We start from the raw sequence: 72,089 nt of genomic DNA, 5'->3' as shown, positions 1-72,089 counted from the left end.
GGCATACGTTATTCTACTGTTGAGTTATCTTCTTCTCCTTCTCCATCTCTTTCTCCTTCTCCTCCTCCTACCCCTACCCCCTCCTCCTCCCTCTCCCCCTCCCCTTTCCCTCCCCCTTCCCCTCCCCGTTCCCCCTCTCCTCCTCCTCTTCCTCCTCCTCTTTCTCTTCTTCTTACCTAGCTACTGTATTATTTGTCTCTCTGGTTTTTGATTGGACTTTTCTCACATTTTCTCTGCCCTTTTGGAAGTTATCTTCCATTTATCTCCACATTTTAGTGCACATAATTAGAACTGTTGCTTTGAAGTCTTCAGGTAGTTTATATACAGCTCTGTGTGCTTAATTTTTGCCCAGGTTTTGTCTTGATCCCTCAGTAAGGATAATTTGTCTCTCACATGTGTCTAGTGTTCTGTGAGGACTTGGGCTGAGAGGGTTTATACTGAGTGGACCTGGCAGCATCCATGTATTCACAGGTGACAAGTGCTTGACAATGATGATAGCACTGAGATTGAATGGGCCTAAGGAGAGTTCAAGGTCATGAGTATTCCTTGGTCCCTATGCTGGCTTAAGTAAAATCTTTCTATGGTCAAACCAAAACTCTTGAAGACTCATCCTCTTTGTACAATTTCATTAAATACCTGTGTGCTGAATTTGAGTAGATCTAGAAAGACAAATAGTTCATGGCGATGAGTGCCTGGCAACTAATAGGCTAACAAGGTTGTGGGAAGTGCTGGGGAAACAGTTCAGGTGATGATGTGAGTGCTTCAAGGCTGGCAGCAAACAAAGTTGGGTAAAACCTTGAGGGAAATAAGGGAACACAACAGTTAGTGGACTCCAGTGCTAGTTGTCTAGGCTTCATGAGGTCTTTGGGGTAAGTGCTAGCTGTAGGGGTGTGGTTTGCCTGTAGAAGTTAGAAGTTTCCTGGGGGCATTGGGTCTATTTGTCTTGGTAAGTGGCTTTTGCTGGGTGAACTATTTATTAGGGATGGGTGGAGTGCTCCTCAGGAATTTGCCCTCAGGGTGTATTACTGTGGAGAGTGAGTTCCTTTATGGCTTCTATTAGTGCTGCTGTAATCCAGGCTGCTAGAGGTCACCAAAATGACACATCCTGTAGCCTGTGACCCAGTTGACTCTCTATGGTTTCTTGCTTTTATTTCCAGTGTTTTAAGTATAGGATCATGGGGCTGGGTTGCCAGTGGTTAGATCCCCCCCCCCCCACAAGCCTGATCCTCAGTGTAAAGCTCTACACTTTAGACATCTCTTCCATATTATAGCTTTCACAGGTTTCTTTCTCAGTGCAGGGTGTCTCTTCTCCACCTGGATGTTTTCTTGTCTCCTTTGTTGCAGGACATGCTTTTAGTTCAGGTTTCAGGTCATTTTCTGTGTAAATTGTTCCAAGTTTTGGTGTAGTTTTGTTGTGAGTGCAGGAGGAAATATGCGAGGTTCTACCTGTTTGACCATCTTGGTCCTACCTCTGCCCTAGAATTTCTCTTTTTAAAAAATTTTTTTACTTAGCATCCATACTAATCTCTGTACTACCTATTCCATTGCTTGTGACTGTGGCATAGTTGTGCATCTGCTCAGTTTACTGATGTGCTCTACTGTATGAACATTCAGACGGCTACCAATTAATTCCTCAGCACAACAGCGATGATATATATACATTAGTTCTTTAAGAAGTGTTTTTAAAGTGAATTCATAAACAAACAGGTGAATATATTTGGCTACATAACACTTCACAATTTCTGTCTGACAACAAAGACTTTTTGTTTATTTTTATTGTTGCCCTTGTTGTTTTATTGTTGTAGTTATTATTGTTTTTGTTGTTGGGTAGGACAGAGAGAAATGGAGAGAGGAGGGGAAGACAGAGAGGGGGAGAGAAATATAGACACCTGCAGACTTGCTTGAACTGGGATCCTTGCCAGTCCTTGCGCTTCGTGCCACGTGAGCTTAACCTGCTGTGCTACTTTCCAACTCCCATAACAAAGACTTTTAAGCTAGAAAAGCTGTCAAATTGGAAGAAAACATTAGCAATATATTTTACAGGTAAAGAATTGGGGCTGGCTTGTGGTGCACTTGATTGAATGCACATGTTCAAGCCCCTGGTCCTCAACTACAGGAGGAAAGCTTTGCGAGTGATGAAGCAGTGCTGCAGGTGTCTCTCTGTCTCTCTCCCTATCTACCTCTTCCCTCTCAACTGTCTCTATCAAATAAATAAAGGTAATAAAAAAGTTTAAGAAAAAATTTCTATTCAAACTATAAGATCTTTTACTGGGTAAGATAATAAAATAGTAAAAGGAACAAGAATTAAAATAAATATTTCATAGGAAAGAAAACCCCAGAAGGCAAGACCATTCAGAAAACATATTTAGTAACCTTGATGTTTAGGGAAATGCAAATAGAAATGATAGATGATATTAAAAGCATAAGATCAGTGAAATTCTAAAATCAGCAATATGAAATGTCTCAGCATTGAGAAAAAGAAATTTCGTATACCTTCCATGGGTTTAACTTGATGCAGTTATTTTAGAGCATTTGGCAATATCTGTTAAATTGAAAACTTCACACAATTATTGTGCCAAAAATCCCATTTCTATGTCTGCTTCTTAGAGAAGTGCTTGCAGGTAGGCTATTAGAGTGTTATACAGAAAATTTAGGAGTGTTACACATACACAGACTACTGTATCTTATTGTCTATTATAAATCATTAATACCCCAATAAAGAAAACAAAAGGGGAGTAGCTTATATGGAGGCTTGGACCACTATCTATGTATAGTCAGTCAGCAACATGATTAAAGAAAACTTAACTGTTGGAATTACAGTGTCAACTTTAATCCCTAAGCAACTAAATAAGCCAGGCCTGTGAATTTTTGGCTCCTTGGAGAGCTGTGATCAACAATGACATACGTAACTGTAAGGCTAGAAAAACTATGGAATTTTAGCTTTGAGATTAAGAAGAATAGCTGAAACTCAGTGAAATGAAAATTTTATTCTTTCTAGAATCTAGAAACATGGTATCAATCTTTTCCTTAAAGTTTCACTTTTAAATTCACAAATTTTCATTTTTCTCATATACATATTTTATTTTCTTTCTCATTCTCTCCAAAGTGTATGTTAGAATTTTCCAGATGTGTAAATAACAACAGATAGATTTCAGCAGTAGACACAAGAAAGAATCCAGCCGTTCCCTGCTTTGCCATATTTGATCCAGGTTTGAGCACAGCGTCTACCATACTGGGGGAAACTTTGGTGCTATGATGTTTTCCCTTTGTTTCTCTGTCTCTCTCTAGCTAAAGAAGTCAGATCAAGGTGGTAAAGCTTTATAGATCACACACACACAGACACACACTTCCTGTTTTCTGTGCAGTCAATTGTTAAGTGATATTTGTGAGAAATGTCATACAGTGCCAAACTTCTCAAGTTTTTTTTACATTGTAATTTTAGAAACACTTCATAGACTATGTCATGTTAAAATGTAATGAATTTATTATTATATAAATATTTTTAAACATATTCAGTTTTAATTAGTCATATGGAAATATTGATAGACATTTCACATAAACTATCACTCTCCGAGCTTCTTTTCTGAGGTTGTCTCTCAGAGGATCTGTGACACACAGAGTCACACTTGTCTATGGAAATAATTGTTCAACAATGTTTGCTGGGTATTTTGCTTAAGAGGAAATAGAAATTCACAGCATTCTGTGTGTGATCTATAAACTACTAGACAAAGAAAATACCATGAATGCTTTCTCTCTACAAACATGTTCTATCTAAGAAAAGGGGAAAACGTGTACTACCTGTTTATACTCTGTGGGTTCTGAGGCAATTATTCAACATGTCTCTGAATTCATTAGGAGAACAATGTAGAAAGGCTTCTCATTGGGTGCAGAGATGTTAACAATTATTAAGAGCTCTTGATTGACTGATACTCTGAGCACTGAGTAATGTCCATACCTATTTTTAAAATTTTATTTATTTTAAGGTCTATCGTGTCAGATTGAGAATAGCTGTTCCTGCCCTTTTTATGTGGTCTATTGACTTGTATGGTAGTTTTCCATCCTTTTATTTTGAGCTTGTATTTGTCTTGTTGAGTTAGGTGGGATTCTTACAGACAACATATGGTTGGGTTGTGTTTTCTGATCTATCTTCTTACTCTGTGCCTTTTAATAGGTAAATTTGGGTCATTGACATTTATTGATATTATAGATTGAAGATATTTTAATGCCATTATTATAAATTTTAGAGTGTTCTGATATATGCATGTTTATGCTGATCTGACTGTTTATAGGAGACCTTTCAGAACTTCTTGCAGGGCGGGCTTGGTGATAGTTAATTCCTTCAACTGTTGCTTGTCTGAGAAGGTTTCTATGCCTCCATCTAGTCTTCATGATAGTCTAGCAGGATACAGTAGTCTTGGTTGAAAGCCTTTTTCTCTGAGCACTAGATAGATATCTTGCCATTCCCTTCTGGCCTGTAGTGTTTGTGTGGAGAGATCTGCTGCTAATATTATGGGTTTTACTCTGTAGGTGACTCTTCGTTTTTCTCTTGCAGGCTTCAGAATCCTTCCTTTATTCTTATTCCTTTTTATTCTAAATGTGATGTGTCTTTGTGTCTTTAAGTCTGGGTTAATTCTCTTTGGGATCTTGTGGGTTTCTTGAACCTTTATGTCTTTTATGTTGTCTAGTTTAGGAAAGTTCTCAGTTATTATGTCCTATAGAATGCTTCCCTCCCCTCCTTCTCTTTCTTCTTCTGGTAGGCCTATAATGCATATATTATTTCTTTTGAAATCATCCCATATGTCTCTGTTGTTGTTTTCAGTATCTCTTAATCTCTTTGAGATCTCTTACTTCTTTCTTAGTTTTCTCTAATTCATCCTCAATCATGATAATTCTGTTATCTGCCTCACTTAGTCTATTCTCTCTCCCCTCTGTTGTTTTCTGTAGCTTATTTATTTTGTTAGCCTGTTCCAATACTGTACTAGCTTGTTCAGCTATTTAAGCTTTCAACTCCCTAATTACCTTGAGATAGTTAGTGTTTTCTTTCAGAGTCTCTTTTGCTGTTTTCCCATTTCTGATGATATATCATGACTTTCAAACTCTTTCCTCACTCCTGTGAGTAATGCCTCAATTAGTGTTTGGGTCTTATCTTCATTCTTATGTGCTTCTACCTTTGTGGCATTTATCTTGGACTGTTGTCCTGGTTCATTTCTCCAATGTTTCTTCTTGTTTTAACCATTGTATATGTTGTGTCATGAGGTCCCTCTCTCAGTACTATTCAGTCCACTAATCACATTTGCCTGGATTGACTGGTGCCTAAGTAAGGTACTTAAAAGAGTTCATAGTTACAAAGATTGACAGTTGTTTCAATATTGTCTCAGTCTTTGAGGTGAAGCAGTGTGGCTGTTAAACCCTCTTTTCTTCTTTATCTTCCTTGTAGGCTTTAAGAGCCTGCACACTTTTTGACTATAAATAAATTTTTTAGCTTTATTACTCACTCCTAACCTAGCGATAAAACAGGGTGGGGGAGAGATAGCACAGTGGTTATGCAAAGAGATTCCCACACCCCAAGGGTCCAAAGCCCCAGGCTTAATTCGGCTTCTCTGAAAGTAGCCAGAGCCAAACTGGGCAGCAATCCTTGGCCCTGAAACATGATGGTGGAGAACCTAGTGGGGGTTGTATTGTTATGTTTAAATGTTATGCATATACTAACTATTGTATATTACTATTGACTGTAAGTAAATTAATACCCCAATAAAGAAATTAAAAAAAAAACTGTTCTACCAATTTGAAGACTCAAATTAGAAATCTAGCTGTTCATTTCAGATATCTTTATCTCATTAGGACACAATGCATAGTTTAACCACAAATCTTCTACAAAATATGTTATACTTTACCCCCATTATGTACTCCATGTAATCTTTTGTCATCTTTTACCCAGATTATATTATTAGTTTAATATTTATTTATTTTTAAACATTTTTTAAATTTTTATTTATTGATTAATAAGAAATGATAGGAAAGAGAGAAAGAACCAGACATCACTCTGGTACCATGTGCTGCCAGGGATTGAACTCAGGGCCTCATGCTTGAGAGTCCAATGCCTTATTCACTGCACCACCTCTAGGACCACTAGTTTAATCTTGTTTCTTTCTCAAAAATTATCTTTTCAAAGTTTTATGCTCGCCTACTCCACTGCAGCATTGCTTACAATAGCCAATATTGGGAAACTGTCCAAGAGCCCAATGACAGATGAGTATATAACTTGTATCAAATGTAAATTGTGGGATTCTACTAGCTTTATGAAGCTATGAAATCTTGCCTTCTGCTACAACATTAATGGAACTGGGAGATATTGGAAGATTGTGATAAGTAAAATAAGCCAGAAGGAGAAAGTCAAATAAATACCAGATAATTTCATGCATATGTAGGATTTAGGAAACAAAGCAATGGAGCAGGTAGAATGAAACATGTCTAAAGCCTTGAACTGTGCCTGCAGATCTAGGCCTACTAACAGGGGAATGGGTTTTTAGTGGGGAGGGGTACAATGCCCTGGAGGGAAAGGCCACATTGTTAGTGGGCAAAGTGGATTTCCATATATTTTGAGGAGGTGTGAAACTATACCCCTGAGATAACAGTGATTGTTTAAAACACCATTGCTTCAATAAAAATGAAATGGAAATATATCTGTTTGAGATAATATATTCTCAGATGATTTCCAGGTTTTTGCCTTTTCTCATTCTTCTTCTTCTCCTTCCTCTTCTTCTTCTTCTTCTTCTTCTTCTTCTTCTTCTTCTTCTTCTTCTTCTTCTTCTTCTTCTTCTTCTTCTTCTTCTTCTCTCTCTTACTAATGATTTATCACTCTATTTTTTACAAAATTATAAGATTTTAGGGATGTAATTTCACAGCCTTACATGGTAAGTGTATGTCACCACAAGCTACATCAAATTATTGTGCTTTCTCCTGGTATAACCACTATAGTTCTCACAGGGCTGAGGACATTTTGTTACAATCCTTTTGAAAATTTATTTGTTCTAGTCATCTGAATTCCACATATGGTCAAAACCATACAGTATTTGTACTTTACCTCTTATTTCACTTAGCATAATCACCTTCAGCTCTGTCCATTTTATTTCAGTGATCAAATATTATATTTTTACTTGATATATATATATACATATATATATATATATATATATATCATAACTTCTTTATTTAGTCAGCTCTTGTTGAGCATTTAGGTTGCTTCCATAGTTTGGTGATTATAAATAGTGCAATTATGAGCACAGGACTGCATATATTCTTTTGATTTAGTGCTATCAACCCTTTGTATATAAATAAATTAAGATTATAATGAGATGCCACCTTATTCATGTGAGAATGGCTCATGTCTCACATCTGCAAATCAAAAGATGACAAGTGTTGGCGTGGACATGGAGAGAAATGAACCCTAATGCACTTTTGGTGGAGAGTCATTAAACAAAAAAGATATGGACATTTTTTTATGATCAAGCTATGCTACTCTGATGATTTCCCGCTGCTGATTGGTTATGACCAATGTTCATAACAAGGCTTATAAGGTTCTTGGTGAACTAACCTCTGCCTATTGTTCTGACATGTTTTCTTACTATGTTGCTATATAAATCCAGTGTTTTAGCTATACTGATCTGTCTTCAAATATCCTGGTTTCACCATGGTCTTTCTTATGTTTTAAAATATTTCATTCATTTAATTAAATAGTGGTTTATAAGATTATAAGTTAATAGGAGTGTATATTAACACCATTCCCACCACCAGACGTCTTTGTCCCCACCACGCCCCCTATAGTGAGGCTAAAAATCTACCCTGTTCCCCAGCCCAGAATTTTTTACTTTGGTGAAATACTTTGAACTCAATCAAATTCTACTTTGTTTTTCTTTGTCTGTTCACTCTCTAAGGTTTCAAATCAGTAACCTGATTGAATTTTAACAGTGTGTTCAAATTTTTAATATATTTCTAATAATGGCTGTTTAATTGAAATATTAAGTCACCTATATTCTTAGACCAGGGAGACCAGAAGCAACTGCTTATGTCACTATATAAGAAACAGCTATATGTAAAGAGCATTAAATGGCATAACTCATGGTAAGGTCTTGTATGATATAGCAAATCCTAACCATGGAATTTTCAAAGTAAACCAAATCCTCTAATAACTTGGTTATAATAATAGTTACCTATTGCCTTCTTAAACTCCAAGGCAGAAGGGACCTTCCCCATTCTCTATAAAACCCATATTTCTCCCAGTCATGGAAACTCCTGGGCATGGTTTGTCTTCCTGCAGTCTTCACTCGATCCATACCATTTGATACTGCATCTGCTGAGCTCAATTTAATCAGTGCAACCAGTACTACCTCAACACATTTCACTTTGGGTTGCATCCAGAGATACCCGGTGTGGAATGTCAAGTATTCACATTTGCTGCTTTCTTATATTGAGGTCTTCCAGATAAACTTGTAAAATTCTGGGAGAGAGGGATTTCAGCATTTTAGAATGTGGTATCTTATAACTAACTCTTCAAAAGCTATTTGTCATTTCAGTATTTGAGTATAGTCTCTGCCAATTAAGTGCTTATTAGCTTCTTTTCAGTGACTGAATGAATGAACCAGTGACCCTGGTGTTGCACTGACAACACCCACATTATCTGGATCATCTGGATGTTGTCAACTAATCAGAGAATGGTAGCTAATCAACCTAGCCCACATTCTTATGTTACTTATTGAAGGAGAGCTGTAGAAATGTGGGTATTTTGTCATATATAGGTGGAGCTCAAACATCTATTCTTATAGGTTTGGCTTGCTGAACTTGACAAAACATGTTGGAAAAGTTTAGGCAGTCATTAAGAAAGTGAGGCAAGAATTTGGAAGAAAAGAGCAATAGGGACTAGTTAGTAATGTTGTTGGAAAACAAAGGTTATTGGGTATTCCCCAGCTCCACCAAATATTCAAATCTAGTGCACTCTGGGAGACAACACAATCCTTGTCCTGTCCCTGAAATTGGACCATTTGGAAATGATTGCAGACTAAATTAGTGTAAATGAGATGTGGTTTTGTTTGTTTATTGGTTGATTGATTTTTAAGACACCCAATCAGTTGAGCAATTCCATAAACAACACCAGAATGACAAAATTTAACTTGAGAAGTTGGGGAAGAAGGAGGATTGAATACTGTCCTATTATTTTAAAACCCTCTTGACAAAAGGGAAAGAAAGATACTGCTGAGTGAGGTATGGAGACAACATTAACATTTAACAAAATAAAAACTCTTTCTATCAGTCTATCTATCTATCTATCTATCTATCTATCTCTATCATTGATCCATCCATTTATATGTGTCTATCTTTATATGTATCCATCCGTATGTCTATGTTATGTTCATCTATCATCTGTTTATCTGTAATCTATTTATTATGTATTCATCATCTGTTCATCTAACCCATGTATCTATATGTTTATCGTCTACCATCTACCCATCTACCTATTTACATCATTATCATCTATCAGTCATCACTCATCTTTTATCACCTACCTCTATCTATCTATCTATCTATCTATCTATCTATCTATCTATCTATCTATCTATCATCTATCTACCTATCTATCTATCTCTCTATCATCTGTCTATCATCTATCTAAAGAGATGTAAGCTGATTTTTAGAGGAAAGGAAATAAACACTTGGTGGATTCTCCCTGATTCTAGAGTAATGCTGAGTAGCATGAGGGAGTAGATGTCTTCCTGGTATTTTGGGTGAGTGGGGTCTAATTTTGTACTGCTGTTATGCTACACATCAGCTAAGTAGATTTGAGGTGTTTGTGTGTGTGTGTGTGTGTTTATTTTAAGTTATATAACATGGAGTTTTGTAAAAAAAAAAAAAGCCATATAATTATTTTTCTAAAGATTTATTTTTAGGGCTAGAGTCAACTCAATGGGCAGGATTTCAGGTACCTTGCCATGCCAAGGTCAGAGTCCCAGTATCATATGAGAGGTGCCATAGCACCAAAGGAGACTTTGATGCTATTCAATCTCTCTCTCTCTCTCTCTCTGTCTCTCTCTCTCTCTCTCTTTCTCTCTCCCCTCTCTCTCCATATATATATGGAAAACTCAGCCTAGGACCTAGGAGCAATGGAATTATGGCCCTGGATCTAGGAAAAATATTTATTTTAGAGACTAGAACATTCTGGGGCCTCAGGTATGCAAGTTCAGTTTTATTTAATTATGTTATCACTGGGCCCTGTACACATTTTATTTTCTATATTGCTGTAGTGATGGAGTCTGAAATATAGTAAGAAAGCATTCAGTAGATTTTAAGTTTTCTCTTCATTCTACACTGGGGTAATTTTTTTTGTTTGTTTACCAGAACTCAGTTTTGGTTTTTATTTTTTTGGTTTGTAGTGCTGGCATCTTGAACATATGTGATTCTGTTGTTCTCTGGTTTAATTTTTTTAATTCATTTTATTTCAGGTAGGGAGAGAGGAGAGACATCCAACAACATTTGCTTCATTGTCCAAAAAATTCCCCTGGTGTCATCTGTGGTGATCTCAGCTGGTACCTGCACTCAGATACAGCATGGTAAGTTGTCTCTTGGTTTCCTGGGACTTTTTTTTTTTCACTATGAGAAATTGCTTCTCCTAGTCATTCTGTATCTGTTGCTCACAGAAAAGTTATAACTACTCAACTCTTAAAGCTTGAATTTTCAAGAAGGTTGATAAAGTCAGAAACACATATAAAAAAATTTAAAACCAGAGGGTGTTTCTCCATTTCAACCTTTTCCTAATTATAGTACTTGGTTCTAGGCAATAGGAGGAAATGAGATTCCATCAACATATAACATGGAAAATTTAATGAAATAAACCAACACCATGAAACAATTTAATTATCTAAATGATCCACTGAAATGGGCACAATTTCCTTGCGAAGTCTATACTTCTTATGCTAAAGGACTCCTAATACAAAGAGAAAACTTGTCAACATCTACAGGCAATTCTGTGTAAGCAGGGTTTTACTCACATTCACTTTCTTATGCCCAAGATTAGGCAAGATGTTGTTCAAAGTAGGTTCTAGAGTTCAAAATAGGTGTCAATAGTGCCAAATGTGTTATTAGCATGGAAGCTACCCTCCCACTGCCAGCTGATTTTCTTCCGATAAAATCCATCCAGAGGTTGCCCTCAAATGACGTATTATTTTAGCAAGTCCTTTCAGGTTATCAAAGACTATTGTAATACAGAAGGCAGAGGGAAGTGACTTTACTCCAATGAAGCCATCAGGACAGGCAAGAGACCTTAAGTTTCCCACGTCCAGAGGTTAGGAGGAAGAAGAAGAAGTTAATTTTTTTTTGCTCTCTGAATTTGAACCTTCTACATTCCTACTCAGGGTCATGTGTTCTGATCATGTAGGCATGCTGTGAAGAATGCTTAGTATTCTTGGACACAGGGTGCTTTGTCTTGTGAAATGTTGTCACACAGGTGGTGGTAGAGGAGAAATATCTGGCTATACATATCTCATGACTTTTCCCCCTTCCCAACAGAATACTGTTTAAGAAATCCAGCTGTATACAGAAGTTACACATGAGAGTACTCTAGTTTCTAGACCTTTCATATATATATATATATATATATATATATATATTCATGAAAGGGAAGTAGATAGATAGATAGATAGATAGAGAGAAGGAAAGAGAAGGAGGAAAAGAAGAAGAGGGGGAAAGGAGGAGGGGAAAGAAGAGAGGGAGAAGGAGGAGGAGGAGGAGAAGGAGAGAGGAGAACCAGAGCATCACTTTGACACATGTGATACTGTGTTTCAAACTCAGGAACCTCACACTTTTTAAAGTCCAACACTTGACTCATTGTGCTACCTTCTTAACTTCCCTGCATCATAGTTACTCCTTCTTTTATATTAGAAAGGGAATATATAGCTCACTTGCTCTCTGGGTAATTTTATAATAGCTTTAGTGTAACTTATAAAGAAAAATTGTTTTAAATATTGATGAACACATACATAATTGAGTTTATCAATAATCTGGAATATAAAACCTTTCCATTATATTTCTTGGGAGTCCAGGCCTTTATCCACTGCATTACCTCCCATTCCCAACATTTTATTTTTTTTTGAATAGAGACAAAGAGAAATTGAGTGGGGAGAGAGATAAAGATAGATAGATAGATAGATAGATACATACATACATACATACATACATGCATACATAATATGAGAGAGAGAGAGTGAGAGAGAGAGAGAGAAGCACAACTTCACTGCTTATGAAGCCCCCCCCCCCCACAGATGTATCTGAGTTTGAACCTGGATCTTTGTGCACTATAACATTTCTGCTCAACTGGGTGTGCCACCACCTGGGCCCATATATTTGCACTTCAGATGAGTGTGATCAAAGGATTCTAGGAATCTCTCTCTCTTATGCCTATATATGTACACATATACTTGTATCTATATTCAAATATCCAATAAAGTCAAAATAACACTGTTTCAGGGGCTGGTAAAATTTGTTTTATTTTTAATGAGATTTTGTTTTTAGTGACTGGCAATGTAGCTCACCTGGGAGGGTCTCTGTTTTTCCATTTGCCCCATCAAGAGTCTGCTTCCTGGTATCCCCCACCTGAGCACTAAGGCACTGGGGGAAGCTCTAGGTTCTCTGGTGTCTCCTTTTTGTTCTGTTTTTCTCTATTGAAAAAAAAAAAAAAGTCAGCTCAGAAAGGTAAATCCCCAGTGATGAAAAAAAAAAAAAAAAACACCAAGCCATTTAAAAAGAAATATTTATTTTCATGAGACAAAGAGAGACAGAGAAGCTATATAGCATGGCTTACCTCTGGTTTGTGGTGGCCCTGGAAATTAAACCTGGGGCTTCTGAGCTTCAGGCATGTAAGTCTGGTGTGCTACTTGTGCACTATCTCCATGTTCCATGGTAAAATTTTAGATAGACCTACATTTATACTTAGAGTTTGAATAATGTGGAGTCATAGGTGTATAGAGTGAGTACAGAGCCACCACCCACCTACTACCCACTTCAGCAGCATGCAGAAAGCCTTGGACTGAAAGTTGAGTAAACTATACTGAAGTCACTGTAGCACTGAAATTAGCTACAAACTAATCTCTTTGAGTTCCATTTACTTAACCTACAACAGAAATTACTCAGGTAAACTTTATAATTCTTTTGATAATGAACATTGAATGAATGAATGAATGAATGAATGGTAGTAGGTTTTTATAAATTGGTTGTCACAGGTTGGGGAGATGGTGCAGTGGATAAATTGGTTGTCATGTTGAGTTAACTACCATATACTTAGTTTTCATGTATACTAATTGTATAACTATAATTTTATTTCCTTTCACTAGTTAGCATGGCTAGCATTCTGATCATAAAGTATTATAATGGGAATTTTTATAGTCTTTCTAAAAATAAAGTGTTTAAAACTAGGTAGAATATGTTCTGATACCAGTCAGAAGAATAAGACTATTTTGAGTTGTAACTTTTGCCTGCCAAGTAGGGCTGTAGTCTCGAACACCCATAAAGAAATTTCCCTTTAGTTTGAATCCCAAGGTGTGTAGAAGAATAACATGAGTTTTGGGAGAAGGAGATAATGGTGGAACACCACTTGTGGTATAGAGAATCACTGCTCTTATACTTAGATGAAATATGCTTTATTTGGATTATTTTTATTTAATATTTTATTTAAATTGAAGGGATAATTTCTAAATATTTTTATTTACAAAAATGAAACACTGACAAAAACCATAGGATAAAAAGGGTACAACTCCACATAATTCCCACCACCAGAACTCCATATCCTAACCAATAGCTTTCCTATTCTTTATCTCTCTGGGAGTATGAATCCAAGGCCATTATGGGGTGCAGAGGTGGAAGGTCTGTCTTCTGTAATTGCTTCCCCGCTGAACATGGGTGTTGATAGGTCAATTTATATTCCCAGCCTATCTCTCTCTTTCCCTAGTGAGGTGGGGCGCTGGGGAAGTGGGGCTCTAGGACACATTGGTGTGGTCTTCTGCCAAGGGAGAACTGGTTGGCATCATGGTAGTAGCATCTGGAACCTGGTGGCTAAAAAAGGGTTAACATATAAAGCCAAACAAATTGTTGATTAATCATGAACCTAAAGCCTGGAATATTGCATAGAAGATTTGGGGTCTCAGTTTTGGAAATAGCTAGTAGGTCTATTTTAGGTACATTCCAAAAGGCCCAAGACTCTATTGGTTTTTGCCTGAGCCTGGCATCTGTATGCAGGTGGATCCAAGTTATTGTCTGGGGAGATAATGTCATGGCTAGAAAAAGGATCAGAAAGCTGGATCAGGGAAGAAAGTAGCTCCCAAATATGGGAAAGGTGTATAAATATTGTTGACTGTAGAAGCAGTAGTTTTATAGTCTTTATTAGTTGTAACATTCTGGACATTTTCTTGAATTGTGTAGAAGTCAACTTCCTTTTAAATTATTTTTAATTTTTATTTATTATTATTTGTTTATTCATTTATTTATTCATTTTGTTGCTACCTGGTTATTGCTAAAGCTTGGTACCTGCACCATGAATTCACCACTCCTGAGGCCATTTTTTCTCCATCTCCACCTTTCTTTTCTTTATTTCTGATAGAAAAGAGAGAAAGTGAGAGGGGGATGTAGAGAGAGAAAGAGAGACACTTGTAGCTCTGCTTTATTACTTGTGAACCTGCTCACCTGCAGGGGAGTATTGCCTGTTTGAACCCAGACTCTTGGGCATGGTAATTTGTGTCCTCAACCACCACCATGTCCCTCTTTTATAGTATTAAAGTTAGTATGTTTTGTACATATTTTATATCTGCATCCTGTTATATCTCTTACTATTCACAGAAAGCTTATGTAGTTTTCCTTTTAGGCAGAAATATATGTATGTGTGCTTTATTTTATTACTTACTAAGAAAAGAGGGAGAAAGAGTCAGAGCATCACTATGGCACATGCAGTGCTGGGGGTTGAACATGAGACCCCATACCTGAGACAACACTGTATCCACTGTGTCACCAAGATTTGCTACCAAGATTATTGCATGGCTCTACTGTCCCTGGTGTCCATTTCTCCCTTTTATTTATTTTTTGATAGTGAGTGAAAGAGCAAGAGAAATAGAGAGGAAGAGATAGAGAGAAAGAGAGGCACTTGCAGTACTGCTCCACTGCTTGTGAGTCTTCCATCTGCAGTTGCTGACTGGGGACTTGAGCCCAGGTCATTTCACATGGTGAAGACCCCGGGGATATCCCCTTAATCTCATTCTCTTCCTTTTTTTCCCCTTCTTCTTCCCTTCCTCCCTCTCCTTCTCACTATCATTATCACTATTACTACTATTATAATTATTACCATTTTAAAGATGGAGAGAGAGATGATGAGAGTGAGAGTGCATAGCACCAAAGCTTTCTTCAGTATGGTGGGGGGCCAGACTCGAACTTGGGTCATGAATGGCAAAGCAATATGCTAAGTAAGCTATTTTGCCAGCCTAGGATATGTTTTTTTAATTATTTTTTTAACTGAAATCTTCAGGACCCACTAGCTACTACATCTACTAGCCTTCATAGTAGGGAGTATTTTAATTAATATCTGATTGTATGGTTTTGGGGGGAGTATAACTCTTATTTCCAGAGCTAGGATTGCTTCTGGAAATAACCACTTGAGATTATGTTTGATAATGATTTTCGTAATGATTGTGATTAACCTAAGTGTCTTAGGTCAGTTTGTCTGTTTAAAGCATTTCTCCCTATAAATAATCTGGACAGTGATTAGATTAACTGCCTGAGTTTTATCTTCCTTGAAGTCCTTGTTATTGGTATATGAGTGCTTCACTCTATAGATGTTCAGAAGTAGCAGGAATGAGTGTGTACCTAGCCCCATGGCAGGAAGCTGTGTTTGTGTTGGTGAACATGAAAGAGAAGAAATATAGTATACTTTGAAGAAAAGTTTATTATCAGTTTTTATGTAATATAATTTTTCGGATTCTGTAACCAGGATGTGTTTTCAATAAATCCAAGAGCGATGGTACAGAATTTATGTAGTGACACAAAAAATGCAAATATTCAGAATCTTTAACTACTACAACATTCTTTGTTTAGGACATGAATTATGTTACAATAAAATCAGAAAAATGTTGGCTGCTTAACCCATGACTCCTAGATCCCTGGAGAGATTTATCAATAACATAAACAAATTATGAATAATTCAAAGTATGAGACTCAGAATTGTTTTTATACTTCTCATTTTATCTCAAAGATTGCAAATTGCTTCGTCATATACTCCCCAAATGCCACTTACTTTTCCCATTTAACCAAAAGAGAACATTGGTTGTTGAAATTTATAAGAAACCTGGCACCAAACAAAATAAATTGAGTATAGTACTAAAATTAAAAGGAACATAACAGACATTTGACACTAGTATCAACAAAAGAAGTCTTATTGCATTATTTTAATTAATTGTTGTGTGTCTCATGCCATGTTAGGTTAGTTCATATCTTGAGTTAAATTTCTGTAGGATGCAAATTATTATCCAAAATAATAGTACTTTTGTTCTTGGACATATTCATATAGTGGTGTGTTGCTATCCAACTGAAAGGAACTTGAGTCTGTTCTCTCCCTTTCATGGTAATCTCTGGCTCTAGAGTCTCTTAGCTGCATATCACCTATGTGCTGACCACATATTCTGGTGTCCTAACAGACATGGTACTGATTCTTGCTTTTGTCTTTCCCCAACCCACATGGCTGTACTGCTTGATGGATACCTATGCCTACATGATTCAACCCCTATAGGGTCTTGACTATCAAGACAATGAGTTGAAATTGACCTTTGACTTCCGCTTCTACTGTCACCTGATGGACCATAGTTATCATGAGATTGCACAAAACTATATATTTGTCTTTCATTGATACTGAATCCAGATTGGTCCTGGTTTCCTGATTTTCCCAAATCTTCTGAATGACTGTGGACTGACATAGATTGTATATGGTGAGGTCCAGAGGGGCTGCCTGAATGATTATGGGTAGAATTCTGCCTTCCAGGTTGAACATGAGAGTCACTAGACTGTTCATGGTTTTCTGTAGAATCCTCATGAGTACTAGTTAGGTGTCGTCGAGGATGTCTGGCTCCAGACTGATTATGGATATCATTGGACTGGCCATGAGTGGTCTCAGAATGTCCATGACTGGAGCCCTGTCTGCCACTTGTTTCTGGTGCTTCTGTACCTGTGTGATAAGTACTAGATATTGACTGTGCATGTCTCCTCACATGCTTGTTTGTACTTGTATCTGCTGACCTAAAAGGACTGGGATTACGACTGCTTGTTTGGCTGCCACCAGATGGTCGAAAACCATACTGACCATAGTCATAATCTGCACTACCATAGCTGCCATGTCTCCATCCTTCATTTGAACTGGATCTGCTTCTTCTATGAATCTGAGAATGATTATGAGCAGTAGGGACTCTCACTCTACCATCACTTTGAAAGGATCCCCTTCTATGAGAAACAGCATGTCCTGAGTAGGTGGTGTGTCCATGGCTAGAGTGGGTGTGCCTAGTGGTAAGTCCTGATTGTCCATGATGAGTGCCTTGTCTGCCTGTGACTCTTGATCCTGCCTCTCCATGCTGGGAACCATGCTGAGAGAGAGGGAATCCAGAATGTCTCTGAGAGATCCCTGCATGTCCATCAGTGTCACTAGACTCACTCTGAGTAGAGCCCCTTCTGCCCTCCTGAGTGTGTGTGTTCTGTGCATGAGTGGAATGGGTCTGTCTGGAGGCATCTCCTACCTCTGCATGCTGGCTGCCCTGTCTGTCCCTCACTGAAGATCTTGACTCTGGATGTTGAGATCCAGATTGACCCTGTGTGGTAGCTGGGTGTCTCTGGGAGATGCCAGAATGGCCCTCAGCATCACTAGCCTCGCTGTGAGTGGATCCCCTTCTAGGAGAAGCTGCCTGGCCAGAGTGTGTGGTCTGTTCATGGCTAGAATGGGTGTGCCTAGTGGTATCTTCTGACTGTCTATGAGGAACACCCTGTCTGCCTGTCACTCTTGAACTTGCCTCTCCATGCTGGGAACCACGCTGACCCTGAGGGCTTCCAGAGTGTCTCTGTGGGATCCCTGCCTGTGCCTCAGTGTCACTAGACTCACTCTGAGTAGAGCCTCTTCTGCCCTGCTGAGTGTGTGTGGTCTGTCCATGAGTGGAATGGGTCTGTCTGGTGCCATCTCTTGCCTGTGCATGCTGGCTGCCCTGTCTGCCCCTCACGGAAGATCTTGACTCTGGATGTTGAGATCCAGATTGACCCTGTGTGGTAGCTGGGTGTCTCTGGGAGATGCCAGAATGGCCCTCAGCATCACTAGCCTCGCTGTGAGTGGATCCCCTTCTAGGAGAAGCTGCCTGGCCAGAGTGTGTGGTCTGTTCATGGCTAGAATGGGTGTGCCTAGTGGTATCTTCTGACTGTCTATGAGGAACACCCTGTCTGCCTGTCACTCTTGAACTTGCCTCTCCATGCTGGGAACCACGCTGACCCTGAGGGCTTCCAGAGTGTCTCTGTGGGATCCCTGCCTGTGCCTCAGTGTCACTAGACTCACTCTGAGTAGAGCCTCTTCTGCCCTGCTGAGTGTGTGTGGTCTGTCCATGAGTGGAATGGGTCTGTCTGGTGCCATCTCTTGCCTGTGCATGCTGGCTGCCCTGTCTGCCCCTCACGGAAGTTCTTGACTCTGGATGTTGAGATCCAGATTGACCCTGTGTGGTATTTGGGTGTCTCTGGGAGATGCCAGAATGGCCCTCAGCATCACTAGCCTCGCTGTGAGTGGATCCCCTTCTAGGAGAAGCTGCCTGGCCAGAGTGTGTGGTCTGTTCATGGCTAGAATGGGTGTGCCTAGTGGTATCTTCTGACTGTCTATGAGGAACACCCTGTCTGCCTGTCACTCTTGAACTTGCCTCTCCATGCTGGGAACCACGCTGACCCTGAGGGCTTCCAGAGTGTCTCTGTGGGATCTCTGCCTGTGCCTCAGTGTCACTAGACTCACTCTGAGTAGAGCCTCTTCTGCCCTGCTGAGTGTGTGTGGTCTGTCCATGAGTGGAATGGGTCTGTCTGGTGCCATCTCTTGCCTGTGCATGCTGGCTGCCCTGTCTGCCCCTCACGGAAGATCTTGACTCTGGATGTTGAGATCCAGATTGACCCTGTGTGGTATTTGGGTGTCTCTGGGAGATGCCAGAATGGCCCTCAGCATCACTAGCCTCGCTGTGAGTGGATCCCCTTCTAGGAGAAGCTGCCTGGCCAGAGTGTGTGGTCTGTTCATGGCTAGAATGGGTGTGCCTAGTGGTATCTTCTGACTGTCTATGAGGAACACCCTGTCTGCCTGTCACTCTTGAACTTGCCTCTCCATGCTGGGAACCACGCTGACCCTGAGGGCTTCCAGAGTGTCTCTGTGGGATCTCTGCCTGTGCCTCAGTGTCACTAGACTCACTCTGAGTAGAGCCTCTTCTGCCCTGCTGAGTGTGTGTGGTCTGTCCATGAGTGGAATGGGTCTGTCTGGTGCCATCTCTTGCCTGTGCATGCTGGCTGCCCTGTCTGCCCCTCACGGAAGATCTTGACTCGGGATGTTGAGATCCAGATTGACCCTGTGTGGTATTTGGGTGTCTCTGGGAGATGCCAGAATGGCCCTCAGCATCACTAGCCTCGCTGTGAGTGGATCCCCTTCTAGGAGAAGCTGCCTGGCCAGAGTGTGTGGTCTGTTCATGGCTAGAATGGGTGTGCCTAGTGGTATCTTCTGACTGTCTATGAGGAACACCCTGTCTGCCTGTCACTCCTGAACTTGCCTCTCCATGCTGGGAACCACGCTGACCCTGAGGGCTTCCAGAGTGTCTCTGTGGGATCCCTGCCTGTGCCTCAGTGTCACTAGACTCACTCTGAGTAGAGCCTCTTCTGCCCTGCTGAGTGTGTGTGGTCTGTCCATGAGTGGAATGGGTCTGTCTGGTGCCATCTCTTGCCTGTGCATGCTGGCTGCCCTGTCTGCCCCTCACGGAAGATCTTGACTCTGGATGTTGAGATCCAGATTGACCCTGTGTGGTAGCTGGGTGTCTCTGGGAGATGCCAGAATGGCCCTCAGCATCACTAGCCTCGCTGTGAGTGGATCCCCTTCTAGGAGAAGCTGCCTGGCCAGAGTGTGTGGTCTGTTCATGGCTAGAATGGGTGTGCCTAGTGGTATCTTCTGACTGTCTATGAGGAACACCCTGTCTGCCTGTCACTCTTGAACTTGCCTCTCCATGCTGGGAACCATGCTGACCCTGAGGGCTTCCAGAGTGTCTCTGTGGGATCTCTGCCTGTGCCTCAGTGTCACTAGACTCACTCTGAGTAGAGCCTCTTCTGCCCTGCTGAGTGTGTGTGGTCTGTCCATGAGTGGAATGGGTCTGTCTGGTGCCATCTCTTGCCTGTGCATGCTGGCTGCCCTGTCTGCCCCTCACGGAAGATCTTGACTCTGGATGTTGAGATCCAGATTGACCCTGTGTGGTATTTGGGTGTCTCTGGGAGATGCCAGAATGGCCCTCAGCATCACTAGCCTCGCTGTGAGTGGATCCCCTTCTAGGAGAAGCTGCCTGGCCAGAGTGTGTGGTCTGTTCATGGCTAGAATGGGTGTGCCTAGTGGTATCTTCTGACTGTCTATGAGGAACACCCTGTCTGCCTGTCACTCTTGAACTTGCCTCTCCATGCTGGGAACCACGCTGACCCTGAGGGCTTCCAGAGTGTCTCTGTGGGATCTCTGCCTGTGCCTCAGTGTCACTAGACTCACTCTGAGTAGAGCCTCTTCTGCCCTGCTGAGTGTGTGTGGTCTGTCCATGAGTGGAATGGGTCTGTCTGGTGCCATCTCTTGCCTGTGCATGCTGGCTGCCCTGTCTGCCCCTCACGGAAGATCTTGACTCGGGATGTTGAGATCCAGATTGACCCTGTGTGGTATTTGGGTGTCTCTGGGAGATGCCAGAATGGCCCTCAGCATCACTAGCCTCGCTGTGAGTGGATCCCCTTCTAGGAGAAGCTGCCTGGCCAGAGTGTGTGGTCTGTTCATGGCTAGAATGGGTGTGCCTAGTGGTATCTTCTGACTGTCTATGAGGAACACCCTGTCTGCCTGTCACTCCTGAACTTGCCTCTCCATGCTGGGAACCACGCTGACCCTGAGGGCTTCCAGAGTGTCTCTGTGGGATCCCTGCCTGTGCCTCAGTGTCACTAGACTCACTCTGAGTAGAGCCTCTTCTGCCCTGCTGAGTGTGTGTGGTCTGTCCATGAGTGGAATGGGTCTGTCTGGTGCCATCTCTTGCCTGTGCATGCTGGCTGCCCTGTCTGCCCCTCACGGAAGATCTTGACTCTGGATGTTGAGATCCAGATTGACCCTGTGTGGTAGCTGGGTGTCTCTGGGAGATGCCAGAATGGCCCTCAGCATCACTAGCCTCGCTGTGAGTGGATCCCCTTCTAGGAGAAGCTGCCTGGCCAGAGTGTGTGGTCTGTTCATGGCTAGAATGGGTGTGCCTAGTGGTATCTTCTGACTGTCTATGAGGAACACCCTGTCTGCCTGTCACTCCTGAACTTGCCTCTCCATGCTGGGAACCACGCTGACCCTGAGGGCTTCCAGAGTGTCTCTGTGGGATCCCTGCCTGTGCCTCAGTGTCACTAGACTCACTCTGAGTAGAGCCTCTTCTGCCCTGCTGAGTGTGTGTGGTCTGTCCATGAGTGGAATGGGTCTGTCTGGTGCCATCTCTTGCCTGTGCATGCTGGCTGCCCTGTCTGCCCCTCACGGAAGATCTTGACTCTGGATGTTGAGATCCAGATTGACCCTGTGTGGTAGCTGGGTGTCTCTGGGAGATGCCAGAATGGCCCTCAGCATCACTAGCCTCGCTGTGAGTGGATCCCCTTCTAGGAGAAGCTGCCTGGCCAGAGTGTGTGGTCTGCTCATGGCTAGAATGGGTGTGCCTAGTGGTATCTTCTGACTGTCTATGAGGAACACCCTGTCTGCCTGTCACTCTTGAACTTGCCTCTCCATGCTGGGAACCACGCTGACCCTGAGGGCTTCCAGAGTGTCTCTGTGGGATCTCTGCCTGTGCCTCAGTGTCACTAGACTCACTCTGAGTAGAGCCTCTTCTGCCCTGCTGAGTGTGTGTGGTCTGTCCATGAGTGGAATGGGTCTGTCTGGTGGCATCTCTTGCCTGTGCATGCTGGTTGCCCTGTCTGCCCCTCACGGAAGTTCTTGACTCTGGATGTTGAGATCCAGATTGACCCTGTGTGGTATTTGGGTGTCTCTGGGAGATGCGTGAATGGCCCTCAGCATCACTAGACTCGCTGTGAGTGGATCCCCTTCTAGCAGAAGCTGCCTGGCCAGAGTGTGTGGTCTGTTCATGTCTAGTATGGGTGTGCCTAGTAGAATCTCCTGACTGTCTATGATGAGCACCCTGTCTTCCTGTAATTTGCGACCCTGCCTCTCTATGCTGGGAACCATGATGACCCTGAGGGGATCCAGAGTGTCTCTGTGGGATCCCTGCATGTCCCTCAGTGTCACTAGACTCACTTTTATTAGAGCCTCTTCTGCTCTCCTGGGTGTGTGTGGTCTGTCCATGAGTGGAATGGTGCAGTCTGGAGGCATCTCCTGCCTGTGCATGCTGGCTGCCATGTCTGGCCCTCACTGAAGATCCTGACTCTGGATGTTGAGATCCAGATTGACCCTGTGTGGTAGTTGGGTGTGTCTGGGAGATGCCAGAATGGCCCTCAGCATCACTAGCCTCGCTGTGAGTGGATCCCCTTCTAGGAGAAGCTGCCTGTCCTGAGTGTGTGGTCTGTCCATGGCTAGTGTGGTTGTGCCTAGTAGAATCTCCTGACTGTCTATGATGAGCACTCTGTCTGCCTGTCACTTGTGACCCTGCCTCTCCATGCTGGGAACCATGCTGAACCTGAGGGGTTCCATAGTGTCTCTGTGGGGCCCCTGCATGTCCCTCAGTGTCACTAGACTCACTCTGAGTAGAGCCTCTTCTGCCCTGCTGAGTGTGTGTGGTCTGTCCATGAGTGGAATGGGTCTGTCTGGAGGCATCTCTTGCCTGTGCATGCTGGCTGCCCTGTCTGCCCCTCACTGAAGATCCTGACTCTGGATGTTGAGATCCAGACTGACCCTGTGTGGTGGCAGGATGTCTCTGGGAGATGCCAGAATGGCCCTTAGCATCACTAGCCTCGCTGTGAGAGGATCCCGTTCTAGGAGAAGCTGCCTGTGATGAGTGTCTGGTCTGTCCGTGGCTAGTGTGCGTGTGCCTAGTAGAATCTCCTGACTGTCTATGATGAGCGCCCTGTCTTTCTGTCACTCGTGAACCTGCCTCTCCATGCTGGGAACCATGCTGACCTTGAGGGGATCCAGAGTGTCTCTGTGGGATCCTTTCATGTGCCTTAGTGTCACTAGACTCACTCTGAGTAGAGTCCCTTCTGCCCTCCTGAGTGTGTTTGGACTGTCCATGAGTGGAGTGGGCCTGTCTGGAGGCATCTCCTGCCTCTACATGCTGGCTGCCATGTCTGTCCCTCACAGAAGATCCTGACTCTGGATGTTGAGATCGAGACGGACCCTGTGTGTTGGCTGGATGTCTCTGGGATATGCCAGAATGGCCCTCAGCATCACTAGCGTCGCTGTGGGTGGATCCCCTTTTAGGGGAAGCTGCCTGTCTTGAGTGTGTGGTCTGTTCATGGCTAGCATGGGTGTGCCTAGTAGAATCTCTTGACTCTCTATGGTGAGTGCCCTGTCTTCCTGTCACTTGCAACCCTGCCTCTCCATGCTGGGAACCATGCTGACCTTGAGGGGATCCAGAATGTCTCTGTGGGATCCCTCCCTGTGCCTCAGTGTCACTAGACTCACTCTGAGTAGAGCCTCTTCTGCCCTCCTGAGTGTGTGTGGTCTGTCCATGAGTGGAATGGGTCAGTCTGGAGGCATCTTTTGCCTGTGCATGCTGGCTGCCCTGTCTGCCCCTCACGGAAGATCCTGACTCTGGATGTTGAGATCCAGACTGACCCTGTGTGCTGGCAGGATGTCTCTGGGAGATGCCAGAATGGCCCTCAGCATCACTAGCCTCGCTGTGAGTGGATCCCCTTCTAGGAGAAGCTGCCTGTTCTGAGTGTGTGGTCTGTCCGTGGCTAGTGTGCGTGTGCCTAGTAGAATCTCTTGACTGTCTATGGTGAGCGCCCTGTCTTCCTGTCACTTGTGACCCTGCCTCTCCATACTGGGAACCATGCTGACCCTGAGGGGTTCCAGAGTGTCTCTGTGGTATCTCTGCCTGTGCCTCAGTGTCACTAGTCTCACTCTGAGTAGAGCCTCTTCTGCCCTGCTGAGTATGTGTGTTCTGTCCATGAGTGTTATGTGTCCGTCTGGAGGCATCTCTTGCCTGTGCATGCTGGTTGCCCTGTCTGGTCCTCACTGAAGATCCTGACTCTGGATGTTGAGATCCAGATTGACCCTGTGTGGTAGTTGGGTGTCCCTGGGAGATACCAGAATGGCCCTCAGCATCACTAGCCTCGCTGTGAGGGGATCCCGTTCTAGGAGAAGCTGCCTGTGATGAGTGTCTGGTCTGTCCGTGGCTAGTGTGCGTGTGCCTAGTAGAATCTCCTGACTGTCTATGATGAGTGCCCTGTCTTTCTGTCACTCGTGAACCTGCCTCTCCATGCTGGTTACCATGCTGACCTTGAGGGGATCCAGAGTGTCTCTGTGGGATCCTTTCATGTGCCTTAGTGTCACTAGACTCACTCTTAGTAGAGTCCCTTCTGCCCTCCTGAGTGTGTTTGGACTGTCCGTGAGTGGAGTGGGCCTGTCTGGAGGCATCTCCTGCCTCTACATGCTGGCTGCCATGTCTGTCCCTCACAGAAGATCCTGACTCTGGATGTTGAGATTGAGACGGACCCTGTGTGTTGGCAGGATGTCTCTGGGAGATGCCAGAATGGCCCTCAGCATCACTAGCGTCGCTGTGGGTGGATCCCCTTTTAGGGGAAGCTGCCTGTCTTGAGTGCGTGGTCTGTTCATGGCTAGCATGGGTGTGCCTAGTAGAATCTCTTGACTGTCTATGGTGAGTGCCCTGTCTTCCTGTCACTTGCGACCCTGCCTCTCCATGCTGGGAAACATGCTGACCTTGAGGGGATCCAGAATGTCTCTGTGGGATCCCTCCCTGTGCCTCAGTGTCACTAGACTCACTCTGAGTAGAGCCTCTTCTGCCCTCCTGAGTGTGTGTGGTCTGTCCATGAGTGGAATGGGTCAGTCTGGAGGCATCTTTTGCCTGTGCATGCTGGCTGCCCTGTCTGCCCCTCACTGAAGATCCTGACTCTGGATGTTGAGATCCAGACTGACCCTGTGTGCTGGCAGGATGTCTCTGGGAGATGCCAGAATGGCCCTCAGCATCACTAGCCTCGCTGTGAGTGGATCCCCTTCTAGGAGAAGCTGCCTGTCCTGAGTGTGTGGTCTGTTCATGGCTAGTATGGGTGTGCCTAGTAGAATCTCTTGACTGTCTATGGTGAGTGCCCTGTCCTTCTGTCCCTCGTGACCCTGCCTCTCCATGCTGGAAACCATGCTCACCCTGAGGGTTTCCAGAATGTCTCTGTGGGATCCCTGCCTGTGCTTCAGTGTCACTAGACTCACTCTGAGTAGAGCCTCTTCTGCCCTGCTGAGTGTGTGTGGTCTGTCCATGAGTGGAATGGGTCTGTCTGGACGCATCTCTTGCCTGTGCATGCTGGCTGCCCTGTCTGCCTCTTACGGAAGATCCTGACACTGGATGTTGAGATCCAGACTGACCCTGTGTGGTGGCAGGATGTCTCTGGGAGATGCCAGAATGGCCTTCAGCATCCTCAGCCTCCCTTTCAGTGGATCCCCTTCTAGGAGAATATGCCTGTCCTGAGTGTGTGGTCTGTCCGTGGCTAGTGTGCGTGTGCCTAGTAGAATCTCCTGACTGTCTATGATGAGCGCCCTGTCCTTCTGTCCCTCGTGACCCTGCCCCTCCATGCTGGAAACCATGCTCACCCTGAGGGTTTCCAGAGTGTCTCTGTGGGATCCCTGCCTGTGCTTCAGTGTCACTAGAGTCACTCTGAGTAGAGCCTCTTCTGCCCTCCTGAGTGTGTGTGGTCTGTCCATGAGTGGAATTGCCCTGTCTGGAGGCATCTCCTGCCTGTGCATGCTGGCTGCCCTGTCTGCCCCTCACGGAGGATCCTGACTCTGGATGTTGAGATCCAGACTGACCTTGTGTGGTGGCAGGATGTCTCTGGGAGATGCCAGAATGGCCCTCTGCATCACTAGCCTCACTGTGAGTGGATCCCGTTCTAGGAGAAGCTGCCTGTCCTGAGTGTGTGGTCTGTTCATGTCTAGTATGGGTTTGCCTAGTAGAATCTCTTGACTGTCTATGATGAGCACCCTGTCTTCCTGTCCCTCGTGACTCTGCCTCTCTATGCTGGGAACCATGATGACCCTGAGGGGATCCAGAGTGTCTCTGTCGGATCCTTTCTTGTGCCTCACTGTCACTAGACTCACTCTGAGTAGAGCCCCTTCTGCCCTGCTGAGTGTGTGTGGTCTGTCCATGAGTGGAATGGGTCTGTCTGGAGGCATCTCTTGCCTGTGCATGCTGGCTGCCCTGTCTGCCCCTCACGGAAGATCTTGACTCTGGATGTTGGGATCCAGATTGACCCTGTGTGGTAGTTGGGTGTCTCTGGGAAATGCCTGAATGGCTCTCAGCATCACTAGCCTCGCTGTGAGAGGATCCCCTTCTAGGAGAAGCTGCCTGTCCTGAGTGTGTGGTCTGTCCATGGCTAGTGTGGTTGTGCCTAGTAGAATCTCCTGACTGTCTATGATGTGCGCCCTGTTTTCCTGTCCCTCGTGACCCTGCCTCTCCTTGCTGGGAACCATGCTGACCTTGACGGGATCCAGAATGTCTCTGTTGGATCCCCGCCTGTGCCTCACTGTCACTAGACCTACTCTGAGTAGAGCCTCTTCTGCCCTGCTGAGTGTGTGTGGTCTGTCCATGTGTGGAATGGGCCTGTCTATAGGCATCTCCTGCCTCTGCATGCTGGCTGCCCTGTCTGGCCCTCACTGAAGATCCTGACTCTGGATGTTGAGATCCAGACTGACCCTGTGTGGTGACTGGGTGTCTCTTGGAGATACCAGAATGGCCCTCAGCATTACTAGCCTCACTGTGTGTGGATCCCCTTCTAGGAGAAGCTGCCTGGCCTGAGTGTGTGGTCTGTTCATGGCTAGTGTGTGTGTGTCTAGTGCTATCTCCTGACTGTCCATGATGAGTAACCTGTCTGCCTGTATTTCTTGACCCTGCCTCTCCATTCTGAAAACCTTGCTGACCATTTTGAGATCCTGAGTTTCTCTGTGGGGTCCCTGCATCTTCCTCAGTGTCACTGGACACACTCTTAGTATTGCCCCTTCTGCCTTCCTGAGTGTTTGTGGTCTGTCTATGAGTGGAATTGGTCTTTCTGGAGCCAAGCTCTGAGTGTGTATGCTGGCTGCCCTGTCTGCTCCTCACGGAAGCACCTGACTCTGGATATTGAGATCCAGAGTGACCCTGATGTCTCTGGGAGATCCCAGAATGGCTCTCAGTATCAGTAGCCTCTCTCTCTCTGGATCCCCTTCTGGGAGATGCTGCCTGGCCTGCGTGTGTGGTCTGTCTATGGCTAGTTTGGGTGTGACTAGTAGTATCTCCTGACTGTCTAGGCTCAGAGCCCTGTTTTCCAGTCACTCTTGATCCTGACCCAGACCCATGCTGACTAGAGTCAGAATACTGACTTGAGCCAGATCCTTGCTTACTAGAACCAGAGAACTGACTTGATCCATAACCATGTTGTCCAATGCCAGAGGACTGACCTGAGCCACTCCCTTGTCTAGAGCTAGTGGACTGACTTGAGCCATATGCATGTTGACAACATGCATTTGTACCAGATACATTTTGTTGAGTGTTTGATGATTGGCCACATGAACAAGATCCGTATTGATTACAACTGGAAGATTGATTTCTTCCAGACCCGTATTGTCCACAGCAAGAGAATTGACTTGAACCTATTTGCTGTTGCTCTCCACAGTTCTGTGGTTGACAACATGCTCTAGCTTCAGATCTTCTCTGACTACAAGAGTTTCTACAGGAGCTAGGCCCACACTGACTGTTTCCATAGGACTGACTTCCTGAGGTATAACCATAACCTTCCCCTCCACTATTTCCTGACTGGAAACCTGACTGGGTACAGTGGGATTGATTTTCTTGCCTCTCTTTACAAGAACAAGAAGAATTGTTTGGCCTTCCACACCCACTTGAACTGCTGGAAACACATGCATGACTTTGCCTCCCACTGTCTCCTGAACCTTTAGAGCTAGAATCAGGCTTACTCCCTCCATATTTTCTTGACTGAGTAGTGTCTACTTCATGCCCATCAGCCTCCAATCCATGTGATAGACCATCATTACCTTTCCTCCCCCTCTTCCTTGATACAGATTCATAATCCTCCCAAGATCCACCAGTGGGGCTAGCATATGACTTGTTTCTTCTTTCTCGCAGCTCTCTGGAGCTGGAGCCGAATCTTTCTCTGCTACTACTCCAAGAGTGATCAGAGCTAGACCTACAATGCCTTTTTTCAGATCCATCTTGACTATCTGAGCTAGATAAACCACCTCGCCTTCCCAACCTTCTGGAGACAGACCCACGTTTATGTCTCACATTACTCCTTGATCCCTCAGACCTATAACCATGCTCCTCTCCACTTACACTTGGATATCTGTAACCTGATTTTGGTCCTGATGTCTCCTCTTCCTCGTCTGTCTCACTTTCTTGCTCTTGAATTTGACGTCCACGCTTGTGCTTCTTTGACCCTGAAGCTTTGCAGTATTCTTTGCCAAGAACTTTGTTGCAGGCCATTGCTAACTTGAATACCATCAAAAGAAACTCAGTAAAGTCCAGTCTACGGTCGTGATCTCGATCCAGCATGTGCATGATGACATCCACTGTGTCAGGATCATCTGGTTTCTGTATTGAAGAAATAAACCAAAAGAGACCTGGTTACCTTAGTCTATATACTTAACTAAAAGGTAATTGAAAAGGAAAGAGATCCCTAGGAGAATACAATTTATGGCATTAATCCAGAGTACTACTCAGGTACAACATAGAGGGAATAGTGGGGAAAAAAAATCAGTTTTCAATATTATGCTGTATTTTAATTTTACACAAACCTTAAATAATACTTATTAGAAAAGAATATGCCTTTGGAGATAAAATTCAGTTCTTTATGAATAGATTAAACCTGTGTTTCTGTTTTTTTCACTTCTAAGTCATTTTTGGCTCCTTTTTTGCCCATGGTAGATGACTTCCTTATGTATGTTTTCTCTTCTTCTTTTGACAAATTAATTAACTCATGTCTTAACACACATTCTTTTCTGCCTTTTTAAAAAGGGGAAGTCTGAACTCATGAAAATGTCTAAAACTCTATTTGATGGAAATGCACAGACTAGTGAGAAAAAAGTCATTGTTATATAAATAAATGTTTCCTCAACAAAATTTCTGCTTCCAAAAACACTGTGCATAGAGCATACTCATAGGCCATCAGGACTGTGCACTCAAAGTTAATCTTTAGTCATATAATGGTCAATGTACCAAACCTTAGCAGCCCATAGTACTAACACATGGTCCTCACCTTCAGAATTGGACGGAATTCTTTCTCTAAAAGGTCCTTTAGTTCATCCTTGCTCAGCGTGCCACATTCTCCATCTTGCTTGGTGTATGTGTAGAAAACATCAATAACAGTGACAACACTTCTTAAGAGGTTGGTCATCTTTTTGGCAAGTTTAAATGAACCTAAAGGGACAGATAGAAATGACCTTGTTATTTATTTCCTTCTCTTTACCAGGAGTTCTGATCTTAATTAATGATCACCACTCTCTACCTCCCTCCAAATATCTTATCTCATTTAAACCTAAAATACCTCAAGAAGGGGAGGGTGCAGTCAGAGATGATAGAATGCCTTCCTCAGTGAAAACAAACTTTGTTAACTTTGAGTTACACTAAGCCAATCAAGTCATGTCATGTTGCTGGACACATGGGAACTGGATCTCAGATCTCCGTGTCCCAGATGAATGTATTTCTTACACAATGTCTCTACACTACGTGTTCCTTGGTATTCTGGGTGTTGTCCTAGAGCATCTTAAGTTTAAAGAATCACCCTGACATATTGTCCCAGTCTCCCTTGCCAGTTCCACTGATTTCCTTGAGTCAGTAGTTATAGACTCTCATACATACCTATGTTCCCTTCAGTTCCTAGCTATACTGGACTGCTAAGACTTTCATCAAATAAAAAAAATGGTGCAAAAAAAGTGCACAAAAGTGTGGAATGACCTGGATACTTGAATTCTTTTCTTCAATGATACATTTATTTTAAAAGTTGATAGAATAAATTAAACTAAACAAATAAACAGGAAGGATAAGGAGGAAAAGGAGAAGAGGAGGAAAGAGGAGAAAGAAGAGGGTCAGGAGAAGGAAGAGGAGGGAAGGGAGGAAGAAAAGAGGAACAAGAAGAAAAATAGACAAACAAATAGAAAGGCTAACTATTAACTTTGCTTTAGCTCAGTTTTCTACCATGGTCAGCAATCAACTAAGTATCTGTCAATGCATTGTAGTAGGATGGGTTTTCTCTCACCTGGTTCACCAAAGGAACGAGTAGGATAAAGCCTGTTGCACCTTGCAGGGTAAGGATACATTGAGAGTGGCCCTTATATAGCTATGTGTGGGTGCTGCCCTCTGTGGGTTGGACTGACTCACTTCCTCATGTTTACTGTCTTCTTGACATTCTCTTTGAGATGATTGCAGAAAGGCTGATACAGACTAACCTTCTAATGCAGGGACACATAATAGGATTTTTTTTTCAGGGTCATACACTTGTAAGGAGCAAGGAGTGCATTTTGGAGAATACCTGTAGCTTATTCCTTTTATCTAGAATTGGTAAAAGTTGCGAAGTGTAGGATGATTGGCCTGTGTACAAATTAATGCTTATTGAACTGAAAATAAACCTGGTCCATTAGCCTTATATAATTCATGTATTTTTGCTATAATAGTAACTACTTAATTATTACAATAATTCACAATGTAATAGATATTATGTTCAAACCTTTACATGTGTGATCTAATTTAAAATTCATGGAATTTCTATGAGATTATTTGTTGTTAATCCACTAAACTTTTTATTATATTTATTTATGGAATAGAGACAGCCAGAAATACAGAGGGCAGGGGGACATGGGGAGAGAGAGAGAGAGACATCTGCAGCACTGCTTCACCACCTGTAAACCTTTTCCCCTGCCGGTGGGGACCAGAGACTCAAAGCTGCGTCCTTGTGCATTGTAACATGTACACTCAGCCAGGTTTGCCACCACCCAGCCACTGTTGACCCAGTTTTACAGAAGAAAAAGCAAATTCAGAAAATACAGATTTCATACCAAGGTCACACAGCTCAAAGCTAGACAGACCAATATTTGAACTTATATATACTGTGTATTTACTATATTTCTCTATCACATAAGAGTAATCAGTATTTTAGAAGTTTTGGGCCTACCCAAAGTTCCCCAAAATATGTATGAGTAACATAAGAACTGCTATTGTGCCGGTAAAATAACTCAGTTGAATAGTGTGCTACTTTGCCATATGAGTAACCTAGGTTTGAGCCCCCACCACATTGAAGAAAACTTTGGTGCTGTAGTCTTTTACTCTCTCTCTCTCCTTCTCTCCCTTTTCCTTTTCTATCTAGAATAAACTGATAAATAAATATTTTGTTTTAAAGGACTGCTATCAGCCAGGAGGGGAAGAAACCAGGAGGGGAAGAAACATTCTCTGGCCTTGCGAAGGTTTATTTCTAGGCTACAAAATTATGATAATGGATCATACAGATAACTAGTGTTTCCTGAATTTTTCAGAATGAATTTCAAGTGGGCTTTCTCCTAACACCTTCCTATTCATCAGTCTGACATCTCAGAGACTAACCTTTGGAGCTATGTCATTCACACACACAAGGCACACCTAATATTACCTGAGGGAGACAAACCTATCAAAATGTTGGCTGAGGCTCAGCCTTCTCTTCTGTGTCTCTGTAGATCTTTCCTACACAAGGCAATGTTGTTACTGCTGCTGATGATGAGGATAGCTGCTATCATTAGTTAGCTGCTTGCTGATTTCTAGAGATGTTGGTTTGACATGCTTACCTATATATTCTTCACAACCATCATATAATGTCAGTATTGTTATTTTTGTTTTTCCCATGACATGAAAACAAACAGATTTATGTATCAACAATTATAGTGTAAACCATTAATCCCCCAATAAAATAATTCCAAAAGGGAGAGATTTGGTGACTTGTCCAAAATTACAGCTGGAGAGTGGCTGGACTCTCATAAAACTCCTTGTGGTCTGATGCTAAAGCAGAGCACTTAACCACACATGCAGATCGATAGCTCCTTGTTTGGAGCTCCTTTGAGGAAGTCTCTCATTTAACCTACCATCTATCTAGACAGTTTAGAACCTAGCACACTGTCAGAATGAGTATCTGTCCAAAAAATACTTATGAACATACTACTAAGATATACACATATACATTGTTCTCACAGCTATAGAGCCCTAGATCAAAATGACCATGTAGAAACATACTGTGTTTTTGATAGTATGTTTTTTTTTTCCCCGCAGGGTTGTTTCTGGGGATCTGTACCTGCTTGATGCCACTGCTCCTGGTAAACAATATCTCCTTATGTTCTTATCTTTGGATAGAGGGCAAGTAACAAAGAAAGAAAAGGAGAGAGAAAGAGAGGAGAGTGGTACCACAGTACTACTCCACTGCTCATGAAGTTTCCATACTACAGGAACCTTTATGTGGTGGCCCTGGTCCTTGCACATAGTAACATGTAATCCACTGGGAAAGCTACCTGCTGATCCCCAGTATTGCTATTTTTAATTGGATGCATCTTTAGAAATTTTGCTTGTTTTTGTTGCAATAACTGTTGTGTCAGTCCTCCAGATTTTACATTTTTAATGTCATCCTTTCTTGAAATTCCAGGATTCTTGTTTAGAACTCTAAAACCATTTCCATAGTTTGTCTATTCTCAGAACTCCACCACTCACTTTTATATTCTTTTTATGAAAATCTCTCTTCCTCTTCTTGGTTTAGCAGAATAGATATAAGTGTAAACTTAGAAATCAGAACAATTTGAATTCAGTGCTCAGCTCCATCTTTTCCTGGCTTTGTTCCTTAGGTCTCAGTTTCCCAACTTATCTAATGTATAATAATAATACCTACCTACCACACTGTGGCAATTACTTAAGATGTGAAATAGTTGAGCACCCACCTAGCATATAATAGGTCTTTAGTAAACTATATAAGCACTGCCAACTCCTTTAAAAATATTTCATACCATCTATCATAGTGCTTTAGGAGGCATTTAATCATAGTTGATACAAGTAAACTGAAATCTAATAGTGGGTCACTAAAGGCAGAAATACAGCTTTTATGTCAAAAGCCTTGCTGCGGAAGGTAGGTAGTGATTCACTAAAAATAATTTTGATGCCATACTATAGCTTAAAACAACATGCCACAAAATTAAACCTTTGAAGGTAAACAGCTCAGAGGTTATTTTTAGTACACTCACAGAGTTGTACAACTTACTTATAGTTATTAGAAAACATATGTGAGCATTCTTATGCCGGTCCTTGTGCTTTGTGCTACCTGCGCTTAACCCGCTGCGCTACAGCCCGACTCCCATGTGAGCATTCTTAAATAAATTTCCTCAAGCTGAGTGGCGGCATACCCATTAGAGCACATACATTACTATGTACAAGGACCAAAGTTCGACCTCCTGTCCCACTCCTGTGGGAAGGTGAAGCACTGGTAAAGCAGTGCTACAAGTGTCTCTTTCTTGCTCCTCCTCTGACTCTCAACTTCTCTGTCTCAAAAAAAGAAAGGAAAACAATGCCCACAGGGAGTGGTGAATTCATCCTGCAAGCACCAAGCCCCAGCAATAACCCTGGTGGCAATAAAAAAAAATAAATGAGTAGATAAGTTTCCTCACTTTTCAATGATTCAGTTTTCCCTCTGTAGTAACCACAAAGCATTGTTAGTGTCAGGGTGTATGTTGAATCATTTCAAATGCAATTCTGGAGATCAATTATGGTTTATTGGAGGCTTAAGTACCATTTGAGAAGGCCCCAAAGCAATGGTTTCTAAGAATTGATTAAATGATACCTAAAGAGACTTTTGCTACCTAGACTCTGCAGGACTATTGAAAAAGTCCAAAGACACAAAGCTCTAAATTCTAGAAAGAGAAGACAGAAACCTAACTACACAGTTTATCATTATCTAGCCCTCCCTCTTACTCTATTCTAGTCATCACCCTCTGCTTATTCCACAGGCTGTCTTGGAGATTTTCTTTTTTGGTGTTGGGGGGTGCTTCAACCCCTTATGGTGAAACCTGTCCAGAATTGAACACTTGACTGTTTTGAGGAAGACGTTAAGAATTATAAAGCTAAGAAAAAACAACTGATTGTACTCATGAATGTCCTAGATATGGATTTTCTCAATGAATGCTAGCTGAATTTTGATTCCATATTTCAAGCTATTTGACTAATTAGATCATACTCGAAGGTAATTCTTAAGAACTTACTTTAGGATCTCAGTTGATCTTTGCCCATCATAAGAATCAGACATCTTTTTGGGTCAGACCTCTTGAGAATCATTAGTTTGAGGTTTCCCAGTGAACTTACCCTAAACCTGTGACTTGAGATTTGGTCAAAACATGTTGACATGTATTAAATATCTTTTTTCTCATGAAATCAACTGGGGAGCTGTTTTTGGTTCACACTGTGATTCTGTAGGGAGACTGTTGACTTTGTAATCAGAAGGATTGTATCACAACTCCCACATATAGCACTTGTAATATCTTGAGTAAATTTCTAAATCTGAGTCTCTATTTTCACATATGCAAAGTGAGGATGATATTAGGCATGTGATACTTACATGAGATATTATTAGTGTAATGCTTAACACATGGTAATAATTAACTAACTCCATAATGCATTTTATTTTCTTCTAATTCTCAAGTTTGTTGTGGTTGTAGAAGGAGTAGACTGAATATCAGTAGACTGTTCCTTAAGATGATTCCTTAACATTGTTCCATCCTGATGGACTCTATTGGTTGGTGGAATCAGACACTAAATGAATTAAGCTATTGGAACCCATTCATCCAAAGAGAAGATAAAAAAGATAGGGAAGGTGGAACCTCTACCAATACCAGCTGAGAATACCCTCAGTCCTGATTCCATTTCCTCCCCTCATCATTGTTGATCTCTTCACATCTCTATACCAGAGAAACAGATTAACAAAGAAAGGCCTTGTGACAGAGGGAAGCTTTCAATGACATATGTAGAGCTGAGAGCATGCCATCTGGAACCTCCAAATGTTTGCTAGAATTTTAAGCCTATTGTTTTATTTGTTTGTTTTTGTTTTTAACCTGATCAGTGCTCAACTCTAGCTTATGGTGGTACTGAGGATTAAGCCTTGAGACCTCAGAGTGTCAGGCATGAATGCCTTTGCATAACAATTATACTGTCTCCCCAGCTCAGGACTATTCTTCAGGCTGGGTCACAGATGCTGTAATGGTGGTTTTACTGACAATATCAGTAAGCCGTTATGTAGAAACATATTAGCTAGAATAGTATGAGTGAAGAGAGGAAGAACCCAGGTAAACATAGACTGTCTAGAATTTGTATTTTGATAATATGCAAGGTATGATGATTTAAAACGATTGACAAGATTGTTGGATAAGAGGAATATAATTCCACACAATTCCAACCACCAGAGTTCCACATCCTATTCCCTCCATTGGAAACTTTCCTATTCTTTATCCCTCTGGGCATATGGAGTGAAGATCTTTATAGTGTGCAGAAGGTAGGAGGTCTGGCTTCTGTAATTGCTTCTCCACTGGACATTGGCATTGACAGGTCAGTCCATACTCCCAGCCTGTTTCTATTTTTCCTTGGTGGGGTAGGGGTCTGGGAAGGTAGGGGTCCATGACTCATTGGTGAGGTTGTCTGCCCAGGGAAGTCAGGTTGGTGTCAGATTAGCATCTGCAACTTGGTGGCTGCAAAACATGTAAAACAAAAAGCAGAACAAAATGTCTGATAAGCAGGAACCTAAGGGTAATTATCTAGTAGATGAGATTTGGGGTCTTCATGCTTAAAGAATCTAGGAAGTCTATGTTAGTTATATTCCAAGGTTTCTATGTCTTTAATAATTTTTGCCTGATCCTGATAGCTGACATGCAGGCAGTCTGAAAGTATTGTCTGGGAAGACGGTGTCAGAGTTGGGAATAGGATTAGAAAGCTGGATTATGGTAGAGACTAGTTCCCAAATATATTTTTGAATCATTTGGCAGTATTCACAACCACATTTAGTGGGAAAGAGAGAACAACAAATTTATTTTAAACAAAGGAAAAGAAATTCAATGTTCAATATGCATTTCAAGTAACCACATTAATTTTCAAGTCACTAGCTCCCAACTATTCATCTAACTTCATCAAGCATGTTTTGGAGGTCTTTGTATGTGATCCCAAGGCCCCTTCCTTCTGGGCATCTACTTCCAGTATTGAGGTAGTCCAAGATGTGAAAGCATATTGTGACGCTAGATCAAGATTAGAACTTGGGATGTGAGGGCGTTCTGGCTGTGACATCTGTCACCTCATTGATCGCCAGGGTTGATTCGGTTGATCTGGCTGGCTAGGTGGGTGTCCCTTCCTCCCTCACTGCTCCATGTGCATCCCTCCTGAAGCTGCGTGCTTGGTCAAAGAGGACGGCCTTCCCCGAATAGAGATGGACCGGTCTTCCGTCGAGGTTATAAGAGTAGCTGCGCTCCCCTGCTAGAACCTCCAAACAAGCTCTCAAGATTAGAACTTGGTCTAGGATGTGAACAACAGAAAAACAATTGAAGATTTGTGTGTTTCTTTCAGGACTTCCCACACTCAAAGGAAAAAAGAAAAGAAAAGAAAACCTAATAGATGTTACTGAAGATCTATTGTGTACTGGTCCCACTTCTAAACACTGTGCTTTCAATAAAATGATACCTGGGAATTTCTGTGAGCATGGAATTTTCCATTACTCTTTTTCAGGAGTGATCTTGTTACTCTCTTGTTTGAAAAGTTATTGAGGATTTGCCATCACACATAAACATATCGATGTGAGTATGCATGTATCTGTCCTGAAATGATCAGTTTTAATTGTGGATAAATTTTCTGTGCAATACTCAATGAGGGTGATGTTTCATACCACCAGGGTGAATGGAAAATTGACTAAGGGTTAATCTTATGCTTCCTCTGATGACATCTTTGAATATGACCATGGTAAAATAAATTCAGGACTTCTGGCTTATAGCCATTAGGCTTAGATTTTTTAAATTGTATCGACTGTCGCTATTATCTATGATAATTTCATTTGGTTTCCCTTTAAAATCAATTATACATGTTTATGATACATAAGGTCACTCCACTTATGTGCTGATTCCTTGCCTCTGGCACTGGTTATCCTTTGGAGTTTGGGTTTTCTGGGAAGTCTCAATTCAAATCACTCCCGAGCTTCTGGGCTATGTGAGGCAAAGTAGTGAAGAAGGGTAATGAAAAACTCATCTACAGTGTCTCTTACTTTCTTCAGCTGGAATTTCCTTTTTACCTTCCTTTCATTCTCTCTCTCTCTTTCTCTCTCTCTCTCCCTCCTTGAGGACTGGCTTCTCAAATTAGGGACACTTGATTGTGAACATAGGCTTAGATAGATGATTACAAAGGACAAATAGATCAATTATTTTATGTAACAAAGAATGACTAAGATCTCAAGGATTTACATGTTCTCTTATACAATTAGTGCTCCACCCACTCTTCCTGGATTTGTGCATGTGAAAGACACTTGGAGTAGACTCTGCAACCTGAGGGATCTGTGGGTCCTAGTCTAGGAGGCCTGACACATAGTTTTATGATGTTCAGAAATGGCATCTCACTCATTTCTGAGATATCTGTGGTTTGACAGCCAGATAGCCCCACTGAGAGTGGGACTTCGGGTCTTTGCGACAACACAAGAACCCCTTAGCTTAAACTACTACTGCCACTACCACTACAACTACCATGACCAACGACTAATTCTCCTCTTTCTTCTTCCTTCTTTTTTCTGTCACCTTCTCCTTCTTTTTTTTTTTTTTTTGTTTTGTCCAAGCTTCTTTCAGGGCCTTTCTCATGCCATTTTCTCAGTTTGATTCACATCAAAGAATTCAGGTCAAAGTCAGGGTAAGAATCCTAAAGGAACATATTTCTTAGCTTCTTTCTAAAATCGAACCCAAAATTTGGAGCAGAGATTAAAAGCTTATACTTTGGAATCTAACTGATCTGGGCTGGGATCCTACCTAATATTTCTGTAGGCATGGGGGATTTTCTCTACAGCATAAGACTTAAAATAGTTGAGTATCTGGAATAAAATAGCCACTAAATAAAAATCATAATTTTCTTCTTTTTATTCCCTAAAGATAAAATTCTTTGGCCATTTTATTGAAATATTCCATTTTTTGTGCCTGTTTGGTGGATTATTTCCTTATTGTGACTGTCACTCTTGCCAGTTTTGTTTTAAGAGCTGAGATTATATGTTAGACACTGTGTTTGGGATTGATCAGAATCTCTGGACTTGAAAGATTGTACAGAGATGCCAATGATATTGATAGTCTTTATGGCTGTCATGATCATGATGATGACATAAACTCTGTATGATGAGATAATCCTTGGATCAGACTTTTTTTTTTTTTGAAGAGGTAGCTTAATACATCAGCTCTAAGTTTGCCTGCAGAGTACATAGTTTCTGCCCTTTTTGTCTTCTCTTCATTCTATGAATTATCTACCATGGGAACTGGGGGGTGGAGTTGGGAGAATCTATTGTGTATCCTGCTTTTCTAAGATATAACCTTTCTCCCTTTGGAAGCCTCTTCCTAGTTGTCTATGACCCAAAAACATCTCATTCTACTAGGAAAGTTGATACTTCCCAACCCTTACAACCAAGGATTACTTGGGGATTTTACAAAGAGGAAAATTTGTCTCTCATAAATAAGTTTGAGTCATGGGGTCTGGTAGTGGCAGATCTGGTTAAGCACACATAGTATTATGCATAAGGACTTGTGCAAGTTTCCAGGTTTAAGCCCCCACTCCTCACGTGTGGGGGGGGATGCTTCACAAGCAGTGAAGCAGGTCTGCAGGTATCTATCGTATGCTATCTCTTTCTCTCATCCCCTCCTCTCTCAGTTTCTCTCTGTTTTATCCAATAAAATGGGGAAAAATGACTGCCAGAAGCAGTAGTTTGGTAATTCCAGCACTGAGCCCCAGCAATAAACCTGGAAGTAAATAAATAAATAAATAAATAAATAATAAAAAAGAAGTTTGAGTCTCAGTGGTCTCTCATGGATTATTGGTTTGGGGACTTCATCACTGCCCTATGTTCTGTGTTTTTCTGCCCTACAGAATTCCAACAGATACGTCATTCTGAGTGGTTTGGGCTTATCCTAACACTTGTTAGGGAGACAGTTGCTGATTGATGTATGTATTTTGCAGCTTTAGAAACTCACATTGCTTCTGTGTAAAGCTGACCTAGAATTCAGCTGAAGTAAAATCCAATCCAATTTATGTCTCTGTGTAAAGCCAGAGGCAAGTTGAGTCAGGTACATAGCTAATGAGTAGAGATCCTGCCTGCTGCAGGACTGGTTCTCTCACTTATTGCTAGTTACAATCCAGAAATCTGAGGCTGACATTGAATTGTTTATCAAACAGCATTATAAATGATAAGCAATTTGGATCTCTATTTTGAGAATGATAATGAGGAGGGCCCTTTGTATAATAATTTAAATATATATTCCATGGTCTCCACCTTAAAAAACCTAGAGATTGACTGGTCTAGCACCCATCTGTTCTAAACCCATGGCAGAAGACTGCACTTTAACTGTCTGACAATTTGAAAAGAGATTAACATACATCTTACTTCCTATGCTCAAGAAATAGACATAGAAACCCATATGTGCTGGACTGCTGAAAAATGAAAGGGAGAAAAACTATCTATACATACTTTATTCTCTAGAGAGAGGTTTACTAATAGGATAGTTAATCCCCAAATCTTATTGTGAAAGCACAAAAGATAGATATGATATATATATATATATATATATATATATATATATATATATATACATATAGCAGTATATCAAAACTACAATATGCCATGACCCAGGTGTGTTCAGGCTGATTCAGTGTTAAAAAATCAAATAATATAGTGTCTAATACTAAAAATAAATTAGTAAATAAATAAATAAATTTATGACTTTAGTAGATGCAGAAATAGCATTTGAGAAAACTCAATGTCCATTCCTGGTAACAAACAAACAAACAAAATATCTCTAAACCAAATCTCTTAAACATCTAGGAAATTCCTACAACTACTATATTGCTTAATGGTAAATGACTGAGTGGTGTCTCTTAAAAAATGGGAGCATGGAATCTCACCACTTCCATTCAGCACCATGGAAGAGATTCTAGTTAGTGTAAAACTAACTATTATAGTACTCTAGTTAGGTGTGAAAGAAGGAAGCAAAAGTTTATTTATTTGCAGATGGCATGATTGTTTATCAAATTCCTTGTATGCGTCACAGCCTGTATATTTTATTAATAAATCATTGAAATGAAAAGTATCATTTATAAAATCACCCAAATCATTAGTTAGGTAGAATTCTTAAAAGTACATGCAAGATTGCTTCACTACAGACTGTGCCCATGGTAAGACCATTCCTAGATCACAAGACTCCTTAACTCCATTTTGAGTGGCACACTACATAACAAAACTTCAAAACCTAGATACAGATCAAGGCCCATGAGATCAGGCATATGTACATTTTCCCATAAGTTAGGGGAAAATATATACCTTAAAGAAATGTGAGCAATAATTTGCAGTAAGTCAATAAATGAAGCAAGCAAGTAGAAAGAACTAAAAATGACACCTTAAAGTACCTAATGAAATAGTTTCTACTTACACCTAGATACCCTCCTCAATTACCTCCTATTACAAGTCCCCCAATAACTCCAAAGCTAACTGTGTCAGATAAAGTAAGGATTACAAAAGCTGAATAAACAAGGACAAGAGACTGGCATACTTTAAGGATGACTTTTTAGTCACTACCCAGACCACCCCATAACCTGGGGCCCTATTCAGGGAGTCCTAGGGTTCCCTTACATACGTGATGGGCCTAGACCTCTAACAGACCCTTCTCACCACTGTCACTGGTCATCTTCATCAGGAAAAACATAAAAGAACTCTTTGTTGGCCCCCTATAGGATCTTGCCCTCAATGTGGATCAATAATAGTAGGGAATGTTCTATTCTCTGAAGGGAGGTTGGACAATTACACTCTACCTACTACCCAAGGAAGTTGGGTCCTGAAATTAGTGCAGCCTGTAAAGTTCCTAGTGATGACCATAGACTGTGAGACCAGACTTATAGGCATGCAGAGCTTACATAGGCTCCTGCGCTGAATATGGGCCCTAGAATAAATTAATGGGGTTTGCAGTTAACAGTATTTATATACTTTCCCCATATCTGGGAGCTACTCTCTTCCCTGATCCAGCTTTCTAGTCCTTTGTCCAACTATGACACCATCTCCCCAGACAATAACCTGGGTCCACCAGCACATTAGATATCAGGCTCAAGCAAAATCTAGTAAAGTCTTGGGCCCTTTGGAATATACCTAAAACAGACCTACTAGCTTTTTGCAAAACAGAGAGCCCAATCTCCACCTGCAACATTCATACTTTTAGGTTCATGATTAGTCAATAATTTGTTCTGCATTATATATTAACTCATTTTCAGCCACCAAGTTCTAGATGATACCAATTCAACTTCCTTGGGCAGACCACCCCACCATGTGTCTTAGAGCCCCACCTCTCCAGATCACTGCTCCACTAGGAAAAGAGAGAGACAGGCTGGGAGTATATATCGAACTGCCAATGCCCATGTTCAGCTGAGAAGCAATTACAGAAGCCAGACATTCACCTTCTGCACGCCACAATCATCTTAGGTCCATACTCCCAGAGGAATAAGAATAGGGAAACTATCTAGGAAGGGAATTGAATATGGAGCTCTAGGGGTAGGCAATGTGTGGAAATGTGCCCCTCTTATCCTATGGTCTTGTCAATGTTTCCACTTTATAAATAAAAAAAAAAGTACATGCAAGATATATGTGCTGAAAAGCACACAGTGCTAATGAAAGAAAAAACCTGAATAAATGTAGAGCTATTCATATACATGGATTATGCTTTCCCAAGACCCCAGTATTTTGTTAATTTTCCCAAATAGATTCAAGCATATTCTAATGAAACCTCCCTGTAAAAATGGGTTTGTTGAGTCTGAAAATTATAAGGAAAGACAAAAGTAATAGAAACTAATTTTGGAAAAGAATACAGTTTCAGAATTTACATCAGTTGACTTCAAGACTTAGTATCAAGCCACCATAGTCAAGAAAGACAAGTTCTCAAGATCTTCCCGCACAGTCATCACCACCCAGCTATCATCCACATTGGTCTCCAGCTCCCACTGACTCTGTGCTCGGAGAAACTAAGATGGAACTTTCAGAAAGCAAACTGGCGTCTGTTCAGTGATCTTACCAACAAATCTATTCCTGCAATTCCAATTAACTCTATCCCCTCTGAAGATTCCTACAGGTGCTTCCACCAAGCCATCTTCAAAGCAGCTTCCCAAGCCATTCCTCGTGGGAGACGTGCTAACTATATGCCTTGTCTTGATGCTGAATGCGAGCAACTACTAAAGCAGTATGATGAGTCGGGTGACCCAGATGTGGCTGACCATCTCATTGCCTCCCTGGATGCAGCACGCCAAGCCCGCTTGGCAACAACTCACGGAAAGTCTGAACTTCACCCACTCAAGTTGGAAGGCCTGGAAGCTTCTTCACAGACTGGGTGCTGGTAGCCAACCCCCTCCCATCTCCCATCCTCCCGTATCTCCAAACTCAGTGGCCAGTTACCTAACTCAAGTTGGCGGTGCTAAGATCGACCCAGTCTGGAAAAGAGAAATTTCCCATGAGGGGTCATTCCACTTCCGGTTATCTTGTCCATCTCCAAAACTCTCTCCCTTTACACTGTCTGAACTGGAAGACGCTTTGAAGATGGTTAAACCGGGAACAGCTGCTGGCTATGATAACATCACCCCAGAACTCATTCTTAACCTGGGTCCCGCGGCAAAGAAGTGGCTCACTTCATTCCTGTCCCACATCTTGGAATCTGAGTCTATGCCCAAAGTTTGGCGTCGTGCGAAGATTATAGCGGTTTTGAAACCAAAGAAAGACCCAACACTGGCCTCCAGCTATAGACCAATTTCTCTCTTTTCCGTGTGTTACAAGCTCCTTGAGAGGCTGCTTCTGTCACGTATTTCTCCTCTTACAGAGAAATTCTTATCACCAGCCCAAGCTGGTTTCCGCCCAGGAAGATCTACCTGCGAACAAGCCCTGGCCCTCTCAACTTACATTGAAAATGGATTCCAGAAGAATTTAAAGACGGGTGCTGTCTTTGTTTATCTCACAGCAGCCTATGACATGGTCTGGCACCGTGGTCTCCTAGTCAAGATCTCAAGATGCCTGCCTCCATGGGTGGCCAACACTATATCGTTTCTTCTCCAAAACAGAAGATTCCGGGTGCATCTGGGTGACAAGTCTAGCAGATGGAGACTTGTCTCAAGTCGCCTCCCCCAGGGCTCTGTTCTGGCTCCTATGCTATTTAATATTTACATCAATGACCTCCCAGAAACTTCTTCAAGGAAGTTCATCTATGCTGATGACATCTGCTGTGCAACCCAGGCATCCAAGTTCGACATCCTCGAGGAAACACTCACAAAAGACATGTCTCTGATATCTGATTACTGTAAAAAAGGGCGACTAATCCCTAGCACTGCAAAAATGGTATCATCTGTTTTCCATCTACACCATGCCTTGGCCTCACGTGAGCTTAATGTGCAGCTTGGCGATACAAGAATCTGGCATGAAGCCCAGCCAGTCTATCTTGGCGTTACTCTTGATCGCACTCTGTCATTTCACAAACATCTCATAAATACTGTAGCAAGGTGGGTGCGAGGAATAACATCATTGCAAGACTGGCCAGCTCCTCATGGGGTACGAGCGCTTCCACACTACGATCATCCTCTCTGGCATTATGCTATTCCACTGCAGAATACTGTGCCCCAGTATGGTTCCATAGCCCCCATGTCCACTTGGTCGATTCCAAATTATATTCCTCCACGAGGATAATTTCTGGAACCATCCATTCCACCCCGGTTCCATGGCTGCCAGTTCTTAGCAACATCGCCCCACCAGATATTCGTCAGGATGCGGCATCATCTAAGTTCATTTCCCACGTCTACGCTCAACTGGACCTGCCAATATACGCGGATATCTTCGCCCACCCTGTCCAACGCTTGACGTCTCATCACCCAATCTGGTCCCCTACGCCTACACTGAACTTCTCTGTTCCAGACTCTTGGAAACAGAGTTGGCAGTCAGCTGAGGTAAAGAACAAACACCTCATCACAGACCCCTGCAAGCGTCAACCCGGCTTTGACCTAGCACGTTATGATTGGGCCCTCCTCAATCTCTATCGAACAGGCCATGGCCGGTGAGCCGCTATGTTCCATCGCTGGGGGGCCAGAGACGACCTGAACTGCCCCTGTGGCTCCAGACAGACTATGACCCACATAGTCAACGACTGCCACCTCTCTAGATTCAAAGGAGGTCTCGAAACTTTACATCAGGCTCAACCTGACGCTGTTGACTGGCTACGGAAGAAGGGCAAACACTAGAAGAAGAAGTCAAGAAAATGTCTTATTTGGCAAATATCAGTTCTATAAACAATTAAATAGAGTAGATAGTCTTTATTGAGTTGTCAGAAAAGTCTTGAGTTATTTTTCCTGTTTTTCTATGTAAAAAATGCATCATGACTTTTCTTATAACCTGATATATACCCAGGCTTATAGGATTAGTTTATTTTCAGCAGAGGTGCAAGGACACCAATTGAAAAAAAATAGTCTTCTCAACAAATGATGCTGGAATAATTGGATATACATATGCAAAGAAGAACAAGACCTTTAATCCATATGTTGCACCATAGACAAAAGAACCTTAAAGTAAATAATATGCCTAGATGAGTAACAATTTTAGAAGAAAACATGAGAAATAAATCTTTGCGAACTTGATTTGGGTAAAATTTCTTAGATACTAAAAACAAAGACTTAATCCATGAAAGAAAGAATAAAAGGTGAATGAGGCTTCATTAAAATTTATAATTTCATTTTATTTTTTAATTTTTAAAAATTATTTATTTATTAGATATAGAGAGATAAATCAAAAGAGAAGTGGAGATACAGAGGGAGGGAGAAACAGAGACAAAGAGACACCGGCATCACTGCTTCACCATTTCTGAAGCTTCCCCTTTGCATTGTGGTCCAGAGGCTGTCACCTGGATCCTTGCACACTATAACATGTGTGCTCAACCAGGTGCATCACTGCCCAGCCCCTTATGACTTCTCTTTAAAAGACCATTTAAAACAGTAAAACTAGATATAGAATGGAATAAATATTTACAAATAATATATATAATTAAAATATGTAGATAGAATTTATAAAGAACTCTTAAAACTCATTTATGAGAAAATAACTCCAAGAAAAAGCTACCAAAAAAACTGAATGAACACTTTACTAGAGAATGTATATCAATAACAAATGAGCATATGAAAATATGTTAAACATCATTTTGCTCTTTAGAGGAATTCAAATGAGAACTTCAGTGTTATATCATTCCACATTTGGCTACCAGAGTAATTAAACAATTCTGGTAGTACTTTGACTGGTGAGGTGACACGATAAGCAAAGTGAATTTATAGTTCCACAAATAAGTGAACAGTGGTTTGGTATTTCCATAAAAATAAATAATTCTTTTTTTAAAAAAAATAGTAATGCCAAAAGTCAATAAGAAAACAGAAGAACTGGTAAACCCAGAATGAAAAAATAATATAGCTGCCTTGGAAAACTTAATTTTGTTTTTCTTTTATGAAAGTAAATACATAGTCATCACCTGAATCGGCATTCACACTCTTTTATTATTATATTTATTCAGTGAGGTAAAAATTTGAAGAATTATATTTGTCCTTTTAATGATGAGAATCTTATGTGGGAGAGACCAAAGCCCCATTCCAGTCTAGGTGATGCTGGGGATTAACTCAGGAGCCATAGGCATGTAAGTTCTGCACTCTACCATGTGAGTCACTTTCTCCAGACTTGAAGTGAATATTTATATTCATAAAAAGATCAGCATTCAAATGTTTATAGCAGCTTTTGCTTATGATAGTCAGAATGGAGACCACTGAAATGTCTTTAAAATGTATTTGTATTATTTAATTTATTTATTAGAGACATTAGAAATCAAAAGTGAAGGAGATGATAGAGAGAGAGAGAGAGAGAGAGAGAGAGAGACCTGCTATACCGCTTCACCACTCACAAAGCTTTCCTCCTGAAGGTGGGAACTGGGGACTCAAACCCAGGTTATTGAGCATTGCAATATGTGTACTCAACCAGGTGTGCCACCACAGAGTCCCCTGAAATGTCTCTCACGTAGCAAACTATCTAGTCAAGCAAAAGCTGTGATATATTCACAGTGGCTTTATTTTAATTTTATTTTTTTATATCTGAGAGAAACTACTCTCTTTTAAAATATTTTTATTTACTTATTAGTAAGAAGAGACAGAAAGCAATTGAGAGGGAAGAGGGAGATAGAGATAGAGGGGAAGAGAGAGAGAGAGATCTGCAATCCTGCTTCACCACTCATGAAGCTTCCCCCCTGCAGGGGGGTGTTGTATGCTTTACATTGGGTTGTTCTAGTTCTCCCCCGCCAAGAGAATTGGATCAGTCCAGTTAGTTTCGTGGGCCCACTTGGCCCCGCCCCAAGGAACCCCGCCAGAGTTCGAGAGTTCAAGAGTTGGAGAGGGTTCCTGAGTTCCAGAGTTGGAGAGTTAGAGAGAGTGCTTGCGCCGCCACAAAGAGACAGCAGAGTTCTGTTTGGTGATTAGTTTGGTTTAGTTTATGAATTGTTGTTCTTGAATAAAGAAATATAGCTTCCCTGCCCAGCCGTATGTCTCTGGTCGTCTCTGTTACCCGCCCGTGAAGCTAGCCCGGCCAGCTAGAGCCGCCGAATTTTAACAACAGGGGGGGACCAGGTGCTTGAACCTGGGTCCTTGCATATTGTAATGGGAAAGCTTAACTAGGTGTGCCTCTGTCTGGCCCTCCAGTAACTTTATTTTTATTTACTTACTTATATTTGATCACCAGAGTTATTGCTGACACTCAGGGCCTGCATGACTCCACCACCACTCTCAGAAGTCATTTTTATTTTTTAAAAAATATGTTTTTTTGTTTTATTGAGAAGGACACACACACACACACACACACACACACACACACACACACACGTATAGGAATGGAGGGAGGGAGGGAGAGAGAGAGAGAGAGAGAGAGAGAGAGAGAGAGACTGAGACCATCAGTACTGCTCAACTCTGGTTTATGGTGGTGCCCAAGACTGAACCTGGGGCCATGGAGGCTCAGACATGAAAGTCTTTTGCATTACTATTATGCTATATTCCATGTCCCCAAGCCATTTCTCCTTCCATTCTTCTCCTTCTCCTCCTCCTTCTTTGGTGGAGGATAAGAGACAAATAAAAGGAGAGAGACCTATAGCACTGCTTCACCACTCCTGAAACAAGCCCCCTCCCCCACCCCATGTAGGTGGGAACTGGGGGTTGAACCTGGGTCTCTGAATATAATTTTGTGTTCATTCTACTGGATGAGTGACAACCTGACCTTTATATTCACAGTTATATATAACAAAATTGATAAATTTCAAACTCACTTTGTTAAGTGGCAAAAATCAGGTTCACAAAGCTACGTGATTTTATTTATCTGACATTTTGGAAAAGGCAAAACTATTTGGATAGAAATTAGATCTGTTGTTGCTGGATCTTGGGGATGGAGGGGCATGGAAATAATTTTCTTCTTCTAATGATGGAATTGTTCCATATCTTGTTTATGGTGATGGTTATATAATTATGTTCATTTTTAAAATTTATAGAATTATGCACTAAAAATATACTTTCCCCTCCCTCCCTTCCCTCCCTCCTTTTCTTCCTTTCTTCCGTTCTCCTTGCTTCCTTCCTCTTTCCTTCCCTTCCCTCCTCCCTCTCTATCCTACATTCTTTCCTTCTTTCCTTTCTTCTTCTTTCCTTCCTTCCTTCCTTCCTTCCTTCCTTCCTTCCTTCCTTCCTTCCTGCCTTCTTTCTTTCCTTCCTTCATGGAGGTAGAAGTTGAGAGAGACAGAGAGACAAGAGGCACTGAAGCACTGCTCCACCACCCATGAAGCTTCCCCCACATATAGGCTCACATATGGTGACTGACTTTAACCCAGATCCTCATGCATGACAAAGGGTCCACTCTACCAGCCAAGCTATCTCCCTCTCCCTACATTTCCCTTTGCTTTACTTTTTCCATAATAACTACCATCCCATGTACTGTATATTTATTTGCTACAATAATTTTTGCTCACCTACCAGGGTAAAGTTTCACTTGATTTATTTACTGTTGTATTATAAATATCTAGAATGGTGCCTGGCACATTGTAGGTGCTTCAAAGTGTGTATTTAATAGGTGAGTAAGTAAGTAAATGGACGGTTTGGTATCAGGAGATCTTCGTTTTGCCTCTAAGTTCCTTCCCGCTTATGCTCTCTGGGTAATTCCCAGGAACTCTCTTTAAAGACTCAACCATCTCATTTATAAAATGAAATGATATTAAATGCCTTCCTTATCATAAAAAGCTTTATAAGGAAAGGAAATTAAAATTAATAAAATTTATTAAAATTTATAAAAAATAGAAATTATGAAAACCTGTTATAAACACCAAAGCACATGCATGGATGTTATTTTTATTATGTGACTTTTGAAATTCACATACTTTTAAGTTCTGTTTATTTACTCCTTCTCTTTGTCTTGCTTGTGATATTAAAAAATTCCCATACTTAGGGCTTAGCATCTGTCTGTTTAAAATGTGACATATTTTGTCTGCTCAACTATCATTAGATTTTGTTGTTGTTGTTGTTCACAGAAAAACAAACTGCTTCTTCTCATTCATTCAGTCAAGAAATCTGCCAATACAATGACCTGGGGTGGTGGGTACCTGCCTAGGTCAGGGAGTGGCTGGGAGGCTGGTGTGTCTGGAGATAAGGGTGAGGGAGTAGGAGCTTGTTTGCTTTGTTCTTCTCAGGGCAGGGCTTTAATTTGGGCTTTTTCTTTGAGATGAGGAATTAATATGAGACTGAGCACATAAACTGATTCCATTTTTATGTGTTTAAGGGCTCTCAATGCAGTTTTTAAAAAAATATATTTATTTATATTAGTAAGAGAAATGTGGAGAGACCACGTAGAACACTACTTAATGGTGGTGCTGGGGATAGAACCTGGGACCTCAGAGCCTCAGGCATGTAAGTCTTTTGTACAACCATTATGCTTTTTCCCAAGCCCATCTTTATACAGTTTTTCAAGGGGGCTGCACTAGTTTGCACTCCCACCTGTAATGTAGTAGACTCCATTTTTAGCTTTACTTTGCATTTCTTTAATGATAATTGGAAGTGGAACATGCTGTGCCCTTTGGGACAAAATGGATGGACCTAAAGGGGATTAAGTTTAGGGAAATAAGAAAAGAGATGAAAGACAGACTACTGGATGGTTTTACTCAGATGTGGAATCTAGAGAACTGATACAAATGAACTGGCAGAAAAATTCAAAAACAAAACAACAACAACAACAACAAAAAAGAAAGAAGCAAACAAACTGCTACTAAGACTTTGTGAGAACTATGATGATTATCTTTGAGGTGGGAGGGTGGATGCATAGAACTTTCGTGGTGGGTGTGGTATGGACCTACATCCTATAATCTCACAATCTTGTAACCCATTAGCAATCACAAACAAACAAGAAAAAAAAAGATTGAGGACAAAGGGGATGATCCAATTTCCTACTTGAACTTTCTTGAAAAGATTGATTTACATTGCAAATAATCTCTGGGGACAGCTAAAGGGGCAACCAGGGAGAACCAGGATAAAGCTACTGCAGTGATGCAGGCGAGAAGTGACGTGTTAAGTGTGCAATTGTATTTTATCTAATTTAACCTTGATTATATAAACAAGAAAGAAAAATCTTTGGTGAAATCACATATTACTCCACTTCAAAACCCTGGCTGTTTTTCTCTAGTGCCAAACTCTAACAGGAATCACATCACGCATGCTGGAGAAACACTTGTTATTTTGTGGGTTTGAATTCTTGCTCTGAGAGGCCCGAGTGTTGGCCAACTTTCTCCCAGAATCTAAGATCAACTTGTTGTGCTCTTCAGGGCTGTGGGTGGAGACACACCCAGGACCTTACTAGTTGGCAGTTTTCCATTGTGAGATGTCAAGTCACATGACATCGCTGCCTAGGACATCAGTACCACGAACACCCTCTCAGTGTCCCAGGATTGCTATGTAGGGTTGCTGACACTATCATGAGTTTCTGACATAGAATGTGGAGGCTTCTGGAAACATGTTGGGGTCCATTCTCTCAATATGCATTATATCTCTGACCAGAAGCCCACCTGCTCATTGGCGTTCACTCACTGGGGTTCAGCTATATTCTCTGCTGTGATTTATTTTTCATGCCCAAAAACATTTATTAATTCATTTTTTAAAATTTATTTACTTATTATGTGACTTTTGAAATTGGATAGAGACAGAAATTGAGAGAGAAGGGGGAGATGAGTGTGTTTGGGAAGAAATAGAGACACCAGCAGCACTTCTTCACCCTCCCCCTTCCTCCTTGCAGAGAGGAACTGGAGGCTTGAACCCAAGTCTTTGTACATTGCAATGTGTGCACTCAACCAGGTGCACTACCACATAGCCCTAACTTATTATTTTTTAAAGGTGTATTTTTTTTTTATGAAAAAGAGTGATACTGATGTATGTTGAGGGAGAGAGAGAGAGAGATCAGAGAACTGGTCAGCTCTGGCATAAAGTGGTGCTAGAGATTGAGCCTTTGACCTCTGGGACTTCAGGTATGAAGATTCTGTGCTATAACAAAATGAACTGTCTCCCTGAATCTGGAAAAAAATTATTTACTAAAGAAAATTTAGTGCTATTTGTAATAGCCAACATCTGGAAACAACCTAAGTGTCCAACAATAGATGAGTGATTAAGGAAATTGTTGCATATATTCAAGATGGAAGATTACACAGTTATAAAAATGGTGACATGTTCTCCTTTGTTACAGTGTGAATGGAACTGAAGGGAATTATGTGTTCAAAATAAGCCAGAAAGAGGAAAAGTACTCAACAATCTCACATCAAATTGATGGGGTTTATAGTCAACAATATTTATAACCCTTTCCCATATTAGGGAGCCACTCTCTTCCCTGATCCAGCTTTCTGGTCCTTTTTCCAACCATGACATCATCTCCCCAGACAATAACTTGGATCCACTGGCATATCAGATTTCAGGCTCAGGGGCAAAAAGAAAAAAAAATTGCATAGCCACAGGCCCTCTTGAGTATAACTAAAATATGCCTACTAGCTATCTACAATATGGAGGACACCCCCCAACTCTTCATCTGCACTATTCCAGCCTTTAGGTCCATTTTTGGTCAACAATTTGTTTGGCTTTGTGTGTTAACTCTTTTTTCAACCACCAGGTTCCAGATGCTAGCATGATGTTGACCAGAATTCCCTGGACAGATAACCCCACCATTATGTCCTGGAGCTCCACTCCCCCAGAGTCCTCCCCCACTAGGGAAAGAGAGAGGCAGGCTAGGAATATGGATTGAACTGTCAATGTCCATGTTCAGTGGGGAAGAAATTAAAGAAGCCAGACCTTCAACCTTCTCCATCCCATAATGACCTTGGGTTCATACTCCCAGAGGATTAAAGAATAGGAAAGCTATCAGGGGAGGGAATGGGATACAGAGTTCTGGTGGTGGGAATTGTATGAAGATGTACCCTTCTTATCCTATGGTTTTGTTAATGTTTCCTTTTTATAAATAAAAAGATTAAAATAAAACAATCTTCCTTACAGATAGGTGCTAAGAAACAAGGCAAAAGGCTGTACTGAGTGGACTGTGGTCTATTCCAGCAGAGAAAGAGTCCCAGGAAAGGGAAGGGGGAACATTAAGGGGAAGCTATATAAACAAGTAAAAAAAAGTTTGGTGAAATCACGTTACTAGACTTTGAAAAACTTGCTGCTTACTTAGTGCCAAACAGCTAACCCAGAACTCACACATGCCAGAAAAGTACTTGTTGTTTTGTGGGTTGAAATTATTTCTCTGAAAGGCCAGAGTGCTGGGCTTTGTGGTGGAATAGGGTTTGGTGGAGGGTGAGATGTATTGACACTTACCTTGGGGAAATGTGAAAATTTACCCTCTTAACAACATTCCTACAAATCAGCATTCCCTCAACAAAGTGATAGTGTGTTGAAAAGATACAAAAGACCCTAGTCTATATCTAGCATCTGTGACTTTGTTAGGGAATGCTCCATTTGAAATGGAACTAGGTAGTCCCATGTGTTAGGAAAGGTATCACCAGATTATTGGAGTTAGAAGACTGCCATCTCAGGCTTGGTGTCTCTGGGTACAGTCTGAAGTGAAATATGGCATGGTGGCACTGGTTTCATTGATTTACTTGAGGCCAGCAGAGGCTATATCACAGGGTAGGGAATCAAGAGGAGAAGTGTCAAGAAATACAAGCAAAGTCCCAAAGGTTCCAGAACTAGGAGAAATATTAATTTTAAAAAGAATGGGGATGAGTCCTTGTCATATTAAGAGTTTAAGAGGGCAATAGATAATTATTATTATTATTATTATTATTATTATAACTAAGTTATTTGGACACTTTATTTACTTTGAAAATTCTATGATTAGGATTTACTGTACCATCCATGACCTCATTATGATTTATGACATTTAGTGCTATTCACAAATAACTATTTCTTAGATACTGACAGGACCAGTTGACTCTGATCTACCTGGTCAAAGATTGTAGGTAATTTAGTATTTTAAAAAAATATTATTTTTTAAGATGGCGGACTGAGAAGCTGCTAGTGGCTTGAGCTCTTACCACATCTTCTGGAAACGGTAGGATTTTCTGCCTTTAGTAGACCAGTCAATAAGGGGTCCTAGCAGTAACATCAAGGAGGTGACTATAACTTAATTTGGGTTAAAAAAAAGAGTAAAAAAAAGGGGAAAATTTTTCTTTCTTTTAAATTATTAAGCACACTTCCTCCCCCTTTCCCCCCCCCCATAACCAGTCCCTGGGGACCAGCTCCTAGCAGGCTCCCCTGCTGAGCCTCTTTCTTTACCAAGATTCCTGTCCCACCAGGGAGTATCATTCATTCTAAGTCTATACCCTTCTGAAACCTCTGGCCTTTTTTCTTTCTAAGTAGCCAACCCCCCCACCTCACCCCACATAGCTAATTAAATAATTAAAAATAAATAAAAATAAAAACCTCTTTCCTTTCACCACTCTTTTATGACTGTTCTTTTTCTTATCTTTTTCTTGTTTTCTCTCTCCTTTTTTTTTCTTTTTCTCATTCTTGTCATCCTTTCTTCCTTAATCCTACAGCTTCCAAAGCCACAGGCCCCATCCCCCACACCACCAAACAGTGTGCTTTTTTGAATTCACTAATACACACTTGGGAATTATTTTGGGGAAGAATTCTGACTCAGAATTGGACTCTCACTGCGAGTATCTCTGCTCAACTTCCCTTCCTCCTTAAGCTACACCTAGAATATACAGTGGATAGTAGATTTGCATAACTGTCTATTTCAGCTATCCTTGTCTAGTCCTGAGTTGTTTTTTTTTTTTCTCTTTCTTAACAATCAGCTGCCTCTGATCACGAGGTTTGAGGTAATCTGGGACAGGGTTTTTTTTTTTTTACCCTGCTCTATTTTATTATTAATATTATATAAAGGCATATATCTCCCCCTCCCTTTAGATTGATCAGAATTAACTCTTAGGGTATCTTTCATTGCTATGGTAGTGGGCATCTTATCTATTGTGGGAGGAACTTGTCTCGTTACTCCTACCTTCTCTACAGACTCTCCCCTCCCTCCTCTTCCTAGCTAATTAAAAAATTAAATTAAATTACATTAAAATAAAGTAATCAAAAAAAAACCTTTCCTTTGACTGCTCTTTAATTACAGCTCTTTTTCTTATATTTTCTCTTTTCTCTCTCATCTCTTTTTTCTTTCTTTCTTTTTTTTTTTATCTTGTCATATACTTCTTCCTTCCTTCTTCTTTGCCTTTCTGAATTTGTGAATTATTTTGGGGAAGAAATCTGACTCAGAATGGACTCTCTATGTGTGTACCTCTGCTCTACTTCCCTTTCCCCTCTTGTTACCCCTAGAATATACAGTGGATAGTAGATTCGCATAACTGTCTATTCTTGCTATCCCTACTTTCTTTTCTCTTTCTTCTTCAATGGGATTTGGTTACTATTTTTTCACGGACTGAAGACATTGTTTGGCTAACTGGTAGTGATTAAACTGCTTCAATACTTGCTTCATTTGCTACTGTAATTCCTGAGGTTGGTGAGTGCAATTGTCATAAAGGTATTTAGTACAGTGTTGCTTGTACTCAAGACACAACAACTGAGGAACAACAGAGCATAAAAAAGAAACACATAAATCAAAAAAATGGGTAGATCAAAAACAAATAAAACTGCTACTCCAATGAATGAAGACAAGAGCCCAGAAGAAACTACAAATCAACCAGAAGTAACCATAGATAAGAAAAGTATGCAAGCAATAATAAACTTAATAATCACAGAAATGAAAACAACATTGGAGGAAAGGAATGGCAGTATTAGGGAAACAACAGTTGAGACCCCCAAGGAAAATACTGATTATCTTGAGGCAATTAGAAAACTGAAAGCTGAAATAACTGTAATGAAGAAAGAAGCTGAGGCAAGGGAAAGCAGACTAACAGAAGCAGAAAACAGAATTAGTCAGACAGAGGATGAGTTAGAGAAAACGAAGAAAGAGGTGAAAGAGCTTAAAAAGAGATTGAGAGACACTGAAAACGACAACAGAGACATATGGGATGATCTCAAAATAAGTAACATTCACATAATTGGCCTGCCAGAGGAAGAAAGAGAGGAAGGGGAAGCAAACATTCTAGAGGAAATAATAGAAGAAAACTTCCCAGACCTGAATAACAGAAAGGACATCAAGATTCGAGAGGCAAGATATCTATCGAGCCCTGAATGAAAAAGGGTTTCAACCAAGGATAATTTTTCCTGCTAGACTTTCATTCAAAATAGATGGAGGGATCAAAACTTCTTAGACAAACAACAGTTAAAGGAGGCAACCATCACCAAGCCGGCCCTGAAAGAGGTTCTAAAAGACCTCTTATAAACAAGAACATCACTATAATACTGGCAATATATCAGAGCAAACAAAAAAAAATTTTTTTGAACAATGGCACTACAATACATTAAATCCATAATATCAATAAATGTAAATGGCTTAAACTCACCCATAAAAAGGCACAGAGTTGGGGGATGGATCAGAAAACATAATTAAACCATATGCTGCTTGCAAGAATCCCATCTGTCACAACAAGATAAACACAGACTTAAAGTGAAAGGATGGAAAACTATCATACAGGCTAACGGACCACAAAAAAGGGCAAGAACAGCCATTCTCAGACACGATAGATTTTAAATTAAGTAAAATAATAAAAGATAGGCAAGGACATTACATAATAATTAGAGGATCAATCAGCCAAGAAGAGTTAACAATTATTAACATCTATGCACCCAATGAGCGACCATCTAAATACGTCAAGCACTTACTGAAAGAATTTCAAAAATACATCAATAGTAATACAATAATAGTGGGAGACTTCAATACCCCACTCTCACACTTAGATCAACAAAGCAGAGAACCAATAAACATACAAGAGAATTGAATGAAGAGATTGACAAACTAGACCTCTTGGACATTTTCAGAGTCCTTCACCCCAAAAAACTGGAATACACCTTCTTTTCAAATCCACATAACACATACTCAAGGATAGACCACATGTTAGGCCACAAAGACAGCATCAATAAATTCAAGAGCATTGAAATCATCCCAAGTATCTTCTCAAACCACAGTGGAGTAAAACTAACATTTAACAACAAACAGAAAATTATTAAAAGCCACAGAATTTGGAAACTAAACAACATACTCCTTAAGAACCACTGGGTCAGAGATTCACTCAAGCAGGAAATTCAAATGTTCCTGGAAACAAATGAAAATGAAGACACAACCTATCAAAATATTTGGGACACAGCTAAAGCAGTACTGAGAGGGAAACTTATAGCCATACAATCACATATTAAACACCAAGAAGAAGCTCAAATGAACGACCTTACTACACACCTCAAGGACTTAGAGGAAGAGGAACAAAGGAACCCTGAAGCAAGCAGAAGGACAGAAATCACTAAAGTTAGAGCAGAAATAAACAACATCAAAAATAAAAGAACCATACAAAAGATCAATGAAGCCAAATGTTGGTTCTTTGAAAGAGTAAACAAAATTGACAAACCCCTAGCCAGACTCACCAAACAAAAAAGAGAGAAGACTCAAATTAATAGAATTGTAAACGATGGAGGAGATATCACAACTGACACCACAGAAATCTAGAGAATCCTGCGAAACTTCTATAAAGAACTATATGCCACCAAGCTAGAGAATCTGGAAGAAATGGAACAATTCCTAGAAGCATATGCCCTTCCAAAACTGAACCAAGAAGAACTACAAAATCTAAATGCACCAATCACAGACAAAGAAATTGAAACCGTTATTAAGAACCTCCATAACAACAAAAGTCCTGGACCAGATGGCTTCACAAATCAATTCTACAAAACTTTCAGGAAACAGTTAGTACCCATACTTCTTAAGCTTTTCCATAAGATTGAATAAACAGGAATACTCCCTTCCACCTTCTATGAAGCCAACATCACCCTGATACAAAAAGCTGATAGGGACAGAACAAAAAAGGAAAATACAGACCAATATCTCTTCTTCTTCTTCTAGCGTTTGCCCTTCTTCCGTAGCCAGTCAACAGCGTCAGGTTGAGCCTGATATAAAGTTTCGAGACCTCCTTTGAATCTGGAGAGGTGGCAGTCGTTGACTATGTGGGTCATAGTCTGTCTGTAGCCGCAGGGGCAGTTCAGGTCGTCTCTGGCTCCCCAGCGATGGAACATAGCGGCGCACTGGCCATGGCCTGTTTGATAGAGATTGAGTAGGGCCCAATCATAACGTGCTAGGTCAAAGACGGGTTGACGCTTGCAGGGGTCTGAGATGAGGTGTTTGTTCTTTACCTCAGCTGACTGCCAACTCTGTTTCCAAGAGACTGGAACAGAGAAGTTCAGTGTAGGCATAGGGGACCAGATTGTGTGACAAGACGTCAAGCATTGGACAGGGTGGGCGAAGATATCCGCGTATATTGGCAGGTCCAGTCGAGCGTAGACGTGGGAAATGAACTTAGATGATGCCGCATCCCAACGAATATCTGGCGGGGCGATGTTGCTAAGAACTGGCAGCCATGGAACCGGGGTGGAACGGATGGTTCCAGAAATGATCCTTGTGGAGGAATATAATTTGGAATCGACCAAGTGGACATGGGGGCTACGGAACCATACTGGGGCACAGTATTCTGCAGTGGAATAGCATAATGCCAGAGAGGATGATCGTAGTGTGGAAGCGCTTGCGCCCCATGAGGAGCTGGCCAGTCTTGCAATGATGTTATTCCTCACGCCCACCTTTGCTGCAGTTTTTATGAGATGTTTGTGAAATGACAGAGTGCGATCAAGAGTAACGCCAAGATAGACTGGCTGGGCTTCATGCCGGATTCTCGTATCGCCAAGCTGCACATTAAGCTCACGCGAGGCTGAGGCATGGTGTTGATGGAAAACAGATGATACTGTTTTTGCAGTGCTAGGGATTAGTCGTCATTTTTTACAGTAATCAGATATCAGAGACATGTCTTTTGTGAGTGTTTCCTCGAGGATGTCAAACTTGGATGCCTGAGTTGCACAGCAGATGTCATGGGTGTAGATGAACTTCCTTGAAGAAGTTTCTGGGAGGTCATTGATGTAAATATTAAATAGCGTAGGAGACAGAACAGAGCCCTGGGGGAGGCGACTTGAGACAAGTCTCCATCTGCTAGACTTGTCACCCAGATGCACCCGGAATCTTCTGTTTTGGAGAAGAAACGATATAGTGTTGGCCACCCATGGAGGCAGGCATCTTGAGATCTTGACTAGGAGACCACGGTGCCAGACCATGTCATAGGCTGCTGTGAGATAAACAAAGACAGCACCCGTCTTTAAGTTCTTCTGGAATCCATTTTCAATGTAAGTTGAGAGGGCCAGGGCTTGTTCGCAGGTAGATCTTCCTGGGTGGAAACCAGCTTGGGCGGGTGATAGGAATTTCTCTGTAAGAGGAGAAATACGTGACAGAAGCAGCCTCTCAAGGAGCTTATAACACACGGAAAGGAGAGAAATTGGTCTATAGCTGGCGGCCAGTGTTGGGTCTTTCTTTGGTTTCAAAACCACTATAATCTTCGCACGACGCCAAACTTTGGGCATAGACTCAGATTCCAAGATGTGGGACAGGAATGAAGTGAGCCATTTCTTTGCCGGGGGACCCAGGTTAAGAATGAGTTCTGGGGTGATGTTATCATAGCCAGCAGCTGTTCCCGGTTTAACCCTCTTCAAAGCGTCTTCCCGTTCAGACAGTGTAAAGGGAGAGAGTTTTGGAGATGGACAAGATAACCGGAAGTGGGATGACCCCTCATAGGAAATTTCTCTTTTCCAGACTGGGTCGATCTTAGCACGGCCAACTTGAGTTAGGTGACTGGCCACTGAGTTTGGAGATACGGGAGGATAGGAGACGGGAGGGGGTTGGCTACTGGCACCCAGTCTATGAAGAAGCTTCTAGGCCTTCCAACTTGAGTGGGTGAAGTTCAGACTTTCCGTGAGTTGTTGCCAGCGGGCTTGGCGTGCTGCATCCAGGGAGGCAATGAGATGGTCAGCCAATATCTCTGATGAACATAGATGCCTAAATATTAAACAAAATCTTGGCAAACCGAAACAGCAACACATCAAAAAGATTTTTCATCATGACCAAGTGGGATTCAACCCAGGAATGCAAGGCTGGTTCAACATTCGTAAGTCAAGCAATGTCATTCACCACATCAATAAAAGCAAAGCCAAAAGCCACATGATTATCTCAATAGATGCAGAGAAAGCCTTTGACAAAATCCAACACCCATTCATGCTCAAAACTCTTCAAAAAATGGGAATAGATGGGAAATTCCTCAAGATAGTGGAGTCTATATATAGCAAACCTACAGCCAACATCATACTCAATGGACAGAAGCTGAAAGCATTCCCCCTCAGATCGGGGACTAGACAGGCTGTCCACTGTCACCATTACTCTTCAACATGGTATTGGAAGTTCTTGCCATAGCAATCAGGCAAGAGAAAGGAATCAAAGGAATACAGATTGGAAGGGAAGAAGTCAAGCTCTCACTATTTGCAGATGATTTGATAGTATACATAGAAAAACCTAAAGAATCTAGCAGAAAACTACTGGAAGTTATTAGGCAATATAGCAAGGTATCAGGCTACAAAATCAATGTACAAAATCAGTGGCATTTTTTTATGCAAACACTAAATCTGAAGAAGACATCCAGAAATCACTCCCATTTATTGTTTCAGCAAAATCAATCAAATGCCTAGGAATAAAGTTGACCAAAGAAGTGAAAGACTTATATACTGAAAACTATGAGTCGCTACTCAAGGAAATAGAAACTGATACCAAGAAATCGAAAGATATCCCATGCTCATGGATTGGAAGAATAAATATCATCAAAATGAATATTCTCCCCAGAGCCATATACAAATTTAATGTGATACCCATTAAAGTTCCACCAAGCTTCTTTAAGAGAATAGAACAAACACTACAACCATTTATCTGGAACCTGAAAAAGACTAGAATTGCCAAAACCATCTTAAGGAAAAGAAACAGAAATGGAGGCATCACAACCCCAGACCTTAAACTATATTATAAAGCCATCATCATCAAAACAGCATGGTACTGGAACAAAAAATAGGCACACAGACCAGTGGAATAGAATTGAAAGCCCAGAAATAAATCCCCACACCTATGGACATCTAATCTTTGATAAGGGGGCCCAAAGGATTAAATCAAAGAAGGAGACTCTCTTCAATAAATGGTTCTGGGAAAACTAGATTGTAATATGCAGAAGAATGAAATTGAACCACTTATCTCACCAGAAACAAAAATCAACTCCAAATGGATCAAAGACCTGGATTTCAGGCCAGAAACAATCAAACACTTAGAGGAAAACATTGGTAAAACAGTTTCCCACCTACACCTCAAGGACATCTTTGATGAATCAAACCCAATTGCAAGGAAGACTAAAGCAGAAACAAACCAATGGGACTACATCAAATTGAAAAGCTTCCGCACATCCAAAGAAACTATTAAACAAACAAAGAGACCCCTCACAGAATGGGAGAAGATCTTCACATGCCAGACATCAGACAAGAAACTAATCACCAAAATATATAAAGAGCTCAGCAGAATTAGCACCAAAATAGCAAATGACCCCATCCAAAAATGGGCAGAAGATATGAACAAAACATTCACTACAGAGGAGATACAAATGGCTAACAAACATATGAAAAACTGCTCTAGGTCACTGATTGTCAGAGAAATGCAAATTAATACAACACTAAGATACCACCTTACTCCAGTAAGAATGGCATACTTCAAAAAGGACAGCAGCAACAAATGCTGGAGAGGTTGTGGGGACAGAGGAACCTTTTTACATTGCTAGTGGGAATGTATATTGGTACAGCCTCTGTGGAGAGCATTCTGGAAAACTCTCACAAGGCTAGACATGGACCTTCCATATGATCCAGTAATTCCTCTTCTGGGGTTATACCCCAAGGACTCCATAACACCCAACCAAAAAGAGGTGTGTACTCCTATGTTCATAGCAGCACAATTCATAATAGCTAAAACCTGGAAGCAACCCAGGTGCCCAACAACAGATGAGTGGCTGAGAAAGCTGTGGTATATGTACATAATGAAATACTATATAGCTATCAAGAACAATGAACCCACCTTCTCTGACCCATCTTGGACAGAGCTAGAAGGAATTCTGTTAAGTGAGCTAAGTCAGAAAGATAAAGATGAGTATGGGATGATCCCACTCATCAACAGAAGTTGAGTAAGAAGATCTGAAAGGGAAACTAAAAGCAGGACCTGACCAAATTGTAAGTAGGGCACCAAAGTAAAAACCCTATGGTGAGGAATAGACATGCTGCTTCCTGGGCGAGTGGGGGGTGGGAGTGGGTGGGAGGGATGGGTCACAGTCTTTTGGTGGTGGGAATGGTGTTTATATACACTCCTAGTAAAGTGTAGTCATATAAATCACTAGTTAATTAATACAAGATGGGGAAAATTAATTGTATGTCTCAAAGTTTTTCAAAACACAAACTGAATCTTTTCAATATATAGGCTGTGTAACTGATATGCAGACTCTCTCAAAAGCCTAGACCAAGTAGATCAGAAGCAACCAATAGCACAGCTATATACAAGATACTGGATATTGTACAGCAAACCCTAACAAAAGGACTTTTCAAAGTTAACCCAACTACCAAATAATGTGATGATAACAGTAACTATCCATTGTCTTTTTGAACTCTAAGACAGCAGGAACCTCACATCTCCACTATAGAGCCTCTACTTTCCCCAGTCCTGGAACCATTGAATAGGGCCCACTTTCCCATATGCCTCTCCCAATCCATTTCATTTAATATTGCATCTGCCGATCACAACCTAACCAACAGAACGATTGCCACCTCAACATGCTTCACTTCAGACTGTGTCCAGAGACTTCACATGTGGAATGACAACCCTTCAGCTTCATTACTCGGGTAAGACCTTTCCTTTCATAGTATACTCTAATTCCATCTCAGGTGGTTCACTTTCTAACAAAGTCCCAAAACCTAGATATAGACCAGGTTCCAGGAGATAGAGCATATGTTCACACATATCTGTAAACTACTGCAAAATATATACCTGAAAGCAGAAGTACACTAGAGTTTGCAGTGAGTACCCCCCTAACACTTTCTCTCCACTATTCCAAGCTTTGGGTCCATTATTGCTCAACAATTTGTTTGGCTTCATATGTTAACTCTCTTTTCATTCACCAGGTTCCAGATGCCATCAGGATGCTGGCCAGGCTTCCCTGGATTGAAGGCCCCACCAATGTGTCCTGGAGCTCAGCTTCCCCAGAGACACACCCTACTAGGAAAAGAGAGAGGCAGACTGGGAGTATGGACCGACAAGTCAACGCCCATGTTCAGCGGGGAAGCAATTACAGAAGTCAGACCTTCTACCTTCTGTAACCCACAATGACCCTGGGTCCATGCTCCCAGAGGGATAGAGAATGGGGAAGCTATTGGGGACGGGGTGGGATATGGAGATTGGGTGGTAGGAATTGTGTGCAATTGTATCCCTCCTACCGTATGGTTTTGTTAATTAATCCTTTCTTAAATAAAAAAGAAAAAAAAGAAAAAAATATTATTTTTAGAAACACTTTAACAATTTAAGCATAGTATCAGAATTGGTACATGTACACATGTATCCATAACTTAGGGGAAACTATATACCTCAAAATAAAAGTGCTTAATAGTCTGCTGTAATTGGACTTAGACTTAGTAAGCCCAGCAAACAAGTAGAAAGATCTAAAGAATACACTATAAAGTGTTTGAACAAATATTTACTACTTAGGCCTAGTCACCCTCCTCTCCTAGTTCCTACTTCACTTTCTTCAGTCATTTTATCTACTCAATTAAGTACACAAAAGGAAATAATAGATATCCCCTAATCTCTTCTGACAGCAACAGCTTTACTGTCACTCTCCTTAGAAGAAATTCTGTATACAACTGGTGAAAATATATACTGGCAAAAGTATATATATCAACCAAAGGACAAGTATTGTCCTCTATGACAACCTCTATTATAATCATCAAACAAGTAAACTGCAGTAAAACTTAAGGTTAACTTAGATCCCACTTAAACCTTAGGTCTATTCCCTCCTCAACTTGAGGAAAGGTCCCATAAACTCAATACCAGTTTGGATACAACAAATGAAACTCAAAGAATTAACAACTGGGAGAAAGTCTGACCTCATCAGATAAAATAAGGACTACAAAATCTGGGTAAAGGAAAGATTCTGGCTTACTTTAATGATGGCCTTTTTGGTCACTACCAGGCCACCCCATCATCTGGAGTCTAGTCAGGGAATCCTTGGACATGATGGGCCTAGTCTTCTAATAGATTCCTTTCTCCACCATCACTGGTCACTTCCATGAGGAATGTTATCATAAACCCTCTTGTGGGCCCCTCCATATCCTTCCCTCACTGTAGAGAAGTAATGGTAATGACTGCCCCACTCTCTGAAGGGAGACTGGGTCAGCCTACTCTGTCGCTCAAGGGAAACTGTTCCTGAAATGAGTGCAGCCTAGAATGTTGCTAGCTGTGACCATGGACTGTGAGCTTATACTGATAGGACTCAGAGGTTGCACAAACAAGAAAAATGCAGAAAATCTTAAGGTTAACATAGATCCCACTTAAATCCTAGGTCTGTTTCCTCCCTAACTTGAGGAAAGATTCCATAAACTCAATACTGGTTTGGATACAACAAATGATACTCAAAGAATTAACAACTGGGAGAAAGTCTAACCTCATCAGATAAAGAAAGTACTACAAAAGCCAGATAAAGGCTAAATATATGCTAAATATGACTATATATAGATCCTAGGTCAGACTGATGGGGTAAACAGTTAATGGTATTCATATACTTTCCTCATGTTTGGGAGCTACTCTCTGTCCTAATCTAGCTTTCTAGGCCTATTCTCAACTCTGACAACAACTTCCCAGACAATACTTTCAGTCCACCTGAATGCTAGCTATCTGGCTCAGGCAAAAATTACTAGTCATGGGCCTCTTGGAACATATCTAAAATAGACTTCCTAGCTTCTTCCCACATGAAGACCCCTAGTTAATTAAACAGTTTGTCTTGCTTTATGTCTTACCATCTTTCAGCCACCAAGCTGCAGATGCAACCATGACACTATCCTGAATTCCCTGGGCAGACAAACTCATCAATGTGCTCTGGAACCTTGCCTCTCCAGAGCCCAACCCCACTTGTGAAAGATAGAAATATACTGGGGGGGGGGAGGTCAGGTGGTAGCACAGCGGGTTAAGTGCACATGGCGTGAAGCACAAGGACTGGCTTAAGGATCCTGGTTGAGCCCCCGGCTCCCCACCTGCAAGGGAGTTGCTTCACAAATCATGAAGCAGGTCAGGTGTCTATTTTTCTCTCCCCCTATCTGTCTTCCCCTCCTCTCTCCACTTCTCTCTGTTCTCTCCAACAATGACTACAGCAATAAAACAACAAGGACAATGAAAGGGAGTAAATAAATAAATATTTTTTAAAAAGAAATATACTGGGGATATATCTATCATCTATCTTCTCTTCCCCTCTCAATTTCTTTCTTTATTAACATATTAATTTATTTATGGATTAAATAATATGTAAAATGCTTAATAGAGTCATCCTAAGGATGGCTAAGAAATTACTATGTAGTAGATACCTTGGCTCACCTTCCCCCCAATTGCAACCTTCTCTGGGAGCTGCCAAGCCCCTCCTAAGACTCTCTACAGCAGTCATATGGTGCAGGCCATCCCCCTGATCAAGTTAGGCCATGAATACATTTCCTTGGAATTCAGTACTAATGTTACATAATTCCATTCTTAGTCTCTCCAATGTCTTCAATGAACATAGCAGTAACTCTGGAAGTATGAACAGCTGTGGAGTGGGATGCAAACAATCCCTACCAAGGTGGGAAATGAAATGGGGAGCAGAAGCACAAAGGCATTCGAGGATAAGAAATGATAAGAGTCCTGACACAAGATATGCTACATGCATAGGGGGGAAGCTTCACAAGCAGTGATTCAGATGTCTCTTTCTCTTCTTTACTTTTATTGCAGTTTCTCTGTCTCTATTCAATAAATAAATTAATAAAACATTTTAAAAGATATTGGTCACCTATTTATCTGTATCTTCTGTTTACTTCATTGGGGGAAAACAAAGTAAACATGCACCACAAATATATATGAGCCCATGTGTAAAGGTTGGCAAGTAGATTCTTGTCATCCTCACGGAGGCAGTGTGCCTGATACATGTGCCCATTGGTACAAGGGAAGAGTGTCGTGGAGGAGAGTTTGAATCAAAGGAACTGGGTTTCAGATCCACTTCTGGATCTGAAACTTTGTTCATTCCTTTAAGAAAAAAAGATTTAATTATTAACAAAAAAAGAGAGGAGAGAACCAGAGCACTTCTCTGGCATATGTGGTACTGGAAATTGAACTCAGGACCTGATGCTTTTAATTTCAACACTCTAGCTATGGTGCTGTCTCCCAGACTGCACTTTTTTCTTTCTTTTAATGAGTGTCAATTTTTGCTTAAAGTCTTTAAAATTTTTTTTTACATTTATTTATTTATTCTCTTTTGTTGTCCTTGTTTTATTGTTGTAGTTATTATTGATGTCGTTGCTGTTGGACAGGACAGTGAGAAATGGAGAGAGGAGGGGAAGACAGAGCGGGGAGAGAAAGATAGACACCTACATACCTGCTTCACCGCCTGTGAAGCGACTCCCCTGCAGGTGGGGAGCCAGGTGCTGGAACCGGGATCCTTTCGACAGTCCTTGCGCTTTGCACCATGTGAGCTTAATCCACTTCACTACCGCCCGACTCCCTACTTAAACTCTTATGAGTGAGAACCCACTCATGTAATACCTTAAATTTGAAAGTGTCTCATTTATGTATGTTTTTCAAAACAGGGTATCTCTACTTTTTAGATTCAATATAGGAAATGTGTCTTTATCTCCACTCAGCTTTCTTTTCTGAAATTGTTTTACCTGTCTCCCCATCTTGTGGGTGGTGATTCATTTGTGTCACACTCCTTTGTAGTTCTATAAATGCATAGTGCAAGAACCCCCGTTTAAGACCCTGGTCTTCACAGGCAGGGGGTAAGTTTCACAAGTGGTGGAGAAGTGCTACAGGTGTCTCTACTTATCTCTGTCTCTTTCCCTCTATCTCCTGCTGCTTCCCACTCTCTACTAAGAAAAGGAAAAAAAAAGTGACTTTCATGAAGGATAGAATTGTGCTGCCACTGAAACCCAATGATTATCTTATTGACAGAAAAAAAAGAAAGAAAGAAGGAAGGAAAACAAGGAAAGGAGAGAGAGAGAAGAGCAAAGGAGAAAACATCATGGCTGGGGTTATAACATAATGGTTATGAAGGCCTTTCATGCCTGAGGCACCAAATGTCCCAGGTCTAATCCCCAGAACTATCATAAAGCAGAGTTAAGCAATGCTCTAGTAAAAAATAAGAAGTAACTTCAAGGAGATAAGGTGTACTCATGTGTTAATAACTATACTGTAAATCATTTATCCCCCTATAAAATAAAAACTATTAAACCAGCTCATCTTACTTATCAAAAAATAAAAGGAAGAAGAAAAAAATCCATAGTGTAGTTTTATGTTTTTGCCATTCTGCATTGATTGAGTTTCTGCTTAGAATAATCTCTGAATTCTAATTACAGATGATTTCCATCATGCTAAATCTTCCTCAAAGTGTTACTTTATTTGTTAAGTCTTTCTTGATAATTTCTCTTATTTGAAGAAACTCTCTTGTAACCTACCTGAGCTTGTGAATACTCATATTGTTATGCAAATCACTCTAAATTGTGATACCTTCTCTACTCTTCCTTGCCAGAAAACAGGTGTCTTATTCAGTTCTATGGTGTTACTGCAATTTTTCATTATGCTGGGAACATAAAATGGTATCTGAAAATATTTGTTAAACAGTACCAAACTAAATGTCAAGAATATGGTAAACTAATTAGTACTACATAATTTTTATTTGATTCTCATAATATTCCTCAGAAGTATATACTTATTTATCTTCATTTTACCCATGAGAAGGTGGGTTTATGGAGGACAGCTGAGTTGCCTGAAATTGCATGGGTAGGCTGGGAAACAAACACAAACCTCAACTTTCTGACTTGAAGTTCACAGCTCATGGTTCTTTTCATTAGAATCATGTGCTTATTTATGTAATGGTCTCTGTGGTAGCCAGAACAATAGCCCTCCCCACCCTGAGATGTCTGTATCCTAACCTTGGAGCCTATTAATTGTGTCATCTTATTTGGCCAGAGGGACATTCTAGATGATCCTGGGCTATTCAGGTGGGCTCAATGTTACCACAAGGGTTCTTGTAGGAGAGAGGCAAGAGCTTCAAAGTCAGAGTGCAGGGATAGAAAGAAATTTGACAATAGAAGTAGAGCTCAGAATTATGTATCTTAAAGATGGATTAGGGGCCTTCCTATATCTAGAAGCTATAAAAATCAAGGAGATTGACCCTCTTTTAGCACTGGATGAAGGAAGACAGCTCTGCAGAAACTTTGACTTTAATTTTTGACCTTCAGAACTCTGGGAGACAAAAACAGTGTTTTAAGCTTCTTGCTTTTTCATCCATTTTGCTCTAAGTCACCTTCACTGCTGCTTTTAGGACAGGTTTCACTTGTCAAATTAAGCCAATTGCATATAATCATAGTGTGATTTTATGGGGGGAGTTCACATTACAACATTATAAGCACACAATTCAATTAGCAACATGGAGCACTTGGCTTCCGTGGGGGAAGCTGGCAGGCAAGTGACAGACTGGGCTGAGGGATTCCTGCAGCTACTGTTCTCAAGGAGGTGGGTTCTTGGAGGCTCCCTTTGAAGAAGGCATCCTGGCATGGGCAGAGTCCAGAGCGCATTCTGCTTTGGGCCCCACTGGATGCCCATTATTATACCCTCAGTGGAGGTGTGATATTAGGACCACCAGCACTGGTCTCCCTCACTGGCAGATGTGATCTATTCTTGTTCTTTAACAGGTCTGTACCTTTAATTGACAAATGTCTTTCTCTCTGGAGATGGGTTTCATTTGACTTCATTCAGATAGAGAGACAAAGAGGAGAGACACCATAGCACTGGAGCTTCTTCCAGTGCCATTGATCCTCCCATTGTCACACCAGGGCTTGAACTTGGTTTGCATATATGTCAAGGCAGGCACCCCACCTGGTGAGCTATCTGTCTTGTCCATCAATCTCTTTATCTTCTGCCATCTCTGAAGCTTCTCTCTGCTAGGCTGACTTTTTCAGACAGAGAAACAGAGAGTTAGAAAGAGAATGGGGAAAACTCCCCAGCACTGAAGTTTCTACCCCAGTATTTCAGAGGCTGGGCTCAAACATGGGTTGTATGTATGACAAAACAAGCACTCCCCTAGGTGAGCTAGTTTGTAAGCTCTACTCTTGCCCCAACATTCTACAATGTGAGTGATCCCCACCTTTTCACCATCTGTAGCTATTACAATGTATTACAAAATACATGCAGTATTTTGATCTATCAGGATTATTAAAATGTCCACCTATATGACACCGGTAGACTTGATAGTTGTTACAATGGCAACAGGAAATGAAGGCAGCAATCACTGCTGTCCTGTGTCACGGTTACATGCCTTCTTGTATTCTCAGGAGGCATGGTTCCTGTTCCCTTCCCAGTTCTCATATGATCCTCAGTCACCAGCATTGGGGTATTATTGGCATGACTTTAATACTAGATATGGATTGGTTTCAGTTACATTGATGTAGGCATTCAACACATATTTGTGATTATTTGATATGCCTTCTGCTTTCCATAAAACTACACTTCCCAAGTGAGAAGACTTCTTGATAGATCTTCATTTGAATCTCAGCTCTGAGACAAAATTTGTCATTTTTCTATCAAAAAGATTAACAAAATATTGGATGTTTTATCTGTCCACTGGAGAGATGAATTCAGTAGGAACAGGAAAAAAATAACTATTACAGGATTTCTAAGGGACCAGCATTAAGTATGTATGTATGCATGCATGTATTCCACTAGACTTATCACTGGGGCTTGATGCCTGCACAACAATCTACCACTCCTGGCAGTTACTCTCTGTCTCTCTTTCTTTTTTCCTTCGTCTCTCTCTCTCTCTCTCTCTCTCTCTCTCTCTCTCCGTCCTTTCTTTTTTCCTTCCTTTCTTTCTTTCTTTCTTTCTTTTTGTCTTTCTGTCTTCCTTCCTTCCTTCCTTCCTTCCTTCCTTCCTTTCTTTCTTTTTGTCTTTCTTTCTTTCTTTCTTATCTCAATCTCTCTCTCCTTTCCCTCCCTCCCCAATCCTTTACTCTGTTCCTTCCTACTAGATAAAACAGAAAGAAATTGAGAGGAGAAGGCAAGATAGAATGGAAGAGAGAAAGAAATACATCTGCAAACCTCCTCTACCACTTGTGAAGCTTCCCCTTTGCATAAGATTCTAGAGAGCTGTATTCCAGAGAGTTCTGTTGCTATTTAAGATTAGTGCTTGCAGATTAAATATCTTCCCCTCCCCAGAGTTAAGTGCAGGTGTGGAAGATTCACTAAGAATTGGAAGTAGGGAGAAGTAGAAAACTAACAAACGAATCAATATATGGTATGCCTCATGGTGGCAAGTACTGAGGAGAAAAAGGATAAGAGAATTTGGGGCTCAGTGGGTCTACTTAGATAAAGGACTTAGTAAAGGCCTTCCAAACAAGATGATATTTGTGCAAGAGAGAGGAAGTGGTGCAGTCACACTTCCTAGAGAAGGGCCTCCTGGGTAACAAACAAACAAACACCCCCCCCAAAAAAAAATCAAGGGTAAAGGCCCTGGGAAAACAGCTCTTTGTTACATTTAAAGGACAAGAAGCTAGCTTGGCTAGAGAAGAATGAGCTAGGGAATAAGGGATAGAAGATGCAGTTGAGGAGGGAGGTGATGGCAAGTGGTAACATACTGGGTTAAGTATACGAAATAAGAAGACACAGTTGAGGGTTGGGAGACAGAATAATGGTTCTACAAAAAGACTTGTACGCCTGAGGCTCTGAAGTCCCAGGTTCAATCCCCAGCACTAGCATAAGTCATAGTTAAGTAGTGTTCTGGACTCTCTCTCTCTCTCTCTCTCTCTCTTTCATTAAAATAAATGAGTGAATATCATGTGAGCAGTTTGCCTTCATTATACTTTGTGAATGACAGAAAAGTTGTGTGGTGTAAGTTAAGCCAAACTGTAAGCTTAAGCAAGAACAAGTAGGAAGGCGCCTTCATGATATCGACTGCATATCAGATGGAGATAACATAGAGTGTGACTGACACACCTCGTCAATTTTTTTTTATTTGTACCTTATTGAAGATAAAAGTGTCATGAAGGCAAAAAAGAGAACAAGAAAGACTGTGCTGAAAAGTTAACATGGATTTTGCTACAAAACCAATAAAATTATTACTGTCATGCTTTTAAGTGCATGTTGAGATCTTAAATGCAATATTCCTTGAACACTCATTGATTCTATGCCTATTTCTTTTTAAATATTTATTTATTTATTTATTTATTTATTTTAATGGCAATGACACAGAGAGAGACATATATAGAAAGACAGAACAGAGCACTGCTCAGCTCTAGCTGATAGTGGTGCTGGGAATTGAACCTCTGGTATCTCAGAGCCTCAGGCATAAAAATGATCTTTCTTAACCAGTTTGCTCTCTCTCCATCCCTTAATTTTCCCTATTTGAAAGGTGTGAGTTGCAGTGAAGGTAAGCAGCTTTCTTCAGATCAAACCAAGAATAAACTGCAGGCAGTCTGGCTATAGAGTCTATACTCTTGAGATCAATTATAGACAGTCTCTCTATTTGGAATAAGAGGAAGATAGAACTGAATGCCAAAGTGAATCAAAATCCCATGTTCCATACCATTTGAGTGTGCTAAGAACTAAGTGAAACTTACCTGTTAAACTAGACAAAGCTGGTTCTTTAAACTCTACTACATCCAAAGAATTTGCTAAACTTTGTATATCCAGCTGGCAGTGTGGTTGTGATGAGTCACTACTTAGGAAGGTGTTCAGGAGGACCCAGGGTCAACCCCATGATGTGGCCAACTTCTCTATCCACCACCCGGATCCCTACTGATAAGCATTGTCAAGAATGCAAGGGTTTTAATTGAAGTGACAACATCCAATTATGTGGGACACTGTGGAAATGAGACACCCCAGAAGAAGCCTGCCCTCAAAAATTCAGGAAGCATTTTAGGATGACCTAAGAATCCAAGACATGAGGGTTTGTGGTGAACCCAGATGTTTTTCCAAACAAAATTGCCAAGGAAAATAGAGTTGAGCATAACTAAATTCGGTTTCTTTTCCCACTCTGCCCTTGGTGTCAAATTAGTCTTCTTTATATGTAATGTACTCATTGATGAATTTTTGTGGTTATATTTGTTCTTAATAGTTTTGTTTTTAACTCTCATACTAGAGTTAAAAATGATTTGGGTACCACCTTTAAATATATTGTTTTGTATTTGACTATATATGAACTTCTACAGTAAGATCTATGTTTTTCTTTGTTTTTGTTTTACAATTTAGCATTCTCCCCACCCCCTCAAATGTCAGAATTCTTTTTCTTCAAAACCTTCAGGTTAATTTTTATTTCTTCCACCAGGGTTATTACTGGGGCACAGTACAAAAACTTTAAATCCACCACTTCTGGCATCCATTGTTTTCCTTTTTTTCCCCCTTTCTATTTATTTTATTGGATAGGACAGAGAAAAATTAAAAAGGAAATGGGAAATGGAGAGGGAGAGGGAGAGAGAGAGAGACAC

General features: G+C 41.2%; 1 protein-coding gene and 1 long non-coding RNA gene across 2 annotated transcripts in view; both read right to left on the bottom strand.

Annotated features, from left to right (window-relative positions):
- Window positions 1-12,534: 12,534 nt before the first annotated feature.
- LOC132541362 (filaggrin-2-like) lies at window positions 12,535-30,735 on the bottom strand. The gene is made up of 4 exons (XM_060201674.1): window positions 30,691-30,735; window positions 29,692-29,852; window positions 28,770-29,027; window positions 12,535-12,704 (listed from the first exon to the last, which is right to left on the bottom strand). The coding sequence occupies exons 2-4, from the start codon at window positions 29,827-29,829 to the stop codon at window positions 12,555-12,557; spliced, it is 546 nt and encodes a 181-aa protein (XP_060057657.1). The 5' UTR covers window positions 29,830-29,852; window positions 30,691-30,735; the 3' UTR covers window positions 12,535-12,554.
- Window positions 30,736-68,250: 37,515 nt separating this feature from the next.
- Window positions 68,251-72,089, bottom strand: part of LOC132541358 (uncharacterized) — a 400,798-nt gene continuing 396,959 nt past the window's right edge. The window contains exon 3 of the long non-coding RNA XR_009552562.1: window positions 68,251-68,261. This is a non-coding gene — a long non-coding RNA (uncharacterized LOC132541358). The remainder of the gene's footprint in view (window positions 68,262-72,089) is intronic.

Source organism: Erinaceus europaeus, chromosome 11 (assembly GCF_950295315.1).
Source record: "Erinaceus europaeus chromosome 11, mEriEur2.1, whole genome shotgun sequence".
Classification (NCBI taxonomy): Eukaryota; Metazoa; Chordata; class Mammalia; order Eulipotyphla; family Erinaceidae; genus Erinaceus; species Erinaceus europaeus.
Note: the sequence above shows the minus strand (reverse complement) of the source record. Positions and strands in the feature narration are given on the sequence as shown.

Coding starts and splice junctions, on each gene's coding strand:
- LOC132541362 (XM_060201674.1), bottom strand. CDS start 29,829: ATGACCAACCTCTTAAGAAGTGTTGTCACTGTTATTGATGTTTTCTAC. Junction 29,028..29,691: donor AATTCCGTCCAATTCTGAAG/GTGAGGACCATG, acceptor TCTTCAATACAG/AAACCAGATGATCCTGACAC. Junction 12,705..28,769: donor CAGGTTACAGATATCCAAGT/GTAAGTGGAGAG, acceptor TTTTTTCAATAG/AGAAAAACAGAACAAAAAGG.